The sequence below is a fragment of the Eulemur rufifrons genome, chromosome 3 (assembly GCF_041146395.1).
Source record: "Eulemur rufifrons isolate Redbay chromosome 3, OSU_ERuf_1, whole genome shotgun sequence".
Lineage (NCBI taxonomy): Eukaryota > Metazoa > Chordata > Mammalia > Primates > Lemuridae > Eulemur > Eulemur rufifrons.
Window position 1 is genome coordinate 55,893,102 of NC_090985.1, and position 72,089 is coordinate 55,965,190.

Sequence of the window (72,089 nt, forward strand, 5' to 3'; positions counted from 1 at the left end):
TCAATACACACTGTAAAAAAAAAAAAAAAGGAGGGACGTTAAAGAGAACTATTGGAACAAAACATCCTACCAGATTAATTCCATTTTGTTATTTTTCATAAATTCAAATTTTCTTTACCCATTAGTTTCTAATACAGTAGTAAATAAATCCCTTAACACTGCATACTATAAACTAATAGTGAAGTAGTCAAGTGATTTTACCTAATTAAGCCCATCATTATAACATGATGATATCAGGAAATATGGAGATTGTCTGGAATGACCTCACCAGAATTTTGGGCAGTAGTTAGAAGATCCATTTTAAGAAATACATTGGATTTTTTTTTTTTTATTCAGACATGCCTCTGGAGGGAAAAAAAAAAAAATCAGGGCTAGTCTAAGCTCTCAGAGAACATAATATATTGTGAAATCTATTACAAGCAAGCACTCAAATTCCAGTGGCCTTCCCTATTATTGGGCAGTCCTGACTGATCTTCAGAGACAAGGTCTTTTTTTTTTTCAGTGACAAGGTCTCACTCTGTTGCCCAGGCCTCAGTGCAATGGCACAATCATAGTTCACTACATCCTCAAACTCCTGGGCTCAAGCAATCCTCCCACCTCAGCCTCCCGAGTAGCTAGGATTATAGGTATGCATCACCACTCCCAGCTAATTTTTTTTTTTTTAATTTTGTAGAGATGAGTTCTCACTATGTTGTGCAGGCTGGTCTTGAACTCCTGGCTTTAAGTGACCCCAAAATGCTGGGATTATAGGTGTGAGCCACCATGCCCAACTTATCTTCCTTAAAAAGAGTTCAAAGCATCCCCCCATCACTACAACATCAACATGAACATTTATTAATCAGCTACTCTTTTCAAAATACTTTTCTCGGCCCTTGGGATGAGATAAATGTTATATTTGGGATTTAAAAACCATGGTACTTTGATGAGCTTCTTTTTCTGGTTGTATATTTTCTCATATATTAATTAGACATACTTATACCACCTACCTCATATAACCTCTGCTGGGGGTAGAAGTTACTTTTAAATTGGTTTATCAGGGAAATTCCCCCTTTGAAAATAGAGAACTTGAGCAAAGAACTGAAGAGAAAGAGAGTATAAGCTGGCAGCTATCTGAAGGAGAGGCACTCAAGGCAAAGGGAACAGAAAGTGCAAAGACACTGAGATGGGAGAATACCTGGCAAGTTAAGAAACAGCAGAAAAGCCAGTGTGGCAGGGGCAGAGTCAGTGCAATAGAGCACAGTAGGGGGTGAGATCCTAGAAGTAAAGGGGGACAGATTGTATATGGCCTTGTAGGTATCTAAGGAATTTTACTTTGAATGAGATGGGAAGCTAATCAAACATTTTGATAAGAAAAACAATCAGTGTTCTGTCAGAACAATAGAAACCTCTCTAGGTATTTCAAGCAGGAGGGGATTTATACAGGAGAATTATGGCTTATAAAACTCAATGGCAGGATTAGAGTAATGAATATCAGAGAAAGCTGCTTCCAACCACTTCTGAGGTTGATTACTAAATTTTGGAGAGTCAGAAAAGGTAATGAGAATTTCAGAAACAGTTGCAAAAATAGAGTAAGGTAATTAAAAGCAGGTAATGGAAGAAAAATCCCTGAGGCCCCTACAAAATCTTATGTCTATCAAAAGCCATGAATTTCTCTGTCATGTTAAAGAAACAATAATATGGCTTCTGCTTATATTTCTCCTTCCAAATTTTTAGTAATTTTCTCCTATTGTTGGCATTTTATCTAGAACTCCGGTGGCAGGAATTCTGGGAAATGTGGTTTCCAGGCTTTTAGCTTCTAGAATACAGAAAAGGGTAGAAAAAGGATGGAATGGGGCTAATGTGCCAATAGACAATTCAGTACAAGTAACACAATCATATTTCTGTTTTAAAAGCATCACTCTAGCCCCATGTTGAGAACAGTCTATAGGAATGCAAGAGTGGAAGCACAGAGATCAGTTAGAATGTTATTGTAATAATCTATGCCAGGGAAAATAGAGACTTCAACCAGAGCATTAAGAGAAGAAGCATTATTAAATGGTGATATTTTGGAGATCAAAGGTAAAACAACAGGATTTTCTGATATGTTGGATGTTGGCTAGACAGAAAGTAAGAAATTAAGGATGACTCCGAAGACCTGGGAGGATAGTGTTTCCACTAAGGTCAGGAAATCTATGGGATGAACAGGTTGGAAGGAGGGAGGCAATCAGAAGTTGGATTTATACCAGCAGTTTCCAAAATTGAGCTTGTATCAGATTCACTCAGAGGCCTCATTAAAATGCAAATTGAAGTGCTTCAACTCAAGAGTTTCTGATTTAGGAGTCTGGGGTAAGGGCTAAGAATTTGCTTTTCTAGAAAGTTCCCAGCTGACGCTGTTTCTGGGCCAGGGACCACACTTTGAGAACCACTGTTTTGAGGAATTGATAAGCCTCAGAACTTCCTATAGACTTTTGAAAAATGTGTATAGAGAAAAAAATCTACCAAAAACTATGTATTTTGCTTTTAGTAGAAGGAAAATATAACAATTGTGGTGTTGATTTTGAATATCTGAAATATATCCAAGCTAATTTGTTTACCAATGTTCTAAATGTGAGAGTTCATGCCTCAGATACATTATGAGTGAATAAATGGTTCTACTACTGTTTACATTGAGAAAGAAGACTTGAAGCCAGGTGTTGTAGGGTATGCCTTCAGTCTCAGCTACTCAGGGAGGCTGAGGTGGAGAGAATTGCTTGAGCCCAGGAGTTTGAGTCCAGCCTGTGCAACACAGCAAGATTTTGTCTCTAAAAAAATAAAGGAAAAGAGTGAGAGAGGGAGAGAGAGAGAGAGGACTTGAATATTTTCATTTGTGTTATTTCTGAATTTTTATATTTTCTCTTCTAGCAAGAATAAAGACAAAAAGATCAGAAAAAAATCCAAGTTTTAAATAATCATAGCACCTAGAATAGCTACATCTTTTGCATTTTATGTAATTAAATCCACATAAAATCATATTTGGAAGGTGTTAACATTTCCCTTTAGAGATGAGAAAACTGATTTTCAAAGAGGTTAAATAATGTGTATGAGTTCATACAGCTGGCAAGTCTTAGACCCTGAGTTCACACATAGGTCAGGCAGATTTTGAAGTAATGTGTTCATTCCATTGTTTCCCAAACTTACCTGATAATATGAGAGGTCTTCAAAAAGTTCATTGAAAATGCATATTATAAACGAACTATATGCATGGATTTCAAAGTTTTTACACCTAAACAAACTCATATTAATTTGTTACAACTTGTCTGAACAGGATCCAATTTTAGGGACTAAGAAGAATAAGCCATTAGTTTGAAAAGAGCCTATATCAGACCAACATGAATTCTGCTGAAATTGAAGTAAGAATACACATCCAAATTATAGTGAAGGTTGGATGGAAGAATGGTGAAATCATTGATGCTTTACAAAAAGTTTATGGGGATAATGCCCCAAAGAAGTCAGCAGTTTACAAATAGATAACTTATTTTAAGAAGGGACAAAATGATGTTGAAGTTGAAGCCCACAGTGGCAGACCATCCACATCAATTTGCAAAGGAAAAAATTAATGATGTTCATGCCCTAATTGAAGAGGATCAACAAAACAATAGCCAATAATACAGACATCTCAACTGGTTCAGCTTACAAAATTCTGACTGAAAAATTTAAGTTGAGCAAACTTTCCGTTTAATGATGACCAAAACAATTGTACCCAGATCAGCTGTAGACAAGAGCAGAGCTTCCAATGGAAATTTTTAGCAAGTGGGATCAAGATCTTGAAGCATTTCTTAGAAGAATTGTAACAGGAGATGAGCCATGGCTTTACCAGTATGGTCCTGAAGACAAAGCACAATCAAAGCAATCACTACCAAGAGGTGAAAGTGGTCCAGTCAAAGCAAAAGCAGACTAGTCAAGACTATAGGTCATGGCAACAGTTTTTTAGGATGCTCAAAACATTTTGCTTGTTGATTTTTTGAAGGACCAAAGAATGATAACATCTATTCATTATGAGAATATTTTGAGAAAGCCAAAACTTTAGCAGAAAAGTGCCCAGGAAAGACTTACCATGAGAATACTCCTGCTAATTCCTCTCATCAAACACGGGCAATTTTGCTACAGTTTCAGTGGGAAATCATTAGGCATCCACCATACAGTCCTGATTTGCCTCCTTCTGACTTCTTTTTGTTTCCTAATCTTAAAAAATCTGTAAAGGGCACACATTTTTCTTCTTCAGTGAATAATGTAAAAAAGGCTGCATTGATGTGGTTAAATTTCCAGGACTCTCAGTTCTCTATGGATGGACTAAATGGCTGATGTCGTCACTTACAAAAGTATCTTGGCCTTGATGGAGCTCATGTTGTGAAATAAAGTTTACATTTTTGATTTTTATCTTTTAATTTCATTTTTCCATGAATTTTATGAAGTCCCCTTGTACAATCTTCTGGAGTGCTTGTTAAACAGACAGAATTCTAAGAACACCCTAAACCTAAAGAACCAGAATTTCCAAGGAAAGGTCTTGGAAATTTGTAATGTTTAACATTGGCATAGACAAATTTGGGAAACAATACAGCACTCCCTGCCTAGAATGCCTAGGATAGAAGAGTGCAGACATGGAACCTTCCAAATTTTACCTCATTCTTAGCTATTAATTTTTAAAAGATAATTAATAAGCTATATTTATAGTTATTTACAGTTCTGTAATAGTTATTCCCTCCAACAGTTTTTGGGTAATGCTAGGCATTCCGGTATTCAAAATAATAACTTTCCCAATTTTTTAAAATCATTTTTATTAATTTTAATTACTGTTATCACATTCCTCAGTAAATATAAATGTTATGACACCAGAATAGAACCAATCATAAATTATTCAGATGGATTTAAATTAAAAGAATATATTTGCTGCGAAGGAAAGAAAAAAAATCACTAGAACTAATCATATCTTTCATGTAGTTTATAGAATTTCTAGATAAACATTGAGCAAATATTGTACCAAAATTATAACATAAAAGGAGAAAGTTCTCAATGTTGGAAATTAATCAAAGATGTTCTTGGTCTGCAGAGAAAAATAAATCTCTCAACTCTAAATCTACTCCTTTCTTCTCTGCAAAAAGAAATCATGTTCAGACTGAAAAGAATACAATTAATACCAGTAAACCCAGGAAGGGTGAAAAAAATATTAAAAGATGTCCGAATATTCTAAATAAGTTAAAGTCACTTGATTCAATCAAAATACATTTCAGAGAGAGGAGCAGAAACATGTACCAGTGGTGATGTTTGTTGTTGGGAAAGATTCCAGAATATTTAAGGTAGACAAATATCATTTTAATTTTCAAATAGGGCAGTGAAGAATTGGGAGTGTGGATGTTAGTTAACTCCTGAGCAAGATTCGACTACAAACCATAAAGGGATAAACAACAGATCATTGAATAAGTCAGTCGCTAGGGCCATAGGATTGATTTTCTAAGAGCTATTTAAGTCAAAGTAGCTTTTTTTTTAACTTCACAGACAGAATTAGTAACCTGTGGAATCATAAAAGTATGGTAAATATAGCGTATCTGAACATGACCCAAACTTTTTGACAAATTCTCTAGTTAGTCGTTGTGGGAAAGATGAAAAAATATTCACTGAATGAAGTGATAATTATGCTTATATAACTTACCAAAAGTGTGCTAAAAAGCCCAAAACAGACCAACAATATATATACAACATGGATAAAAATGTAGATGATACACTCACCAAATGTGCAGAGGACACAAAACTCAAAAGAATATGAAATGTGTTGGTGCTATAATCAACATGTAAAAATAGCCACATAGTTAAAGTGAAGGACTGAAACCAAAAAATGTGAAATTTAAATACAACAAACATCAAGGTCTTCATTTGAATCTAGAAAGGTTCCTTCAAAGAAACAGAAGCAGCAGTGATGAGGAGCAATGGATTTGTGGTAGGGATTAGACCTTACACAATAGCGGGGACTAGTGCAGAAGTCTGCTCCTGAACTCACTGTAGGTCAGTGGAGCTGACAATCAGAAAGAAAAGCTCTAAGTAAAGAGGTGTCGAGGGAGGACAAATGGGAACCTGCAACCTCAGTGCCACAGGTGATCTGCAAAACCAATTGGCACCCCTGTCCTTGGAGCTGTACCCAGGCCTGGTCCACAACTAGGTGAAACGGAAAGAGGAGATTAACCAGAGGGGGCTGGAAGAGTTGCACACCAAGTAGCTGGTCACATTCATTCACAACGTGAGTCTGCAGGTCAGCAGCAATGTGCATGAGCTGCGGTGGTACCCACCACTCTTACTGGACTTCAGAACGTAAAGGCTGCTGCTTCGCTCTGACTTCCACGTCTTACACAATTTCCCCAAACAGCAACCACACAGTTAACAAAGTTCTTGGAAATGCAGTTCCAGCTTAGCCTATTTGCCCCGGCACAAAGTCATCACAGTCCAACCGTTGTCAATTTAGCACTTATCCTCTTTTAACCCTATTTAACTTCTAAATAGATAGCAAAAGCATGCTCCCACCTAACATGATACACCTGTCCTCATACAACTGAAAACACACAAACTCTCTCACCAAAAAATGTCTCTTTATCTATCTTTGGGTGACTTTCTTTCTTCTTTTGGCTGAATGTCCCACTTGATTATCCTGAAAATTAAATGCTGAGATATGAGGTTAGTTATTTCTCTTAATATAATTCATGTTAGATGGCAGGGGGATGGGAGAGAGGGAAAAATAGTTAGTAAATACCCTAATACATTTATCTCAATATAAGGAAGTAATACTCAAAAAACCATGTGTATACATTCTTCTCAATTACACTCAAACTATTTCTTATAAATAGATTCTGTTTACATTGTAAGTTGTAATGTCTATTCGAATTACAATTATTTGTTTATGAATCTATTTTCCCCACGAGATTGTGTGAGCTTCTTCATGGCAGAAACTATATATTGTCCATTGTTGTGTCCATAGCAACTAGCACAATGTCTGACATGTGCTCAATACATATCCGATGAACCCTGCATTTCTATAATTTTATCATTAATTAGGTATAATATTTTTACAGAATTTCTCAATGAACAAAATACTGCTGTCATAGAGATTTTAGGTATTTGACTACCTGAATAAGAAAGAAAATATGAAGGGTAAAATCCAGGGTCATATAAATTTGAGGACAGAAGCATTGAGTTGCACATGTTCTACGAGTTGAGGAGCCCTATGTATCCAACCAACAAGAAAGCATCTATTTCCAAGAGACAATGAAGTGCAGAGGAAAAAAAAAAAAAAATCGGGAATCAGAATACTGGTGTTCTAGTCTCAGCTCCCAATTTAATTCATTGAGTGACCTTGGAAAACTTACCTAACCTCTCTGGACTCCAGATTCATCTATAAAAATGAGAAATTAAGCCAGAGAGTATCTCAGATGTTTTCCAACAATAATTCTGTTATACCTATTACAGTTTGTTTTCCTACTTTCCTATTCTGAAATTTTCTGCAACTTGAGCCTTCCTTGAAATGAGGTCAAAACACTTGAGTCCTGACCACCAGAAGTCACTAACCCTTATTTACAGTTAGAGTGAATGCTTTGGTTAGGTTATCAGATTCTTTACCTGTTGGTTTGGAAGCAAGAAGGTATATATGGCTTCAAACACTAGGGTAAAACAGAATGACTGTATTGAATCTGCATAGATTTCAATGTTTCCTTTCCCAAGATGGGACAAAGTTTCACAGCACATATAAGAACTGTGAAGGTCACAGGGGCCATGGTTGTGACAAGTAGACCCTAGGTGACCAGGGAATATCATAAGCTCTAAAGAGAAAAGTAAGTAGGTCCTTGTGAGGTGCTCTAGCATGACCTCTGACCCTAGAGTTCCTGGAAGTATATGCAAATAGGTGACAAAAAAGACAGGCATAGAGATCATAAGATACCAGCTAAGAAGTGGATGTCAAAAGATAGGGCCAGGAAGAGTCTCCAACGAGGAGACCTTATTATGTATCAGACTTTGTTCTGGCCCTTGCAAGAATCACATTCCTTAATCCTCCAAACACCCAACTAAGCCAGAATTATGGTCCACCTTATAGATAAAGAAATAAAAGTTAAACAATTTGCTCAGTATGGTGACTCCCATTTTTACCAATCACTGACAAAGAAGCAAATAATTTTTCAGCCAATTTGAGATCCATGAGAATGAAAATAAAAAAATAGTAAGCCTTGGTAGATAATCTTTGGGACATTTCTCTCTTCCAGGGACCTAACCTTCTTAGCAAGAGCCTTCTAAGGATGAGATTTTTCTTCTGTTGGTCACCAGACTGTTTTCTAAAATAGTTACAGCCTGTAAGCCTTAGATACAAACATGGTTGATGCAATTTGACAACTGGCAGTTTGGTTTTAGTTTACAAAACATCCATTAAAATGAAAGATATGCTTGTTACCTAGAATAATTTTTAAGGATAAATAGATTATTTGCCTGGGTGTGGGGTGATGACTAACCTTTGTCCATCCAGACTCAAAATTTGAAGGGCTTTGGTGGCCCAACCCACCCCAAACACCAGTCACTTTTCATATGATTAGACTTCAGACCCTTATCTGCCTGAGATCAAACAAGAAAAAAAAAGAAAAGATAAAAAGAAAAAAAACAGACTTCAGATCCTTGTTGCCTGGCTATTACCATGAAGCACAGGCATTTGTAGGCATGTGTGTGTGTATGTGTGTGCATGAACACACAGCATGTGCATGCAATGTGTGGCTGTGGGGATTACATTCATTTTAGAAATTAAAGTTTACTTAAATTTTTATTCCTACTCTATGAATCTCTGCCTCTGCATAAATTCCCCTTCATCTAGAAAGGAAAGACTCTACTCTAGCTGCACCTCTAGAACTAGATAGTATTTCATCAGACTACTAAATATCTTTGAAAACATATTATAAGGCTACAAAAAATTATTTTCAATTTACAAACACTTTTTGCTTTCAAGATTTTAGTATTGCATCCATTGTATAACAGAATAATATTTAAACAGGCAATAAAAATCTACAATGGAGGAAAAAGACAAAGCATCTTCTCAACAGAGAAAGTCAGATATGAAGTTGTTAGGACAAGAAGAAAACCTAAACAGACCACAGAAAATGATGCAAGAGGACTGTGAAAGTGTTGAAATATATGAGGACACCATGCATGGAATAGAAAAGAAACAATATAAAACCAGAACGAAGTCTTCCACAGGAAAAGGGGATCTTGAGGTTGTTTCAACTCTCAAAATCTATAGTTTGTAACTGTGTAGTTTTAAAATAGTTGTTTAATGCATTATCTTCAAACTCCAATACATTTTCCATGAAGCAGACATGCAAGGGCTGCTTATTCCCAGGCTCTAGTTGAGAAAAACAAAACCTCCTCTCTCTGGATTCTGCCTGTGCCGGAGCCCATGTTTGAATCTTCTTCCCCTGTGACAAGTTGTCAGGTCTGGTGCATATAGAAACCTACAAAAATATAAACTGACAAACTTCAAAGCCCATTGAAGGATTGGCCCGTCAGATGGCTGGAGGGATGAAAAGTACCCCAGACTCCTGCACCCTGAAACTTTCTAATGAGTGTAGCGACATAAAATATCACACACTTCAAACCACCAACGTTATAAACCTCTGCCTCACAAAAGCTGTTCCCAAATATGTCCTTTAACAGGAAAAGCTCGCCATGAATCTTTCTTGAAGGCAGTGCACATTTTAATGAATGCTAACATGTTTGCAAACATAAAGAAAATAGTATTTCCCACAGAGCAGAGTGAGATTATTTGAATAAAATATCTGCCTTTGGACATGAGTCTCTGCCGATGATCACGGTAGGATCTGTGCTTTATTTGTGGATTAGAAGCCACAGTGCAGTGTGGATATGTGTTTTATGAGAACTGGCTGTGGAAACCTCTCACCCGCTGACATCTGCCCAGATTGCCACTGTTTTTAAATCTCTGCATCTGAATTTTAGAAGCTAAAACTTTGGCACTGCTAGAGAGCCATGTCTCTAAATGGGAAAGTCTCACGAGGGGATAAAATTCAATACCAGAATTTCAAATATTTTATCATTGTAGAACAGAAACTGACAGAAGAAAGGGAATACAATGAAAATGGCTGGATCACAGGACCCCAACAAACTGAAAAATGGTGGCATTTCAATTATAATGAAACTACTACACCCTTGGGAAGGATTAACACATGTCTCATAGGCATTTGCTTTGATTGGAAGATAGCTTCTTCATTCCCAGGGAGCAGGTTCTAGATTCTACATCTCTCTGATGCTGTATAAGACTGTGTGTTTGCTAAATGAATATAGAAATCAGGGAGTATTTGTTCCTGCTAAAAAACTGCCTCAGACAGTGATCTACTTTTCTCTCCAGATCTTTCCCACTTTAAATATTCTTTAGTTATTTTTGTATGCCTCTAGTGTCATAGGCCTTTCTTCAGTAATCTCTCATCTCCCTTGTAACAAGGCCCTGATTTAGACATGCCTATAGGTAGAAGCTACCACAGAAAGAACAATAGGAAGTAGAGAGCCAATTTGTCCTCAGGAAGCAAAAGATAACTTAGAAAAAGTCATTAGAATGTACAAAAAAATATTTAAAACTTGGCACATATAAGAAAGCAACTGCCACAGATCCATTTTAAGACCTCAGTGGTTTAACATAATAGAATTTTACCTGTCATTTACAACAAGTCTAATTGGCTAGAGTGCAGGTGGGTATTGGGCTCTACACAGTCCTTCAGGGTCCCATGCTAACAGAGTTGGTTTCCATCCATAGTTTCCAAAGTTACTCTCAGGGTCAGCATCTAGCCAGCAGACAAGAAAAGAGATGGTGGAGGGTCACCTGTGAGGTGCTCTGAAGGGTACACCTTTCTTTTGTCCACATCCCATTGGCCAGCAGTCAGTCACATAGCCACACGTAAAGTGCAAAAGAGGCCGGGAAATGTAGTCCAGTCATGTGCTCAGAAGGTTCATTGAACTACTATCTGATTCCTGCCATATCTAATTAGCTTGGAAAAAATTGTTTCAAGGGAACTTGAGTTGATCTATAGTATATGCAAATTAGTGGCAAAGAATCTAATGATAGGCATCAGATATTGAATACTTTCAACTAATCCTTTGATCCCCCAAAGTAGAATAAGTCAGAATATATTGATAATGTATAATTCAATATATTCATTCAGGGCCAGGATCATGTTCATCTTGCTATTCACTATGTCCTGACAACACCTGTCTGGCAAATGTATTTGCTTAATTAATATTTCTTGAATAAAGAAACATCTACTTTGAACTCAAATTCAGAGGACTGTACTCTCATCAGTTAGAGGTCAAGAAAACTCTTTCTAGTAGAACAAAGACCCACTTCTTTTGCTTGAGGGAAACATGAAACTGGCCCTATCCTTCCTAGAAACAGACTTAGAACTGACAGACAAACCCTAGGCCCATGAGCTGCTCAGTGGGTCCAACACAGTCCTCTACTCATCATCTTAAGCGAGGACAGGCAGCTAGGGCATGGGCTCTGGAGCCAGACTTCGGATGTCAACCTGACTTTGCCAATTACTATCATGTGAACTGAGGCAACATAGTTAATTTCTTTCTGGCTCACTTTCCCCATCTGTAAATTTGAGATAATGGTACACACCTCACTTCATTGCTCTAAGTATTAAAATAATTAATTAATACATGTAAAAGCACTTAGATGAGAGCCTGTCCAATAGTGAGCACTCAATAAATATCAGCTGTAGTGAATGGCATGCCTATGCCTTTGCAGAAAGCTGAAGCTAAGTGAGGGTCAAGTTGCCCCAGTTGCACTTTTAATACTCACAAATGTCTTTGTCAGATTTCCCATGTTGTTGAAATTATGGCTGCATTTAAGGTGAGCACTTCCCTTTATCTATTGATAGCCAAGGTTGCAGGAACGAAAAACCAAACTTTAGAAGGTATTTACTATTTTCCACAAAATCTACATGTATTTCCTCAATGATACTTAAGGAAGTTTAAATATTTCCCTCAAGTATCTCAGTAGATATTAGAGCTTTAATTTAAAGAGAGAGAATCTTATACTAGAATCTGTGCATTTTTCATGGAATGGGAATCATAATTTCCTACAGGCTCTTGGAACAGACAGACATATCACATTATCTTTTGCATAATCCATAACACTACCCCATGCACACAGCAGTATCTCCCTAAATATCTGCAGAGTAGATGGATAGATGGGTGGGTGGATGCATGGGCAGTAATTTGATACATGTACCAGGGTACAACATTTGCCCTCACAAATTAAGATGCCAGTAAATTTCATCACAACAAATTCAATTTTTAAAATTCGGAGTGCCTTACACTGTAATCAACTCAAGAACACAAACGGAATGAGTAGCATTAACAAAGAGGAGGCCATTCTAAAATAATTTGGAATGGTTTTATTTCCTTGGACTCCCTGATGGTGAAACAGGCACTTGATTGCTTAGCACACCTATCTGAATATTCACACTGATGGAGGGGGTAGTGATGCAGAAAATACACAACATCAGATAATCCAAAAGTCATTTATATTTGGCTCAGGAATGCTTTGCATAATAATTTTGCAGCTGATTGATCCTCCTGGGTTTGTTTGTGCTGATATTAAGGCAATTTTCATTCTGAGAAAATACTGACAGGAAATACAGAAAACAGTAGGGTGTATGGCTAAACGTATATATAAGAAAATCATTCATTCATTCATTCATTCATTTAGCAGATCCTCGATAAGAGCTTACTTGTGCCAAGCACTGCAATAGGTAGGTACTAAAGATAAAAAGAAAAATAAGTTATTTGTACTTCTTGTCCTTGAGGGACTCATAAATGGATATAATTAAAAGTTAGCTATATGTCACTTTAGTTTTCTGAATATGTATACCATTGTGCCCCAGATTCCTCCTGTCACATACAAGTATACTAATCATACCTTAAATAAAAGATAACATATAGATAGGTATTTTAAAACTCAGATTATAGTATTAATTCTCTTGAAGACTATAAGAGCAAACACATATAGTTCTACTACATTCAGGTCTGTTTTAAATGATTTACATATATTAACTAATTTAGAACTGACCCAAAAAAAAAAACCCATAAAAAGTAATACTATTATCATCCCCATTTTACAAATGTGAAAACTGAGGCACAGAAAATTACTCACATTAGGTAACAGTGTTCATAACTGGCAGATCTGGGAATTGAACCCAGGCAGTCTGGCTCCAGAACTTGTGTTTCTAGTCACCATGCTTTGCTACCCTCTTTGATCAAATTGAATGGGATCTAAGGAAAGATCTAAAGTGATCCTTGTAGAAAAAATATTAAATTAAGCTGAGCACAATTGTGCACTCCTGTAGTCCCAACTACTTGGGAGGCTGAGGTGGGAGGATCGCTTGAGCCCAGCAGTTTGAGGCCAGCCTACACAACATAGCAAGATCCCCATCTCCTAAAAAAAAATTAAATTAGATCCCTATTTCCTACCTACAAAAATTACTTTCATTCTTTAGAAAACTTCAAACATTATGTATGTCAAAAGATACCGTAAACAAATTTCAAAGAAAAGTAACAACCTATTGAAAGAAGACATATGCAAAATATGTTACAGAGAAGTAGTTAGTATAACCTGTAAGGAAAGTGACAAAATGATACCAAAATTCACAGAAGAAATTCAAATGGTCACTGACTCTTTGAAACAAGGTTCAATTTCACTAGTTATTGAAGAATGGCAAATGAAAATACCCACCAGATTTGTAAAAATTTAGAGGTTTGAAAACATTGTGCACTGCCCTGGATGCAGAGAAAAAGGAACTTGCATACATTGACATTGGAAGTAAAAATGGGTAGAGCTCCTTTGGAGAGCAATTTGGCAGCTGTCAGTAAAAATGTATACACTGTAACCCCTCATTTCTGTTATTCCTGAGAGATATTCTTTTTTTTCCTTTTCTTTTTAATTTCAATAGATTTAGAGGGTACAAGTGAAGTTTTGTTACATAGATATATTGCACAGTGATGAAGTCTGGGCTTTTAGTGTACTCATCACCCAAATAATATACCTTGTACTCGATAGGTAATTTCTCATCCATCACCTCCTTTCCACCCTCCTCCCTTTTGGGCCTTCAATTTCTATCCTACTTTGTATGACCATGTATATTAATAGCTTGCCTCCCACTTATAAATGAGCTACTTCACTTAGGATAATGGCATCCAGTTCCAACCAAGTTGCTACAAAAGGCATTCTTTTTATGGCTGAGTCATATTCCATGGTATATGTACACCATATTTTCTTTATTCATTCATTGGTTGATGGACTCTTAGGTTAATTCCATATCCTTGCTATTGTGAATTGTGCTGTGATAAACATATGTGTGCAGGTATCTTTTTGATATAATAACTTCTGTTCCTTTGGATATGTATCCAGTAGTGGGATTTTTGGATCAAATGGTAGGTGTGCTTTTAGTTCCTTGAAAAATATCCATACTGTTTTCCATAAAGGTTGTGTTAATTTACATTCCCACCAACAGTGTATAAGTGTTCCCTTCTCATGCAATCTATTGTTTTTTAACTTTTTATTAATGGCCATTCTGACTGGAGTAAGATGGTATCTCATTGTGATTTTGATTTGCATTTCTCTGATGAAAAATGTTGACATTTTCATATATTTGTTGGCCATTTGTATATCTTCTTTTAAGAAAAGAGGAGATTCAAATAAGCTCCATCAGAAACAAAAAAGGAGACATTACAACTGATACCCCAGAAATACAGAAGATCATTTGAGACTGCTCTGAACATCTCTATACCCACGAACTAGAAAATCTAGAGGATTTGTTAATAAATTCCAGGAAAAATTCCTGGAAACATACAAACCCCCAAGCTTGAATCAGAAGAAACTAGAAATCCTGAACAGATCAATAATGAGTAGTGAATTTGAATCAGTAATTTAAAAATCCCAACCAAAGAAAAAGCCCAGGATCAGACAGATTCACAAATTCTACCAGATATACAAAGAAGAATTGGTACCAATGCTACCGAAACTGTTCTGAAAGATCAAGAAGGAGGGAATCCTCCCTAACTCATTCTACAAAACTAGTATTACCCTAATACCAAAGCCAGGAAAGGACACAACAAAAAATAAAAGTACAAACCAATATTCCTGATGAACACAGATGCAAAAATCCTCAGCAAAATACTAGCAAACAGAATCCAACAGCACAGCAAAAAGATAATACACCATGATCAAGTGGGTTTCATCACAGGATGCAAGGATGATTCAACATACACAAGTCAATAAATGTGCCCACCACATCAACAGAATTAAAAACAAAAGCCATATGATCATCTCAATAGATGCAGAAATCTCCATGGAATGCAGAAAAATCATTGAATAAAATCCAGCATTCCTTCGTGAAAAAACCCTCAACAAACTAGACATAAAAGGAACATACCTCAAAATAATAAAAGCCATATATATAATAACAATCTCGTAGCCAACATCATACTGAACAGAGAAAAATTGAAAGCTTTCATCCTAAGAACTAGAACAAGACAAGGATGCCCACTTTCACCATTTCTATTCAACATAGTACTGGAAGTCCTAGCCAGAGCAATCAAGTAAGAGAAAGAAATAAAGGGCATCCAAATTGGAAAAGAAGAAATCAAATTATCTCTATTTGCTGATGATACAATCTTAAACCTGGAAACCCTAAAGACCTCTCCAAAAGACTCCTAGATTTGATAAATGAATTCACTAAAGCCTCAGGTTACAAAATCAATGTACACAAATCAATAGCATTTCTAAACACCAATAACAACCAAGCTGAGAACCAAATCAAGAACTCAGTCACATTTACAATAGCTTAAAAATAAAATAAATAAAATAAATAAAACAGCTAGGAATATGTTTAACCAAGGAAATAAAAGATCTCTACCAGGAAAAACACTAAACGTGGATGAAAGAAATTGTAGATGACACAAACAAATAGAAAAACATTCCATGCTCATGGATTGGAAGAACCAACATTGTGAAAATGACCATACTGCCCAAAGCAATCTACAGATTCAATACAATTCCTATCAAAATACCAACATCCTTTTTCACCAAATTAGAAAAAAAATACTAAATTCACAGGGAACCAAATAAGAGCCTGAATAGCCAAAGCAATACTAAGCAAAAAGAACAAAACTAGAGGCATCACATTACCTGACTTCAAATCATCCTACAAAGCTATAGTAGTACCAGCATGGTACTGGTATAAAAATAGACACATAGATCAATGGAACAGAACAGAGAACCCAGAAACAAAGCCGTATACCTACAACCAACTGATCTTCAACAAAGCAGACAAAAACATACTCTAGGGAAAGGACATCCTATTCAATAAATGGTGCTGGATAAATTGAATAACCATATGCAAGAGAATGAAACTGGATCCCTATCTCTCACCGTATACAAAATTAACTCAAGATGGATTAAAGACTTTAATATAAGACCTGAAATCATAAAAATCCTAGAAGAAAACCTAGAAAAAAACTCTTCTGAACATTGGCCTAGGCAAAAAATTTATGACAAAGATCCCATAAGCAAATGCAACAAAAATAAACAATTGGGACTTAATTAAAACAAAAAGTTTGAGAGGAATGCTTACTGAAAGAAATTGTTTGCTATATACTTACCCAAGCATACATATATAAATGTTTATTACAGCATTGTTTACAATAATGAAAAATTGTAAAGAACTTAAATATCCATCACTAAGTCAAAGAATATAGGGAAAGAGATGTAGTCCCAACATGGCATACTAAAACAGCAATAAAAAAAAATGAACTAGTGCTATCTATACCTATTTATTTAAACTTGTACTTATCTCAAAACTACAATCCTGAATGAGAAAAATGCAAAAAGTTTTAGAGTTTGATAGTACATATGTAAATTTGAAAAAACAAAGAAAACATTACATATGGGTACAAATATATGTGTGGAGAAATTTGGTGGAAGGACACACACCAAATTCATGAGAGTAATTAAGACTGGATACTGGCCCAGGGGAATGGAATTGAACCGTCAAAGGAAACTTCAACTTTGTTTTAGTTTTTCTCATTTAATAAAAGACTCATACAAATATGACAAAATATAGTTTTAATATGATAAGATTTGGGCGGCAGAAATATGGTGTTTTTAATACTAACCTGCGTACTTTGTCTTTTTTTATATTTTTCTAAAACAAAGAACTAAGACAAGGATGTCCTCTGGGATAGGGATAATTTTATTTAAACCTTAATGTAAACTGATCTTCATCAACAAAGTAACATATATTACATTCTAACTTTGACTATAATTGTTTATATTCATGCCTTGCTTCTTGTAGTAGACCAAGCTCTTTGAAAGTAGTTTCAGATCAGTGTCAGCTTTGAAGATCCTCTAATTCATGTACACATACACACATACATACACACACACACACATACTTCACATTTACATATACACACGTGGGATGGGGGAGTGTGTGTGTTTGGGGATGCTATAGAACTTCTTCCCCTGGCTTAACCAGAGAAGCTCCCCCATTGTGTTTATTTGTTTACGTTCCAAAGTAAAATGTCACTTGAAAAAATAATAACTGTTAAAAGCATTTTAAAACTTCTGAAATAGAGTATTTGACTAAGTGGCACAGAATTGGTTAACCACCTGTTGTCACATTGCTACCAAAATTGGCCTTACTATATCAGAACAAATTACCAAGTCAAGATAGTCAAAGAAAGACTAGTTTACCCAAACTGTTTATTCATTCCACAAATATTTATTGAAAGCATATTATATGCAATGTACTGTTTGGTACCAAAAGCTCCAGAAAATCCTTACATTGCAGCAACGCAATGTGTAAAACTCCACTGTGTTTAACATGAAACTAGCATCCTGTTCTAATGCACCGTTAGCAAACAGCTGGTGCAAAAAGTGTTGATATTTTCCTGTGTCTCTTGCTGCTCTGTGCATTAACTTGGCCTTCCTTTCAGCCCCACCCTCTCTCTCCTTTGAAACCATTGTCTCCTTGACATGAAAAATGTACTTCAGAAAGCCTAATGGCTAATTACATCAAAGGGAAGAAAGTCCAAACCTCAAACAAGGAATGATTAACTGCATAAGCCTTAACGGAAGCTATCACACCCTCAAAACTACTCTTCTTTAATAAAAATGTTTCCAGTAATTTATTTTCTGACAAAGTTTGTGTTTTCTGTCCAGGAATGACTCCTGTTCTGTTCACTTCAGGGTTGTACCCTATCTAGGGCTGGCCCTGACCACGGGCAAAGCAGGCAGCCACCTACATAATATGATTTATGCAAATACAGCTCATTGAAGGAATAGAGACTAAGCCTCATGAGAGAGGAAACTCTGCTTCCTTCAGTGGTGTCTCCCAAATTGTGTTCAATGGCATCCTAGTGGGTTTTCCAACAAAAAACAATGACAAGGGAGAGTGTTCTGTGGTCCAATAACCATGAGAAATCCTGGGTTAAACAAAAACAAGTTTAATTATCAACAGAGATTTAATACTCTAATTTTTTTTTAAAAAAAAAAAAAGCAGGCACCACGGAAGATTATTTATGCCTGTATTTTCCTTCTAAAAGTTCCTCAAAAGTAGCAGCAATGTCTGTAATAGTCAACAGTATATCCCCAGCACTTAGACCAGTGTCTGTAATATAACAGATACACAGTAATGCCCAGTAATGTTCCAGAATAAGTTAGTAAATCACTAGCCACTGTGAATAACAATATTTTACACCTATACAATGACATGGGTGCTTTCATGAGCTTCATCTCAACTGTGCCTCGTAACAATCCCACAAGATGTAGGACTGAAATTAAAATCAACATCCCATAGATTGGGAAGCTAGGGGTCAGAGAAGTGTGAAAGAAGAGAGTAAGGAAAGAAACCAAAATTGTTAAGGCTCTACTAAGCTGCTCTACTGTGCCCAGAATCTACCATAGGGCAGCTACTTGCCAAGTTTTTTACCTATAGGATTTCATTTCATCCTCACAACAGCCCAGTGAGGTGCCTTTTACAGTTGAGGAAACTCAGGCTTCCAACATTAAGTAACTTGCCTAAAGACACACGGGGAGGCAAGGGAAACATTGAGAATATAATACCTGCATCTTCTGACTCTTGGCCTGAGTTTAGTTTGACTATTCATTGTGAAGTGGACATCATAAAAACAGTATTAGGAACAAAGCATTGTTCCTAAGTATTGGGAAAAAAACTGGGAACAAAACTACCCTTGGACAAACATGAAATAGCCCTGTCTAAAATAACATATATTAGTATACTTCAGGCATCTTGTAATTTTCTTTCTTTCTTTATTTTTATTCTTTTTATTCTTTTTATTTTTCATATTGAGCTACAGACGATTCAAAGATTTTGGGGCCCATGATACAGAAACAAACTAAAAGAATTAGGATGTACAGTTTTGAAAAGTTGGAGACTGACAAGAGACGTGACCGGTAAGTCAAAGATACAAAGTTCTTCACTATGTCCTGAAATACTGTAAAATAAGGTCATATAAATTCAGGAGCAACAGAATGATGATAGACTATAAAGTGATTATGCTTGAGATTAAATGCTTTAAGGTCATCACATGGATCGTCTAAATGTAACCTTCAAACGACCTTGGGAGGTACCTACTTTTAATATGCTCTTTGTACAGTCAAGGAAACCAAAGCAGACAGGGGGTAAGTAACCAGGCCTTAATGGCACAGGAAGATAATCATGATACTCCCTTTCAAACTTAATCTCGGTAGCACTTAATTTCAAAGAGTGGTGATATATACAATCTCCTCTATTCCTGCCTTCAGTCCTGTGACGTAAGCAGCCAGGCATTGTTATCCCCATTTTAAAGAGAAGGAAGCTGAGGCTGCACCCAAGCCCAGATCACATAGCTTCTAGAGAGACAGTCCAGAGCAGATCCAAGTGTCCAGACCCTTAGCCCACTGTCTTTTTCTATTTCATATTCATTATTGCTTCCCGCAGAGCAGAATACTGGACAAAAGTCTTAGGCTGAGGTCACATGCACTCTCCCAAGTCTCTTTACGCACAGCAAAATCCTGAAGGGCCTCTGTGTGTGACTCTGGACACATGACATAGTGCCCAGCACAATCTCCCCTCTTCTCTTGCCTCAGAGAACAATCCCGTTGGGGTTAAGCAATACAAGTGGAACATTATCTGCAGATTGCTCTTGAAATACCTGCATTTTACCTCAAAACGAACAAAGTTTCAGCAGTCTCCTCTTGCCTTCTTATGGAAGCACAGGTCATTTATCCTGAGGATAAGGTGGCCATTCCAACCAAAAGAAAGAACCAGGCCTGACCACACACCATCACAGGATAGGACAAACTAGCCTGGACTCTCAAAACAGAAATTGCCAACTATCACAATCATGTTTTCTTCACTCAATATGAGTGACAATTCCAATTTAAATCAAAACAATCTGTCCTGGAAAGGCCAAAAATAGCTAAGATGGCTGGTTGGAGCAAACTCACCCAAGACTCTATCCCATATTTTTCCCATTCCCGTGGACTCTGCTTACAGTGCCCACACCTGCCACTCCCCTTCAGAGGACCACCCTTGGACTACTGGAGCTGTTTCGTCCACAGCACAGAAGAAGGGTCTGGGTTTATTATATACCAGGTTGACCTTTAGGCAGTGGCTGACGAGTGCAAGAGTAAGAAACCCCAGCTCTCTTCCATCAGATTGGGACAACTTAGAAGCAAAACCTACACTTCAGAATTTCCCCATGGCATCAGGAAGATGCTACTACGCTCACTGTACTTTGTCAAAAATGATACCCTTGTTTTGCATCTTCCCCTCTCTGTCCTGCTTGTTCCATTCCTTACCAATTTTTCCTAGGAGCAATTTCTTAACAAATCACTTGCACATGAGTCCTCATCTCAGGGTCTGCCTGTGGGATATCAGCCCAAAGACACCAACCTAGCACGAGCAAAAGAAGACAAAGCAAAAACAATGAACACTGCTCCCTTGGCTTAGAATGACAGCATGATCATAGCTAATGCTGCACACGGTCCACAGCTGGGGAATAACACATCCTGGATTTGCCTTATTAATTACTGATATAAAAATTTCAGTAATATTTTTCACTTTACAAGATCTTAGGAAAGATTTACTCCAATATACCACTGTGTTTTAACATGCTACTTTATCCACTTATTTATTTTTTCCTCACCTTTACCTAAAATGTTTTTATTTCCAAAAACAGAAAAATTTCTAGACTTTATGACAATTTTGCATTAAATGAAATATCTCTCTCTACTCCTGGTCCTTCACTCAACAAACATCAATTAAATATATATACTAGTGCAAGACTATACCAAAAAAAAAAGAGAGAGAGATGAATAAAACACAGCTCCTGTTCTCAAAAAACTAACAATATTGCTCCCTAAAAAAAAAAAAATTCTGTTCCTTCAGGCCTGATGTTAACATCATGAAAACAATAATCTAGGTCTCAGCTGGGTGCAGTGGCATTTGCCTGTAATCCCAGCTGCTCAGGAAGCTGAGGTGGGAGGATCCCTTGAGCCCCAGAGTTTGAATCCAGTCTGGACAACATAGCAAGAACCCATCTCAAATAAATAAATAAAAAGAATCTAGATCTCAAAATTCTCAGTCTAATGCTTTCTTAAGTTTCCCAATTTCTCATTTTCTAGCCTATTTGCTTTGTGGAGTTTTTTTTTATTTGTTTGTTTTTGTGTTTTTGCAAAATATACCAACGTTGTAGGTAACAGCAATAGGGATGGTGAGAAGATGGATGGAAGAGGTGTTATATATTAGCCTATAACTGGATCTGGGGATTGATACTGGATTAGAGAATGGTCATATTGGGGAGGGAAAATAAGTCCAAAATGGTACCCACAGTGCCTAGGGCTTAAGAACAGATGGTGTTGCTTTTTCCTGAAACAGTGAATACCCAAAGTACCTTGTCTAGAAGGGGTGGGGGAGCTTGGTTCTGAATGCGTTGAATCTGAAGTGTTTGTGGAGCGTCTAAGCAAAGAAGGTAGTACAAATGTAGGCTGTGTGGATCTGAAGCTCGGGAAGAGATTCCGTGTCATAGAAGCCAAGAGACAGAGATCTTCAAGAAAAAGTGTGAGGAATGAGAGGGGCTCTGTGGGTACACCGAACAATGGCATTCTAGGAGAGGGAAGAGGAAGAGAACACTGTCAGTGATCTTGGGAAAAAACAGTTGTGGGGGGAGGGACTGTAGGGTGCGGTGTGGGGAGACACAACATTTGGAGAATGTGGTCAACGATGCCAAGTTCTATTAAGATGTCAGTTATTTTCTCCTAATAAAGTCAGATTCTCATATATTTTTATTCTTTTATATAAGACTATATAATTACCCCATAATTTGGATCTAAATCCTGGAGCTTTGCATCCTGATCACCTGAGATGACATGTGGGACCGCATAAAAAGGCTGCCCAGCACACAGAAAGTACTTAATAAATGCTAGCTGGATAAGAAGCTGTTAATAGCTGGAATAGTCAAAATTCTAACTTTTTCTTGTTTCTAAATATTTCCTTGTGTCCAGAAAAGACTGTTAACCTGAAGAGCTCTGTGTGTGTGCATGTGCGTGTGTGCACGTGTGTGTGTGCACGTGTGTGCACGTGTGTGTGTGCGTGCATGCACGTACATGCCATTTATGACCACTGGCTATGTGGAATGCTTACCGACTTGGAGGATTGAGTTATGAATGATACAGTACAGAGGAAACCTGAAAGAACACATTTTTAAATGCAAGGTCTGAGTGCTGATTGACATACTTTGTACGATAGTAAAATCTGGCAGGTGCATTAACTTGCATCCCTCTGATCTGTACACATCCACACTTGTCTTCTTAGGGTACTTGGTAATAAGCTTCTTTAAAGATCCCTGAGTAAGCACTGAAGATAATATCTGGAGTATGTAGCACTCAGTCCTTTTAGAATGGCTTTTTCCTGCTCCTTTCGTTTTCTTAAGAAAATGTCAGTTTAATCATTTCCTAATGCTTTGATAATGTGTTTCTTTACATAGCTGTAGAACACTCACTTCACTGTTTTAAAAGCATGAATGTAGATGTAAAAGTGCCAGTTAAATGAGATTACTTTTTCCTAATGAAATAACCAAAGAGGAGTTTGAAGTTTCCTAAACTTGTATGATATTTTTCAGAGCAAATAATAAAGTCCAAGCCCTCCAGTGTGTTTCTTATTTGAAAGAATAACATTTCATATCTTTACTGAATATAAAAAAAAAGTATTGGGAAATAGGGAATTCACTCATCAGAGGCAATCTGTCATCCATTAGGTGGGTTAGCCTCCAGGTAAGAGGAGACGAGCAATTTGGGACTATAAAGAGGAGAGGGACCCTGGGACCAGGTAGGATGGGAAGCTACATCACGGATCCTGGTGTGGGACTGATTTCAGCAGGTGTCAGCCACCCTGTCCCATACTCAGTCTTGTCTGGTTCTACTCACAGCCCTCTCCTCTTGCTCCTTCAAACCTAGGAGTGGGAGAAGCTTCTAATGGTTGCTAACCCCAGGATGTTTCCTCATCCATCCAGCTGCCCTTGACCCCAGCCATACCTCTGAAAATGGGTCCTTCATTAAACTCTTTTTACATCACCTCCTGAGTGTCCCATCTGCTTCCTGCCAGGCCTCTGAATGATACAGCCTCTTCTGTCTATTTAGTTCATGGTTTCTCAGCACTTTCAGGATACACTGATGAGTCAATGTCACGAAGAGGAGCCACAACTCTTGCCTGGGTCTCCAAAAAGACTCACAAGGCAGACAGTTACAATTGAGGGTTAAAATGGAACCTGCGGATTATCTGAGGGTTTCAATTATCCCTGTTACCCTCATTCTATCTTGCACAGAGAATTGAGAATTGGCTGTGTCAAGACTAAGTTGACACACATCACAGAGGCTATACAGCAGTCTATCTGCTCATTAAGAGTTTTTTACTATGTCCCACTGATCTTCCACTTCTTGCAATGCTTTTGATGTGGGTTTAATTCTAAGTTCTGACAGAGAAAGGGTCTCACATCCGTGGTCCCCAGTGCAATCTTCACATGACTGTCAAAAATGCAACTATTTGTCCCCAGGCTTAAAGTGCCAGCTCTAAAAAAGGTCAAGGACTCTCCCTGGGAACATCTACAACATTCAAGCATATACTTAAGATCCTCATTTTATCTTGCACTTTTCTTCAATCTAACGTTAATTTGGATATCATATTTCCATAGACCCACTATATACTCAGCACATTCTAAAAACAGAGAATAATTCAGCTCTTATTTCCTTTCTAAGGCCACAAGTCTACCTGCTGTGCTATAGAAACACTGATAGGCCAGATTCAAACCTAAGAAATGTAATGAACCATTCACCTAAATGAAAGTCACTTTTCTTCAGTAATTTCTACATATAACTCTTAGAATTATTTCTTATTTTCATCCTCAATAGTTTGTGATTTAAAGAGCAACATGAAATAAAATCTTTAACAAGCAATAAATAGCAAGTCTTTCCTCATTAATTACCAAGGAAATAAAAGGTTTCTCCACATGTAGCATAGTTTTGCTTCATTTTTAAAACTTTTTGTCAAAAATATATGTAAATAATGTCTTTCATCCTACATATCTTCTTATAAATAATAAAATCACCATTCTTCAATTGTTTTAAGAATTGGAGTCTCCTCAAAATTCAGAATTTCTCTAAGCATTACTGTTGTAGATAGCATGACCATCACTAATGAGTTTTTCCTAACAGCAGTTCTATGAAATGGGTAACTATTTCTTATGATTCAAAGAGGGCTGGTAATTTGACAAAATTGCATTTTGAGATTTCACTAGAAGTTCTGAAGTTATTGTCACACTTCTGTGTGCAATCCATAATTCATTTTCATCCTCTACTCTTTTAGATGGCTAAGTTTGGGGTCAATGTAAATTTTGTCATTTATTTGGCCCTCAAATGAGCTGGAATTGTATAGTCCACCTTTTAATGTATGGGCTTTTGGAGTCAACCAAGCATGGCTCAATTACTAGTTATGCAACTAGAGGTGTGCTGCTTTACAGCTATACTGCAAAGTAACTGTAAAAGTACCTATGATCAGGAGCACATTCATATCTCCAGAGAGGTATTACCTTACATAAAATGTACTAACATGATCTAAGCAAATGATGGCTGCTGTGACTATGACTATTATTATGACGATTCTGTAGGAATTCTGTGCACAATTAACCACTTTCAAGTGAGGTAATTCTCTTAAATTGCATTGCCAGGTGATGAAATTCTCACTCCAAATGTGTGGAAGGGAAAAGAACCCCCATAATTGTTTCTTTCCATAAAAAATAAATTATTTAAACATTTTGTGAAAGAGATTTGCAAAAAAATAAGAAAAATAAAACAAGTGGCTACAGCACAGTGTAGGGCCGTGACCAGAGAATTTGTCAATTTATGCCCTTTTAACCTTGAGCAAATCAATGGAAGCTTTTTGGGCTCAGTTTCCTCCTCTATTAAAAGAAGTTGGACTTAAACGAGCTCCAGGTTAGCATCAGCCTCTCAACATTAGGATTCAACTATTGGTGTACACAGTTTAGCAATTAAACACTCAGGCTTCAGGGTGTCTGCCAGAGTTTGAATTTTCATTCTGCCATTTGCTCTCTGTGAACCTGCATGAGTCACTTAACCTTTCCAAGGCCAAGTTCCTCATTAATAAAAGGAAGACTCAGTGGTGTGCTGGCTGAAGATACTCAGGAGAGGATTGTGTACATCTCTTCCCAACTTCATGTTCAGTGGCATTACCCTGAGAGTTTGAATCTGCCATGATGAGAAAATTTACACCACAGGAAACTGGCAAAAGCTACGAACAGAGGTTTTCCCTTCCCCAGTGGAGAGCCAGGCAGGCATTTACCAGAATAGCACCGGAGGTGTTATTAATAAGGATTTTTTAATAAGGGCTTTTTTTTAGTATTCTAGGAAATAATTCATGAAAATAATGAATCACTTAACAGAATTCTAGGTACATGTTATGCTTTACATAAATGTTATTTTATACCATTATAGGCTGTAGTCTATTAAAAAGTCATAGGAAAGTGTTATATTCTTACAAATCTTGCTGATTCTAAAAACAAATCTAAAGCTCCACTGAAATTTACATGAGTCTGACTTTTCCTCAGCAACTAAGTTCCCAAGCAAGAAAAATAATTCCTTATTTAATTTTGTATTTACAGGTCTCCTGTTAAGCACCATCCCCAGAAGGTAGTTTTCCTCCTTATAATTTGAAAAAGGGTTTATTTCTCCTCTTAGTTTCAGCATAAGCCTGGTAGCAGCTAAATGATATGGTTTTTTCCTAATGTGGGAAAACATGACTAATTTATTTTACAACCAATTCTAGTCCTTATCTAGGGCTCCCAGTCTCAGTCCATCTTGTTTGTCTAGCTGGAATCCCAGGAGACCTCCTGTTCCCTCACTTCCCATGCCTAAGGTCAACTTCACTTCCAAAATCTCTCTCCATTCTGTTTTTGTTTCTCCATTTCCACTCTCTCGCCATCCTTGTTTGAGCCACTGGTAACTGGTGCTTTGCCTACTGGAACAGTTTCCTCACTGGCCGGGGCAACAGAGGGAGGCCTTGTCTTCAAAATATAATAAGAAAAGAAAATTCTAGATGTCCCATGGTTGCTGCTTCCAACTTTCAGGTTGTGCCTCAGGTTTCTCCTCCTTAAAGAGGTCTTCCCCGATCATCAAATCAAAAATACCTCCCCATGTGAAATTTAAAATAACTCCCTTCCACCCTGTTTTGTTTTATTTTTGGCCTTTAGTTGCGTGACATAATCTTAGCTGTGTGTTTCTTTTCTTTTGTTACTGTCTTACCCACTAGATGGTAAATCCCACGAAAGCAAGTTTATTCTCTTGGATTCTTGCCACACTTCCTTTTCTTCTTGTCTGATTTCCCCCAAACTTAAATCTTCACAGTGTCCATATTTGTCTCTAATATGGGTTTAGTAATAAGCTCAATCTTTTTGTTAAAGGTTGTGCACCTTCTGAGGTTTTTTTTTACAAACTAACTTCCTATCAAGAAAAAAAGTCCTTATCACAGGTATTAATGCACTTTTAAAACATTTTTAGCATACAATTTTCAAAAATGTCTAAAAACTTTTTGCATAATCAAAGACAGAACAGAGAGTTTGGTTTCACACCACTTTAAGTAGTAGTTGTGCTTCTGAAAATATAACTTTTGGTAAAAAGAATCTGAAGTATAGTAGTGCAATTGGCTATTTTTTTCTATTAACTATGCGTCCCTAGTGTGGGTTAGAAACTAGGATACAAAAACAAGACAGCTCTGGCTGTTATGGAGTCTATATTTAGTCTGAGGAAGGGATGTCTACATTAATTTTTTCTTCATTAATAAATAGTAATTTTCCTTCCTTATTCCTGACATTTTGCATCTGTTTACACCCATATCTTCATGTAAGTGTCTAAAAGTCAAGGCACAACTGGATTTAGAAATTTTTTTCAGTATTATCATACCCTCCCCTCTTTTTTTTGAGATAATCACATAATCTCTCAGGAACTTGTTTCCTTTGTATGCAGAATTAGAGATTTATTATTCTGCCTTTCAATTTAGGAATATTGAAAACAATAACACAGTAAGAACATATAGAGCAGCAAAAACCAACAGCAAGATAGTATAAAAAGCTGAGACATTCTTCCCTTTCTGGGATAAGTTTCCTGGGAGTTGCTTTTTAATCCAAACAATCCACTGATCCTATTGCCGGGTTTTCCTATTTCTATATTGCTGATATTGAAGCCTTTGTTCCTTCACTCACCTAGTCAGTTGTTGCCTAATTCCTGGGCACTTACCATGCACAAAAATTGTTAGACTGAAGTTAGCATAAAAAAATCAAAGTCCTAAACTAATATATCTTCTAACCATAAATATGTAAACTAAAAATGTTGAAAGTTTTCATTTAAACAGACCTTTAAGTAAACATTCACTTCTAACTTTCAGTCCTTGAATAGGCGAACTTCAGCTATAATGAAATGCAAATAACTATGTTAATGCAAATGTTAAGGCTACAAATTCAAACATAAAAAAGTCAAGAAATGCAAAAGTTAAGGTTCTCCCAGAAACATTAACTCACTCAAATTGTACATATAGAATATTTCCAATTACACGGAAGACAGCAAAATGTGATCCCTTAATGCACTATATGTGCAACATGGGTAAGTTAATGCCGTTATGAGAACGTTAAATTTTACAACCTCTGACTTTGTTTTAAAAGTTACTGCCTGAATCTTATGTTACTCCTATCCTCATAATGCTATTTTCTTAAAATAGAAAGAAAACAGAAGAGGAACAAATCCCATGGTGTTTTCCATCAATGTAGTATTCCAAATTTATACCATATTTTGGTTAACGAGTGAGACTAAAATATGTTGGGCACTTTCTGAAATTTTTTCAGTTGATAAATTTCTACTTTGCTTGGAATGACTGAATGGTACCTTGAGATATTCCAGGTTACAGACTTGTAAAGATGTATCATAAATACGTGTGAGGCTGTATTTGCTATTATGTATGCATAATATGTAAATTACAGAAAGAACAAAAATTCCATTCATAAAGGGAGAAACTTTATAAAATATAAATTTAGAAGGGAAATAAATATATCAAATGATTAAAAAGTGAAATGCTATGATTTTTTTTTCTTGATCTGGAATCAAAGATATGTTTAGTATATTTTTTCTCAGGGCCATTCACTCTTCCACTTTTCAAGAAAAGCATAGTGTTTTGTTTAAATATTTCTGAAAGCTGAAAATAATATATTTTACTATGTGTTTTCAAGTTTAGCTAGCATTTTTTCTATAAATACTCAGTGGTGCAACAAAATGTTTCCTTAATTGTATAAGTTTGGACAGGATAAATCTGTCTTAATTAAATTACGATGTTGCAAAAACTAGAGGAATGAAAGGAGAGCAATAAATGTGCAAGCCAGGAAAATTTGCAGTAGTGATGTTTAGAATGATCATCTCTGAGGACAGACGGGGTCCTGCGTTTCCGTTTCGTGCAGGGTCTCTTGGTATCCTCTTTGTTACTGAATAAATGAGACACATTACCCATCCCGTGAAGAAGTACTCTAATGAATGGAGACTTTAAAACTGGAAGGGAAGAGCAGGCAGGGATGAACAAAGCCCCAAACACATGCTGCAACCACAGCATACAATGTTCTAGATTGATTACTTATTTCCAGTTCCTTGCTGAAAGCCCTTGATTACTGCGATTTTTAACAGTGTTCGTATCCAATTTAGCAGGTTCTCTTTAAAAATTTGTAAAGCTTTTGAACTCCCAATATTAACCTGTATTTTCTTGTCTTCTGACAACAATTATTCAATCAGACTTCTTTTGTGAAGACTGCAAGATAAATACCGCCACAGTCTGAAAACTGTAGTGTCATGGTTGAGCAGTCTGATCTTAGACTTTATGCTACAAATAAATTGGTCCATGTTCTTAAATAATTACCGGGCAGTTTGTCTACCACCTCTTGCCACTGTGGAAATGCCTAACATTATCTCTAGCATTGCAGCAGAGCCCCCCACTCCCACCCCCATCCCACCCCTATCCCACCCCATTCCTGTTGTTTTCTCCGTGCAGGACTTTTCCATCCTCAGCACAGAGAACCTGTAGTTAGAAGTGGGCAGGGGGATGGGAATTCAAGCTCTGAACAATCAACTTGACCTCTTTGTTCTTTGTCCATAAAATCAGTGGCATCCTATGGATTTCCCTCACAGAGTTTCCGAGAGACTATATTTATCAATGTTTGTTTATTATTCCTGGGAAATCCCTAAATCAGAAATCCCAGTTTGTATCATATATTAATTTCTTACCTGTTCATTTGTTCTCAGCTTGAAGCGTGGGCTGTTTTGAATGCTTGTGGCAGTATTTTTACAAAATACTTATCTTAGGATTGAAGGGTTAACATCATACTGCTTTAAATGGTTCAGGGGTTGCTACATTTTTAAAGGCTTAAGTCAATGTTAAATGTGAAGATTTCACAAAATAAAGGCAAACAAAAAAATAGGGGAATTAATAAACAAAGAAACAAAAAGGAAAAATCTTTTCCTCCATTTCTAGTTGGAATTGCTATTTTTTACAGCTAACTGAAATATTTCAACATTTGAAAAACATCAAAATAGCTAGAATTCATAAGTCTGAGAAGGGGAAAAGAAAGCACTTTGCTAAAGTGAAGTAAGTTCAGCATTTGCAATGTAATTCAAATTGCACTTGTAATTCAGGTCCTGGAATTAACCCACTCAACCAAAGCTTGAAAAGATTTAGATTTACTCAGACTAGCAACAATACAATACTGCCTTACAATTGCACAACCACCCTGTCTTTTGGTGATACATCCAATACACTCTAAATTATAATTCTAAAACTCAGTTTGTTGTTGAAAAAAAAAATTCTGTGCATCATATCAGAGTCTGTCTTGTTGCAATTTAAAAGGGGGTGGGGGGACTCAACCAGTTTTAATCAGGCTAGGATAACACCTGAGCTCTTCTTATAAACACTTTTTAAAAAATGATTTTTACCACAATTTTTAACTGTAAAGCAGTGAATTTGGAATAGAATTCCTGTATTTTCAGCCCATTGACTACAATGAAAAGAGTAACTTTCAAGGCATTGTGGTGTTCGGGGTACAATTCAGGTCATCTGAGCTGCCATTTTATTTTTCCAAGGTTGATTCCACCAGGGATTCATCTCAGGGAAGGTGGGAGGATGAATAGGGTGGGGGAGATGGATTTGTGGCACTGTGTGTTTAGACTGCCTGTCCATGAAAGTTATTTGAAGGTTTCCCATGCAAGCGATTTAGGAAAACTCAGCCATTTTTACCTTTGTCTAGTTTGACAACAGGCAAAGCATCCAGGCAAAGTTTTTTTACAAAAAGGAAAAAAAACATTATTTGCCAAGGTTTTTAAAGGGCAGTTCTAATTATCTCATTTTTTATCATGGACGTTTTTGGACAGTAATAAACAAAATTTAGTTAGTTAGACTTTATGATATCTCATAGTAAAAAAAAAACTTTGTAAAATTTTAGAACCAAGCTACTAATGGAACTCATTTATTTTAGTTCACTCACACACAAAAGCAGAGAAAATGTTACGATATTAGTGAATTAGTGCTTACATACCACACACATCAGCCAAGTTAGAAATGCAGACACAATGTTCTGAACTACATGTTGCAGATTTTTTTTTTAAAGAACAGCAAGGCAGCCTTTATTTTCATGATATTCTAAAAGACTGATGTGTGATAATATAAAATACCTTCACCTTATAAATCAATTCTTTGCTGGAAAGACCGCCAATTTTGCTTTTTTAATCCCATGCAAAGCAGCATAGTTTCATATTTATTTAGCTTAGTGCTTTCTTTCTATTTAAAACATTTATTAACCAGAAAGACCTCAGTGACATATAAATTTCATTTTCTATGCCCTGTAGATTAAAATACATCTGTTTCAGCCATCATTCAGGAAAGAAATAATTTTAATAGTTCATTTTATTAAAACAAGATTTATGTCAGCATTCAGTTCTGACAAGAAATGCCAAGTGGCTTGTGCATAATATTGGGAGGCAGCTTTTTTCCTTCCAGAATTTTATCCAAATGAACAGAACTGTGTCCCTAAAATATGTGAAGGGAGCCAAGTAACTTTGCCTCCTGGTGCGGAGTTGCTGACAGTGATTCGCTAAAACACCAGGTTAAGTGTTCTTTGTTAAGTTTAATGTGTGATGTCCTGGCATTTGCATTATACCATAATTGAAATAATGCACCTGTTATTCCAGTGGACTTTGCTCCTGTGGTAAGGTGAAATATTTAGGGATGCATTTTTAAATCTGGCATTTAATGAACTTTCTTTGCTTCTAATTCTGCACAGTAGAGTTTAAGAGCAAATGATGTTTATATAAAATGTCTAGAATAGGCATACTTTTTAGAGACAGAAAGTAGATTAGCGATTGCCTAGGGCTGAGGAGGTGATGAGGGGGAGAGAGTGATTGCTAATGGGTACAGGGTTTCTTTTGGGGGGTGATGAAAATATTCTAAAATTGATTGTGATGACATTTGCAGGACCCTGTGACTTCACTAAAAATCATTGATTTGTACACTTTTAATGGGTGAATTGTATGGCTGTGAATTATACCTCAATAAAAATATCATATCCCCCCCCCAAAAAGAAAGATAAATCCCACCCCAAGACTTGGCCCCTGAAGAAATTAGAGTCTTGCTGAGTGGGAAGCTCTTCCTTCAGGAAGAGTTTTCCTGACTGAAGGAACAGTATATGAGGAAGAGAGAGTGCAAAGAGGCAGGAGAGAGCATTAGATTTCCAGAAAGATATGAATATTTTTTCTGCAAAAGTCAAGGAGTCAGTACCTAGAGAGAGGTAGGAGGTGTCCAAGAAGATGTATGAAAAGGAATTGCTTGTTTCTATCTCAGCTGAAAGTTACAGAGGGAAGCAAGGGATAAAATTAACATTCATAACAGTTGAAGGTTAATGATAAAGGCATCAAATTGTCATTAGGTCCTTATTTTCTTTATTATCTTGTTCTAATTGCATGTTCCATACAGGAAAATTTGTAGCATTGACCTGTGTTTATGCTTAGTTAGTTTAACAGAGTTCTATTTTTTGTCAAATGCACTATTGATAGTTAAGTGGGGAAAGTATGTCAAATTGTCTCTTTCTCTTAAAAGATTAGCCAATTAACCACATTCATGGTGGAATTGGCCACTGGAACCAGCAGACCACAAATGAAGCACCACAGTTTTCTTCGCAGCAGCACGTTTTCACCACGTAGAAGACGTCTGCAGCTTACTAAGCACTGGCCTTACACACCCAAGCCCAGGATGGCAAGGGCTATTTTAAGAAGTGCCTTCTGAAATAGTAAAACTAAAAAAAAATGACTATGATAATATACCAAAACAATTTTAATGCCCAGATTGGAGAAGGTTTATTGTATATAGCTCATTTCAATGTTGATAGTTACACAACTATCAGAATCCTGGGCAACGCAGGCCTAGATATGCTGCTAAATGCAGAACTATTCATTTATTCCACATCCATTGGGAGGGTAAATCTTTCCGTCTCCTTTGCTCCCTACTCATGTTCTGTTTTTCTACGCTGGGAACAATGAAAAGACACAGAAGGAAATAGAAACTGACATACTCTCAAGGGCTTCTCACAAGCCAGCCCTGTGCTAAGTGCTTAACATGCATAGTACCTCTATGAAGTTTGACTTACTGAAAGCATGAGCCACCCACACAACATTTTTATCATCTGGTGCTTATATCAGGCATCTTCTCATTAAGGCTTTAGTAACCCAACAAGATAGGCATAATTATTATCAATCCAAATATAGAGATGAGGAAAATGAGGCTGAGCTAGACTAAGTAGCTTGCCCAGAATCAGACACGTCAAGATGGCAGGTCCTGGACGGATGCCCAGACGTGTTTAAAGCCCACACCCATATTCTCAACCATGTCATTGTGCTGCGTTACCCAGACAGCCCAGGCTTCATGTTGACACAAGCAGAAGGCAACTGGGAGAGAGAGGAAGCCCCAAAGGAACTAAGAAACATAGAACCTAGGAAGTAGCCAGACAGTCCAGGCCATTGGGTGTCTTAACAGGGAATTAGATAACACAGGGACACTCCCTGCATGGTTCCTACTTGGTGCTATCATTCATGCTCACCTTCAAGCTTTCAGGGCTGGAAAAATTGAGATTTCCTTGCCCACTATGTTTGAAAATTGGTGTTGCTTCTCCATTTCTATATCTCCTTCCTCTCTAAATGCATTCTTTCTTTTCTTTTTTTCAATGGAAGCAATCATTCTACAAATATTTATTGAGGCCCTACTATGTGCCAAACTCACTTCTAGGCACTTAGGATACAATGATGAATAAAACAGGGACTTGCTGTCGCCTGTCTTACATTCTAGTGGAGTCAGATCACACACAAACAAACATGGAAACGTATATCTCATCTATCCTCTCAACTGCCCCAGGCCCCCAAGTCGCTATCAAACAAATCACGAATTCTCAGGTCTGAGATCCAAAGGCTTGAGCTTTATTTAAAAAAAAAAAAAATGTTTTTAAAGATCTAGAATCAAATTTAAAATAGGTGCTTAAGAATCTTTGTTGACCATCTCTATAACAGAGCTAGAATTACCTATGTCCAGCTTTTAAAAGCTGACCAGAGAACTAGTTTTCATGAATTAGCAAACATAGCTATTCTCATTCATTCATGCAAACTCATATAGTCACAATCTTTGATAGAATTAAACATGTTATTAAGGCTACATCTATTTTTGCTTTTACTTTTAAATCAGTTAACTTATCGATCTCAGATGGAAGACAACTAACTGATCTACATTTTTCCCATCACTAGAGCATTTAAATTTATCAGTCTTCTAACAATTGAGAGGTAATGAACAGGCATAACTTCCATAACACTCACTTCTTAGAGTTGAGAGACAATCATTCCAAGCTTATAATAGATGTTGTCAATATTTTAGTAAGTGAGGAAATTTTGATGTATAGATAGAAAAAGTTTGCATAAATTGTTCCTCCTGCAAAATTGAATAGAGAAGTCTATTTATTATAGGGTTTAATATAGACATGATTTATATTTTTTCTATGTGATAGTCACTGAAAGAATACTGTTTTCAAAATGTATAGACAAAGATATGGTGATCTATCCAATTGTATCTACAATCAGGAATGATTAAAGAAAATTAGAGTCCACTTTACAGATTTGCTAAAATTCAGAGCCCCTGTGAGTTTGAGGTAAGAAACCTTTCATGGTCACCCTCTCCTGCCCTCTTCCACTCCACTTTCACTTAAAAGTAAATTTTAGTGGAAAACGACAACTAAGAAAAGATGCTACAAGTTCATTTTTCTTACACAGCAAGATCGACATTTCAAAAAATAAGAGCATATTTTTGAATGAACAAAGACTTACTCAAGGATCCGGACTTATATAATAAAAGAACAAATTCAATGGAATAAGGTTATTAACTTATTAATAGTTTAGTTAAAAGATTAAAGAGTTGCTTTTGAAATTTTACGAATCAATTACTTTCAGTTAAATTTTAAACCACGTCTTATAGTCAAAATCAAAGATTTTTTTTTTTATATAGACGGAGATCAAAATCCAACTGTTCATGTTTGGAACCAATTAAGTTACATTTCGAAAGCACAAGAGATAGTCTTGCTTTTTAAAATTTAAAGGTGCTTCATTAAATGATACTTTAGGCAGCTTTTCCTATTTTCAATACGTTACATTTGCTAAAAGCCATAATGAGAAGACATTTGCGATAAGAAGACTTGTATCTCAATTGAAGGGTCTCTCACTGAACAGATGAGAGAAAAGTTAAAACATCCAGACCAAAGTTGTATTCTTTTGTTTCTATAAATGTCAATGTCTCTGAACTAAGTTCTTGGGGGATTTTCAATTAGATGATAACACAATTAATTCTGACTAAGTAGGTGAAAAAAAATCTACAACTATCCTCACCCATAGGCATTTTGTTTTAGAGACAAAATAAGATGTAATTTCACCCTATCTATTAATTCAACTGAGGTTAGGCAACTTTTTTTATAAGAGTTAACAATTTATTGAACTTTTCTGTGTTAGGCACAGTGGTGAGCACTTTGCATTTCCTCATTTAATTCTCACAACATTTCTATCTCATTTTTCAGGTAAACACCCTCTGGAGGATAGCAGATTGTGTCCCCAGTATCACTCAGGGAGGACATGGCAGCACCTGGTTACAAATGAAGTCCCTCTGCTTCCAGAGGTTGTACTGTTAACCTTTGACCTATATTCCCATGTGAGCAAATGGGAATCGCTGAAGGTCTTTATTATTGCCTCTTTGTCAAAATACATCAAATATGAGCCATCTGTTTATCAAAAAAACTCACCACAAACTTTCTTATAATTTATGAAGGATAGTTAAAATTTATGACAGCCCGCCAAAGCAATTGAGGAGAATATGAGCCACGGCTGAAATACAGAATTTGCATCTTAAAACATCACTCAGAAAAGAAGAAAAGCTGAAGAAGAACAAAGGCTAATAATTTTTAAAGTGGGAATAATTTTTTAAACACCACAATGATTGCAACTTAATTTCTCTTTTTCCTAGCTTTGGGCTAACACAATGTACGGTGGTGATATTTGGGGTTTGTGCTTCAGAAATTTCCATGGACACATTAGCTTAGATGGTTTCATTACCCACCCTCATTACTAAGTAGCATTCAATTACTGAGTGTTGTAATGCCAAAGAGCATAAAAGAGAGACAAAATCTCGGCAAGATCTAAGGGTAAAATGGCATTTTTATATTGCTATAAAGATTACTTAACTCTAGTGCAGTACTAATGATCATTTCTGTGACTAAAAACATCCCCTTATGATTAATTATGTAAACTCTCATCATTTCAAGCCCAATAAAGACTTTAAAACATTTTTCATGCATCTTGTATTCCCAACATATTTTTTTTCCATTTACCCACATAAGAATAGACTCTAAGGATTAAAGTATTTTCCATTACATTAAAATGGCTTATCACTTACGATTATTCAGATATATATATATATACACACAACTCAGGTAAATATATATGAGGGGTGTTTTAACATGAGGTGGGGAGAAAGCTTTTGTATTCTTTATAAATGTTGATTTACTTTCCTTCTGTAAGAGGCACATAGTCTCATATTGGAAAGAATATCTCAGTAGTCAAGTACTTCCAAATTGGATATATTTCAAAATTAGAATATACAGTAAAAATCTCCCTTGAATGTTAATTACAATTTTGTTTATATCACCAATAAAATTGGGGGGGACAACTGTTCGATAATAAGGGATTATTTATAATAGCATACAAGGCAGCCACTAAATGTGAGGCTATATATTACACAAATGCTTGTTAATATAGAAAAATATGATGTGGTATTTTGTAAAAATAAAAGTCATAAAACAGTATGTTTACATAGGCATAGACCCATAGACCTTTTATTACAGGATATACAGAAAGGAATTAACAGAGTTTATATCTAGGTAGTAGGAACACAGGGACTTTTTAGGTTTTCTCTTTTCAGTTGAAAAAGACTACTAATTTTTCTCTCTAATAAACATGGTTTACTTTTGCTTCAGATATAGAAATGTAAAGAAAAACAAATGAAAATATCCTCTCTTGATGAAAGTGATCATTCAGAGTCTGAAATTTGAGACAGTCCTGCGAGAATGCCCCATACTTGTAAAAACTGCTTCCGAGCTAAACCCAAGTGACAAAGCCCCTTCTTTAGCCTCTGCCAGGTCCCAGAGCCTGTTTCTCCAGCTGGACAAGTTGAGAGAAGGCAAACAACAGCAGACAGTGTGACACTGCACACTATGCCACAGACCTGTAGGTAGGGGCCTCCCTGGTTGCCGTCTGGGAAGGAACTGCGACAGGGACAGCTAGAGGCAGTGAGAAGCGAAGTCTATGTCATTCTTTATTATGCAGCTTTGAAGATGCTGGAGAGCAGAACATGAAATGAGAAAGCAGAGACGCAGGTTCAGACGTGTCCACAGTTTGAACGGAGCGTCCTGGGGACTGCAGGGCGTTCACTCTGGGTCACCAGGGTCATTTCCCCTAGCACGATGCCTCACCGTTTACAGTTTCCTTTGCTTCTCTCTCTTCCTTCCTTCCCCTCCAACTGGACCCATCTGGAAGTAGGAGCGTCTCTATCTACGTGGAACAGGAATTTAGTTTTCAGAAATGTAGTTCTGGGCACGTTCCGAACAGAGACTGGCAATAATCCCAAGTCGCATGTTTTATTATGTGGGCTTTGTGTTTTTTATGAAATGAGCTGAGACACTCAAACTCACCGCAGATAGCAGCCAAAGCTAAACGACCACATTGTCCCTAGGTAGAAAAGTCAGAGTGTTACAGGGAAAACTGTCCAGCTCCCGAGTTTGCTTGAAAACTTACACATGAAGACAAGCTGCTTCAGTCATTGTTTTCAGCAAACTGCAGATTTTCTTCCTGAATGGCAAGACTGCCTTGACAAATAAAAGAGAAAGGCGAAGGTTTTCAACCTAATCCTTCTAGATATCTCTATGAGGTTTCATTGTGATTAAATATAAAAATCACCTTGGAATTTCATTCACAATGAAGGAAGACAAAAAGCATTAACTTCCACTGCCACCGTTTTAGAAATAGATTGAAACTGCTTATTCTATGGAAATGAAACAGTTGGGTTCACTTCTTGGCCACCACAGAGTCATTTCTAGGGAGGATTTCCTCTTTTAATCAGTTATAAGGTATAATGACAGTCTCCACAACCAGCCACACCCTGTGGGGGCCATGTGGATAAACACTGGTAACTTCTGCCAGAAATAAACCCCAGATTAATAGCACACCGCCTGCACAGCGGGGCATTTCCATCTCCCTGGGACCCCAGATGAGAAATTAATTAAGCTAATACATTTAAAACTAAATCCATTTCCCTCCAAATTGCCTTCCCCAAAAAGTTCAGCAAAAATGTGAAATGCCAAAACTGTAAACTTGCATTATATGTGTATTCAGACCCTGGTAAAACAGATTCAAATAAAGAAAACACGAGATAAAGAAAGCCAGCGAGCTATGATTGACTCAAGATCCCCATCTAGTGACGGTATGCTGAATAGCAGGTTGTTTGTTTACATTTCTGGGGAGGTCTGGAAATCCTACGAATTAGGCATTTATTTGGTTCATTGTTCCGAAGTGACATGCATTCTGTTATTATGCCCTTTTAAAAAGTATTCTGGGGAACAATTTACTCAATCTCTTACACAATTATGGTGATCCTCCTCTGAGCCTGGTTCATCTGTTTTCGATAGGGTCTATTTCCCTGGATTCACTATTTATTCCCTAACTCATGTGGCACCTGATTAAAGAGGTTTGAAACTCTTGACATGCGTTTAAGTCATCTGAGCAAAATTTTACAGCACATGTTGCATGTAACAGTATATGTAGCAGTCAGAAAACGTGTACTTTCTGTCTGGAACTGTGTTTGGTGGCCCTGTCTATACAGGTTAACAAGAAACTGGTGAAGGAAAACAGAATATTTCCCACAAAATATACCTCTTTGGCATATTTCAGTATGGCTATTCGGAAGGGCTGCAAACCACAGGAATAGCTTTGAAAATCTGTCTTTTGTAGCAAAGATTTGCAGCTGTAGAGAAAATCTACATTAGTGAGGTAAACCTTTACTATATGCATGATATACGTCAGTAACAAATTTTTTAAACGAGGCTTTTCTATAGCTGTGGTTTTACCCGATCCTGAGAGATAACAGCCACAGGATAACCTTTTTGTAGCCTACTAAGAGCCAAGTTTCATGCAGATTTATCAGGGATCCTCAGAAATTTGCTAAGAAATTGAAACTCTATCAACCTTATACAACATTAAGTAAAGAATCTGAAGTCCTGTCATTTCTATAATTTGGCTGAAAATCTTAGGGCAGCCAGTAGGACCATGTTTCCAGCGAACAGAGGGAGTTGCACTCATCTCTGTTTCACAGGGTCAGGGACCATTATTGGCGGAGGAGCTGTAAGAACATCTTCCAATCACCACTGCTTTGAGCAAAGGGTGGAAACAAAAACAAAGGTAAGTGGAAAACTGAATGGGTGGGTGAGTTTGTGACACAGCTACCACAAACAAATCCTGCCCTGTCTGTCTTTAGAATGTCTGCTTTTATAATTTATAAGACATAAAATGTTGGCGCTGGAAGGAAACTTTGCAAATCTCTTAGCTCATCCCGTGTTTTCAAGAGAAGGCCCAGATAGATTGTGTCTAGTCCAAAGTCACGTGACTGGTTGCTAACAGAGCTAGACCTCTACCCACTATTTCTGACTTCTAGTGTTTCATGTTTCAAGGGCCTCAAAAGCTCCCTAAAGCACTGTCTTGAAAACATAGTCCAAGACCTTCACAAGTCTTTTATAACTATTTTCAGAGATAACAGCTGTAAAAGTTCCTGGATCATTTTTCTTCCATTTTTTTTTTCCTTACTTCTTGGCTTCTTTCATTTCTTTGTTTCTTCCTTCCTTGCAGCCTTCCTTCCTTTGTTTTCTGTTATGTTTTCTTTTTTCCCTGCTTTCCTTTTTTCTCTTTCTCCATGATATACTTACTTCCTGGCAACCAAAGTTTTCTTCTCCGTTTGCTTATCAAGAGTAAGGGAAGAGTATGTCATTCAGACCACTGCTTTTCAGACCTTACTTCTGAATCATGCTCAAGAGTGATGCAGGCCCTGCGTCCCTGTGGCCCAAGGAAAAAAAGGGCTATACCACACAGGTAGAACCAGACAAATGTTCAACATTCTATAAGAACAGTTTCCCCTGGGTGCTACCAAAGCAGCTTCTCCGTTTACTACTAGGAAGGCGGGAAGAGAAGGATCCCAGGACAGAGCATTGTTGGTGCAGTCCTCCTTTATTTTATTGTTGTTACTCTACAGTTCTGATCATCACCAGGTTCTTGGAATTGACCCTATAGCCACTCCAGATCTCAAGCCCCATTTAGAAACACCATCTAAATCCAAGATGGCTTTTTTCCCTCCACTGCCTGTCTACACCCAGATCAATCCACAAAGGGTTATTTATTGCTTCCTGGATTCTCAGAAGTGTGTACAAGTAGTGCCACATCAAAAAATGTTCATTGTAATGCTGGTTCCTGACCTCAAATCATTTAGAAACCAGTTGAATTCACAAAGCTGTTGGAGAAACAACACAAGAGAGATTCATCACCAACAGTATCTTTAACAAAAAAGCTTTGTTGAACTTTGACCTTAGGCAAATATCAGGATTTAACTGCCCCCAGGAGTTCAGAGGAGGAGAAAACACAGTGGGGGGAGGGCAAAAGCTCAGCCTGGCAGGGAGGGAAGAAACTTGGAGCTCACATGATCCACCACCTCAGTGTTTGAATAATAAATATAATTCATGTTCGCTCTTAAAAAGATTTTAGACAATTCATTAAAGTGAAAAAGAGAAAGTAAAAATCAGCTTTAATTGTTTTGATATCACTATTGCCCCAAAAACAATATTTTGTGTAATGACCTCCAGGCTTTTAGCTATGTATATTTTTAATTCATTAATACCACATATGTCATTTCTTAGCACTTTTATTACTTAACAATATATCTTAAATACCATACTATGCTAATAAATATAAATCTGCATAATCATTACAATGTCTACATAATATCTCTGGATTCATTTGCATATAGATTGCTGATTGGTATGTGGATGGTCCATAATTTATGCACTTTGCTCTTTATTAATGTTTGTGGTATCCAATTTTTTACTATTAGGAACAAAGCTGGGATCAACTTCCATGCACATGCCTTATTATCATGCTTGTCTGCTTATTCCTTTGGATAAATTTCTGGAATTGTTGGCTCAAAGGAAACAGTTTACATTGTGATCTATGGTACCAAACTGCCCTCCAGAAGGATTTGAACAATGTATGCTCCCACCAGTCTTCCTCACCGATACTGGGGGTTTTCATTCTTATCTTTGCCAATCATCATAAAACAGTAACTGTTGTTTTAATTTCTATTTGTTTGATGATTTGAAAATTGTTTGATTTGTAGAGTCTGCCACCAACCTTTCTACTTGATTCATCCTAGTAAACTGCGTTTCTGACTTTCTCCCTTGATGCTGGATGGAGTGTCTCCATGCAAATTTCCACTTGACTGCAAAGCTAGTGGAGTTGCCTCTAAAGCATCCAGACCCCATCTGCCACCCACAGCAATGCCACTTCCCGCCAGATTTTGTCTCTTCTCCACCACGCCTTGCAGAAGTGACAACTTCAGGCCCCCCTCCTGGGCACGAAGTTGGCTAAATCTTCGTGAGGCTGAAGAACAGAAAGTTTCTCATACTGAAGAAGTGATTTCCAGCATAAAAAGGAATAAAAGAAAAGTTGGGCTATCCTCTGGCCTGGAGTGGCCGCCCTTCACCTCCACAGCCCAAGTCAGTTATCCCCAAATAGCACTTCACAGACTCAGACATTTCTGTTTAAGCTGAGCTTAGTTTTTATTTTGAGCTCCATTTGAGAGGCAGGCTCTTAATCTGCCCCCGCCTCACCAGGTCTACATTAAGATGGGGGAGGAGGGTCTGACGTAGTATTCAGGTGCTCATTGTCCTGTGACAGGGCATGCACTGGGTCTCATTGTCCTCCTCCACCTGCACTCCCATCTGTTAGATGTTTTCCTTCCCGTCTGGACTTGGCTGTCAGTCTACATGTTCCCAATTGCAGGGCCCCTTGAACCCAGGGGCTTCTGTCCAGGCTGCTCTGGAAGGAACCCCTTCTACCTAACCCCCATACTCAGAGCTTCAGGGACTGCTTTAGGGCCCCTCTTAGGCACAGGGCACTGTTATATTGCCCCATATCAACTGAAAGCACAGAGAACTCCAGAGATTTGCCACTTCTGAAGGCTCTACCCCGAGGTCTGGGGCATAGGCCACCTCTCCTCCCCAGTTTCCCAAACTAATGGGGATTCCATTCACATGCTCATCCCCAGGACTCAGCCTCTTGAAGCCTGGCTTCTCAGGGACCCACTGACATTAACCTTTTGCCCTTTGATTCTCTTCTGTTCTCCTCCTCCCCCAGACCTGGGAAACTTTATCTATGTTCAGTTCTGCAACCTTCTTACCACACCATTGCCTAAATATCTTGTTTCTTCTCGGGGCTAGGCTTTTGAAACAAAACCCAGGTGATGACTCCCACCATCTGACCTAGGGATGAAAGCTGCAGGCCCCACTGCCAAAATTAGGGGCAGGGATGGAAAGAGATAGTAGGAAAAAGGAGGAGGACACAGTTGTTTAATTTGTGGGAAGAGGACTGTCTCAGATGTGAAAAACAGCAAAAGAGGTGAAAACGTGCTGGAGTCCAGAATTTGGTTTTAGAACGGCGGATCCCATTGAGACCTAGTGGAATAAAAGTTTGGACGGGTAAGGTGGGGCCGGAACTTGCAGAATATTGTTAAATAAGCATGGCAAGAGTGGGCATACTGTGCTGCCCCAGTACAACTTACTGACATAAAACTTCCACTTAACTTGATCACATGGCTCTTTTTTACCATTTAAAGGAAAGTAGAGCACGGTGCTAATGAATAGAACATGGGCTTCAAATGCAAGACAGTTCTAGGCTTGAATCTGGACTCTGCTGCTTATTGTCTGTGATGTCAGGCTCAGTTTACTCATCAACACAGCAAGAATAGTAATACCTCTTTTATAAATTGATACTTGTTAGTGATACAAGAGAACATACATAAAGCAACTGGAGCTTTAAAGATATTCCCTTCATCCCTGTCCTGTTTTTAGCCCCAACCTTCAGACTAACTCATAACATGCCTCATCCCTACCCAGATTAAGCTGCTGCTATTAATAACATTTCTTGATTTACTAGAAATGCATTCATGAATATGCATGAATTTATGCATTAATTTATACGTTGGTGGATCACACGTGTTTCACATCTTTTATAAGGAACTCTGTTTTGTTTTTTAATATTCAGTAGGATTTATAGAAAATATTGATGAAAACACTTTATAAACTGGAAGTTATGTCCAAGTGTGCAGAATAAAGGTTCTGCAATAACAGTGACTCCAGGAACAGCTCCTTTTCCTACAAACTTTTTTCTTCCTCCTTCCTGCCTGCCACCCAGGAAGACACCCAGGGAGGATCAGGAGGATCACAGGCAAGGACACTGTGGGGCAGCAGTCCTGGGGAACAGAGCAAGGCTTTCATGGTGCTGAGCAAAGAGACTAAAGCCCTGGCTCCTATGTGAAAAAGCCTCTCTGGCTTGACTATTTGGAAAATGTATCTCCCATGGGGCTAGTAAGGTATGAAAGACTTGAGGAAGCTTCTCTCTCTCCAGAGGTGCCCCCACCCTGGAAAGACCAAAGGGTAGAGTGAATCAGCTCTGCTCCAGGGCAAAAGCTCTTAAGGTGGAGGATAATATAGTTTACTTTCTCTTCACGTCTTCTTCTCACTGTGGGAGGGACAAGAGCACAAACACAAGGTGAGGGTCTGGATCTAGGATAAAAGTTCTGTATCAATCCATTTAAGTCTCATTAGAAAAATATTAAGAAGAACAATAGCAGTGGTGGCAGTGGCCACGGTAGCAATAGTAGTAGTAAATATTTAATGAGCAGCTACTCTGTGCTGGGTGCTGTGCTAAGAGTTTTACAATCATTTTCCCATTCAATCCTCACCACAACCCTATGAGGCGAGTGCTGTTATTGTGTGTCTTTTTAATAGGTGAGGAAACTAAAGCTCAGTGGGTTTGTGTAACTTGCCTGAGATTACAAAGGTAGGAAACTACAGAGTCTGGACTCAAACCTAGACAGTCTGATACATAGTGTCTCCACGTAGCTCAACCCAGCTCACCGGAACCAAGGATCCATCATCACAGGCTCCTTAAGTATCCCCTCCTCAGAGCTCCCTCAGGAATTTATAGGTGTGAGGATTCATAGCTGTTTGAGGATTCAGGATCATTGATCCCAATAATCTCTCATCCTTCTCCACATTTGAACATGTGACCATTAAATGTCATCACTCCCATAGACCTGTGGCTTGGCTTAGAACACAGTGCTACCATGGAGCAAACTTCAAGAATCTCTCATCAGAAAATATCAGGACTCTTCCTTTACTTCCTTGTCCCCCCAGAAATGCAACCATCCTGAAACATCTTCATTACAGAGACAAGATGGAAGGCATCTCACAGGGATATTTGTTGGGAACATATGCCTGCGCAAAAGCATTGACACTCACTATTGACCTTCCAATCCATGAAAAAATTATTATGTGTGTTAGCTACTTCTGTGAACACTGATCTTCATGAGGAACTACAAGGAAACATCCTTGGCACCTCTTGGTTATAGAACAAAACATTCAGGAGACACCTGAATTATCCCACCCCCTCAGGAGTCTCTACAGCAGACCCAACCCTGTCTGTCTCGACTTCTCACCACTCTCCTACACACAATGGTAGCTAAGGCTCCTCACAAATGGATAGGATGGAAAGCTGTCAGTAGCAATCAAAGCTATCGCCTGTCTCATTCTGGTCCTGCAGAAGGGGGATGGTGTCTCTCCTCCAGTCAACAGACAAAGGCCCTTCCCTTAACTCTGTTTGGGCCATTGTAGATGCTATAACTACTTCAGTACCAGAGAAATATCATGCACTAATTTGCTTAGGCCTGGGTCGATGTCCATCACTGAACCAAAAATTCTGTCAAGAAGGTGGGATTTTCTGAAAGACTCAGGCCATTTAAAACTCATTCCTGGGTGTGGGCTGGGTCAGTCCTATCAAACTGTTTCAGTCCATTTCTGGCTGCTATACAAAAATACCATAAACTGGGTGTCTTACAAAAACACAAACTTATTTCTTATAGTTGTAGAGGCAGGGAAAACCAAGATCAAGGTGCCAGAACACTTGGTGTCTGGTGAGGGCTCACTTTCCGATTCATAGATGGTATCTCCTTGCTGTGTCCCTACATGGAGGAAGGGGCTAGGTAGCTCTCTGGGGTCTCTCTTTAAAGGTACTTTAATCCCATTCATGAATGTGGAGCCCTCCATGACCTAATCATCCCTAAAGGGCCCCACCTTTTAATACTATCACATTGGCGATTAGATTTCAATGTATGAATTTTGAATGGACACAAACATTCAGACCATGACACAAACCATAAAGCTACTATGCATAATTGCAGTGATGGTGGCTGTGGAGGGTGTTCATACTCCAAACAATCTGGGTGCAGTTAGGAGGGGAAAGGCAGGTGTTAGTAATGGGTAGGAGACAGATGAATGCCTACTAAAATATATGAAGACCTGAAAAAAAATAGCAAATACCAAAAGTTAGCAGTGGTTCTCAGTGGTAGCATTAGAAGTAACTGTTTGATTCTTACACAAGCATGTAATTCTTATGTAATTGGTGAAACTATAAAGTTACTTTTAAAACAGTTTGAATACATAGTATTTGTCAGAAGTGGAACCAAGTGAACAAATATTGAAAAAAAGGAAAATGATCTAAAAGCCATACTATGGTGAGACAGCAGTATCACGTTTAAATACAGAGAAGAGAACATATTAATTAGAGTTTTGATAATTGGCCAGTTGGAGTGAAGACACACTAACCAAGAGGGAGAGAAGGAATAATCTAAGGACATACAAAAGCAAAACCTCACATAGTGTGAGATTTCTACAGAATATCAAATCGCAGCCCAGCAGATTGGTGAGACAGTTAACAGCCCGAGGTGAAGACAGTATCTAAGAATAAGTTAGCTGATATTTGTTAAAATGTATTACATGCAAGTGTTTATATGTCTGATTGCATTTAAGACTCACAATGGTGCTTTGAGGTAGTGTACTTACCCCCACTGGAGAAAATGTTGGTTTCCTGCTTGCATGTTCTTAGTGCTCCCCATTCCTGTACATGTCGACAGCTTCCTCCCACTATTGCCAGCTAATCTCTGCCTCAAAACTTTCTGGCTACAGGCGCATGTCTGGCTGCAGGTGCATGGGGCAGCCAGAAATGCTACGGAGTTAATATCTCTGAGATCAGTGCTCAATCAATGCCAAAGAGTATTTGATAGATAAACACCCTAGCTTTCTCCACCCTTGGATGGGTCAACACTGAGGCATGTTCTACACATGCCCAGGTCAGAGGTTCCAGTGGGACAGAGTCCCAACTGCCCACAGTGAAGAAGTATTGGTTGCCTTTTTCTCCCTGCCTCACTTTTCCATTGTCTTTGTTACATGGTGTAAACATCTGTGTCCCCTCAAAATTCATAAGCCAAAATCCTAACCCCCAAAGTGACGGTATTAGGAGGTGGGGCCTTTGGGAAGTGATTAGGTCATGAGGGCAGAGGCTTTATGAAAGGGATTAGTGCCCCTATAAAGGAGACCCCAGAGAGCTAGCTGGTCCCCTTCTGCGTGAGGACACAGTGAGAAGGCACTACTTATAAACCAGAAAGTGGGCCTTCACCAGACACCAAATCGGCTGGTGCCTTGATCTCACACTTCCAAGCCTCCAGAGATGTAAGAAATAAATTTCTGTGGTTTATAAGCTACCTAGTCTATGGCATTTTGTTACAGCAACCCAAATGGACAAAGACACTTTGCTTCCTGGGATCCCCAACACTATTTACACTCAATTGCTTTTCTTAGGATCTCCTTCTGAGCGTACCCACTCAAGATATCCATTTAAGAGATAAAGTAACTGGGACTTAAGTAAGTCACACTGCTGGTAAGTAAGTGACCAAGGCCAGATTCCAACCCACAACGAACTCCACTTCATCACTATACTAACGTTATCCCAAACACAGCACGCACACTGCTGGGGGTACTAGAGGAGCTGTTAGGTTTACACAGAAGCATTGTTTTGTTTGTTTTTATTTTAATGTACATTAGAAAGGTAATGCAATATTTCATCAAATTTAAGATACTTTCGATTATAATATAGACCAGTATTTTATGTACTGCTAAGAAAAAAAAAAGAACACTGCTATGACCCAATGTTTTCTTATCACTTAACATTTCTGTTTTATTCTTACTGAAAGAACTCTTTTAGACTTCTTTAGGCATAGAATTTTAAAATATATTGCACTTAGGCAGACATAAAAAGGAACACATATGCAAATTTAATTGGCTAAAACATTCCTTAAATTTCTTTACAATCAAGTGTCCAATTTTTTGGAACCACTTTTAAACTTGAGGTCAAGAATGGCCATGTTTTCCCACATGATGTCGTCCATGTCATGGACAGCACTGGCGAAGGTGCATTTCTTCAGGAGTGTCCCCCACTGACTTCGGGATTTTCATTTATGCTGCCGACATCCACTTGTTAAGTTTTTAGCTGGTGCCTTCTTCTTCTCACCAGAAGGTGTCAGGCAATGACAACTACGTCCTGATTGCTGCCCGGTCAACAGAAAGTGCAAGGGTGGGAATTGGCATCCGTTGTAAGATACATCACGACTGCAGAGATGTTAACAATGTGGAAAAATATGCATCATGGATCTAACGTAATAAGGTACACAAATGGCACACCAAATCTCTGACACACGGATATTACTACTTACGATAAGAATAGAGTAGAATGTAAACTTTTTAAATGTGGGTTAATTTAGGGGAAAACTTTAAATTAAAAACTGTGCAGGCAAAACACTGATGTGACGAAATTGTAAAGACAGCCAATAAGTGAAATTTGAGAAACCCAGTATTATATCACGCCCCAGGGAGAGAGACATACATAGCCACAAGCAGCTGTCTCCGTGAGCAGAAGTGAGTGTACTGAACACACTGTTCACTTACACACTCAAAATACCACCCACTGGGCCTAATGCCAGGAGCCTCTCAACAATTGTACCCCTAGCACAAAAATGGGCTTAGATTACTATTTAAAGATTGACAACATTTGAGGGTGTGGTAGAGGAACATATGACCAAAAGAACAGGATGGGAATGATTTAATAGATCCCATCAGGTTGCAGATCAAGTGGGGATTAATGTGTGTAATGGTCGGTAAGATTAAATCTCATCTTTGGAGGGGAACTGCACATCATACTTGCCAGCAAAGTCTATAGCTTTATTCTTTCACGTGACAGATGTTTCCATGACAGAGGGACTGACTTAGACTAATAAATAGTTATACTCATTATCCTTAATAATCGAACTCAAACAGAACCCCAATTAAGGAATTTTCTCATAGTTGTCCCCTTAAGACATTCACTCAAGTTCAGAAACGATAACAAACATATGTTCAAATTGAAATCTGAATAGAGAAACCACCAAAATGCATGATTGTTTAAACCTACTGCCATGCTTGCAGGAGGTAAGAAACTGTGAAGGAAAATGGTTCAGATGATGTGTGAATGTTCCATCTGCCAGATATGCTAAGGTCTACTACCTAGAGCTAATTAAAGGAAACTTCAGGATGGAAAAGAAAAAGATTGGGTGGCATGCCTTCTTCCTATTTCAGGTAGGTCAAATGTTGTACATTTTTCGTGGCTCCCAGATAAAACAGAAACTTCACATTTCTCAACCAACAGTGTTCCGATGGGTTTTTAAAAAGATTTCTTCCCAGATCCTGCCAGCTGATGACAGAAAGCATGACAAGGCCTAAGACTGTTTGATTGTAAAATTTTGGAGTAAATTTTTTCCTTCTTTCTTCCTACCCCAAAAGTGAAGATGCTCAAAGAGGGAAAATCTAACGGAGACTGTGTTCCTGTCTCCTTCCTCCCTCATTGTCTTTTCACAGTGCTCACCTTTTTTTTCTATCCTGTCTACTCTAATTAAATGTTCATCCATTCAGATGGTTAAGCAAATAAAATGACAATACCAGGGGCTATCAGAACCAAACTATAGATTCCAAACCTTCCGTTACTCAGCGTGGCACAGGTTAAAACCATCAACGTATCCTTTCAGGGCAATGCCGGTACTGAGGGGCCAGAGAGCGAGTGAGACACCAAGCTACCTCTAACAAACAGAGAAAGCTGTGCTCCCAGGATGTAGGCTGCGTTTTTGCCATCCAGCATCTACCTCCCTTTCTTTGGGTACCAGCACGCAGATTTTCCTTTGTAGATTCGCCTTCCTTGAGTCTCAGTCCATGTAATTCCAGAGGAACTGGATCTCCACCTCCCCTTTACTGGTCACTATTGCTTACACCCCTTTACCATGCTGATGCCCCATCCCCTAGCTGCTCAGAGTTCTGAGCTTTCCTTATGAGGAGAGATGCCCTCGACCAAATAGGAGCCACCTAGACACAACTCACACACATAAACACATACCCCGCACCTCCAGAGACAGCCCACAGACAGTGACTAATTAACTCTGGGGTACGAAAGGCCATTCTCTTTGCTTTCAGGTGAAACCAACATCATGGTGCAATTCACACTCTGGAGCTCCCTGTGGGAATCACACGGCAGCTGGTCTCCGGCTGCAATCACATCCTTGCTTAGCTTTCCCCAGCCCTATCCTGTTTTCCTCATTCCCCCCATAAATCCCTTGTACCAGAATCCCTGACAATGTTCTGCCTCAAGGGAACCCAGCCTAAGTTATTACCACTTCACCCCATCCACCTCACCTTCACCCCTCCTGAAGAGGGGCCATATCCCAAAGACAATGTTTCAGTCCTCATAAGCTATACCTAAAGTTACAGCTGACCCTGGATTTTTCAGTGAAGTGAGCCACTGAATTATCTTTTTGGCTTAAGGCAGTCTGGGTTGGGCTTTGTGTTGCTTATAAACTAGGGTACTCTACCTTAGAAGACATTCAGGGCACAAGTGTAACCTGTCTTATCTATTCTTCATTCCATAAATATTTACTGAGCATCTACTGTGTCCCAGCTACTATGTCAGGATCTTCAGATATAATAGTGGAAAAGACACAGCCCCTGATCTCATGTAACTTTTAGTCTTCAAGTAGACCATAAAGACACTGCAGAGTGACAAGTATAATTAAAAAGGGTGTGATATGGGAGCAAGAAAAAAGAGCAAACTAACTCCTTCTTATGGCCACATAGCAGTGGGTGCAGACATCAGTCAGGGAAGATTTCCTGGAGGAGGCAATATTCCTATAGAGGAAAGCAAAATTTAATGAGGAGAAAAGCATTCTGGGCAGAGGAATCAGATGCACATCTGGAGGAGTCCAGGTACATCAGTATGGCGTGGGTGCGGGTTGTCAGCCCTGCCTGAGTAAGTATTCTGCCTCAAGACTTTCTCTGAGGCTGTGGAAAGCTGCTCAGCCTCTGCACAGAAGCAGACAGAAGTTTGGGGGAGCAGGCAGTCCAGCTCCAGGTACAGTTCTCCAACCAATGGAAATAGAATCATTAGATACATGCCCCAATCTCCTCCTTGGGGGACAATTCTGAGACAATTCTGACAATTCTATTCTACATGGATCCTCAGGGGGTCTCCAGGGAATTGCGCCCAGTTGTCCAGCAGGAACCAGCTCAACAAAAAATCCTGTATTGACTTTTCTTTTTTCTCAAGTTCATTCTCCTGATTCCCTCACTCTACCCTGTGAATTCACCTCCCAAATAAACCACCTCCACCCCAATCCATGTCTCAGACTGTGCTCTCTGGAGAACCCAAATGAAGACAGCCATTTTGAGCAATTTGGACCTTATTCCAATGGCAGTGGGGCACCAATAAAGAATTTTAAGTGAGAGAAGGCTATGATCATCATCGTAGCTTAGAAAGACCCATCTAGGCTGCCCTGCAGAGTATGAATCTGTACAAGAGGAAGAAAATGGCCTGGACTAACAGAAATGTCGATTCAAGAGTTGATGAGCTCAATGAGACTGACACAACATAATTACTGGCTGGGTATAGGAGTTGAAGAAGAAGGAGTCAAGAACAGAAGCTGGAAAAGGAGCAGATGGTTATAAAGAGACCCTCATAAGTAGATTTGCATCACAAAGAATAATCATCAGGGGACCAATATCCATGATCTCTTTTATTCATCTATTCATTCATTCAAAAATAGTTTCTTCTATATGCCAAATTATAACAGATACTTATTTAAATCTATAGTATCCACACCACTATAAATAGATACCATAAAGTGCACACACATCACACACACACGCACACACAAATATGCTCCTAGAGCTAGAGCAATTTATAATCTAATTGAGAAGAGAAGGTGCAGCTATAGTAAACAAACAAGCAAACCTAAGTAATGTAATGAGTATGAGATAATATTCTATAAATGATACGGTAGGGGAGGAAAAGCTTTTCCTCTACCCGCTTAAATTTAGTGATGGGGTCTGCAAATTAAACTGACAAAAGATGGATGAGCAAAAGAAAAAAACAGATTTAGTTACAAATGTACATGGGAGTTCATAAAGAAATGTGACTCAAGAATGTAGGTTGAATTGGGAGCTTGTACACCATTGCAATAGGGTATGGAAAGGGGTAGAGGGTGTTTCTAGGAGAACAAATGACTTCTTAAAAAGGAGGAAGACATTTATGGAACAACAAATGACTTTTTGGAAAGATAAATGGACCCTTAGAAGAATAAATGGAAGATATGATAATTTTGTGACAATGTTTATTTAGATGTGATGCCAACCTCACCTCTCCAAGAAGAGATTAGAGTTGCTCCCACGGAGGGGATTTATGACAACTGAGTCCTTTGGGGAGGCTCTGCTTATAGGGCAGATAAGAGATTTCAGGAACTCAAATGTCTTCAGCTCAAAATAATTTTTATGCCGCAATGTCTTATTCTAGATTCTTCCAACACAGAAGTTCTCAGGAGGTTGCCCAAAGCAAAACAGTGGTCAATGTGGACTGAGTTTGGGGGTGTGGATAAACACAAATAGTTTCTGTAATTATTAAGGCTTATTCTGTGCCAGGCAGAGCATTTTTGTGTTATATTAATATTATTTAATCCATATAATAATCCTTTGCAATTGGTATTATTAATTCCATTTTTTATTTGGAAGAAGAATTCCAAGGGAGAGGAGTAGCAAAGAATGTGTGTGCGTGCATGTGTGTGTGAGTATAGTCAAAGGAAAGTAGAGAAATTACATTAGGGAATACTTGAGGATGACCTTGGAGGGAAGGAGAGGCGGCTGGACAATGTAGTTTGTCATGCTTGGCTAGAGTTAGGATAAGACGGGATATGGAAGAGGAGACATTATATATTCTTAAGGGAATGGAAAATTGTAAAATACATGCATAAAATATGTCTCCAGGAGCTTCATGCCAAGTACACTGGATTAGGAGCAGTTGCTCAGGAGACTGTTAAGAAATGAAAACATGTAGTCTTTAAGACCTGCACTGCGTGAATTGGAAAATTAGAGAAAGAGGGAGAGAGACCTGATGACCACTGTGGAGCAGGTGTAAAAGAAGAAACAAGGACATCTCTAGGCTTATATCAAAAGTTTTGGAAGGATGGTACACTTAATGTAACAGAGAATGAGGTGTTGGGTGGCTTGAAAAGAATAGTTTAGCCTTTTTAAAAAAAAAAAAAAACAAGGACAACTTTTACTGGCCCTTGCTCACGTTCATCCTCAAAGGGGGCTGTATGTTTGCTGTATGGCCCTGTGAGTGTTAGACACACAGTAAGTACTTGCTGAAGGAATGGATGAATTTATTAGGGATGCTGAACAAAGAACAACAATGTTTTTCTCTATTCTCCACTATCTCTGTTTACTCTCAACTGCAGAGTAGAACCTGATAGGATAGGAGCAAAACATCAAATCTGGAATCAAAACATTCAATTTCTAAATCTTGGCTTCTGTACTTACCACTTTCATAGGTTGAACAAGTCAATTACTGTCTCTAAATTTTAGTTTCCTGCTCTATAAAAGGGGAATAACAACACTTGCCCTCCTATTTCAGAAGACTGATATATCACTTGTGTTACTGGACATACTACCAAGCACTTTAACATTTACAAGAAGTATTTTTTCCCCATGGGGTTCTTTCAAAATCTAACTCACTCACTGTGTGTGTGCACACGTGCGCATGTGTATGTGTGTGTGTGTCTCCTCTCTTCTCATCCTCTCCTCTCTGCTTCTCCCCTCTGTCCCCAATCTCTGGATGTTTCCAATAGTTTGTGTTTGTTAACTGGAACCATAGCCAAAATCCCCCCTTTAGAGGACAAAAGCACTTGTCTTTCCACTTTCCTTTCTCAATAAACTTATAGTTAATAAGAGCATAATGGCACTTAGCTAGTACATTTAAAGGAGCACCCATTAGCATTCATTTATTCCTAAAAATGAACTAACAAAAGATGAAGAACAGGATTAAAATGAGGATTTACTCTACTCAACTTTTCACTTCATTACACCAAATAAGCATATTCAGAGTAGAACTATAATCACTGAATGTAGGCAGGCACTTACAAAGTTGCACCAGTTGCATTTTTACTTAACTCTTACATTCTTCTTCTATCTTTTAACAGGAAGGGAGTATGCCTTATTTTCTCCAAGTTACCCAAATGGATTAAACTCTTCGAGGGAAGAGACTCTGCCTTCCTCATTTTTAGCCCTTTAAAGGTTCCTAACACAATTCTTTACACAGAATAAGCACTCAATTGGTACATATTTATAGAAAGAATAAGTTAAAAAAAAAACAATGAAAATTATTACCATTTCATCATAAATAATTCTATATTTATTCATGGATAAATCCTTAAAAGCAGAGGAATGCCTTCCATTTTGGCAAAACTCCATGAGATTTTATAAATCTGGGCATTGCATTCTTAAGCTATAAATCTCATGACACTCAACCACATTGTGAAATACAGGAGAATGTAAATAATGCATACGTCTACATCTTCATTTCATAAGAATCTTTGCACAAGACATGCAAAGTCAGGAGCAAGCAGGGTATAAGGAAACCTAAACTCTCTATGTTTATGGGAGGCTATATTTATATACAAATTCAACTTGTAAGCCTCAGAGTTTTTGGTTACAGAACGGAGATGAAATCCTCTTGATGGAGCTGGGGCTAGAAGAAAGATAGCTTTGGCACAGAGGTGAGGGTGCATTGGAAAACACGGACAGCCCCAGTTAACAAATATTCTTCACAAGGATAATGACAAATGTTGCAGAGGCCTATTCTATGATGACGCCTTCCAAGGATGGCATAGAAGCCATTTATATGCTCTGATGTTTCTTCCCTTGTTCTACGATTTTCCACTGCAACATGACTGTCTGTGCATGAAATTCTATATGGGACATCCAATTTTTTGAGTCTCAAACTGTACATATTCATCCATTTATTCAACAGATAATTATTAAGCATCTATTGTGTTTCAAAGACTGTGCTAAGGATACAAAGGAAAACAAGATATGATCCCTGCCTCAAGAGACTTAGAACTAGTAAAAATTACTGTTAAGACATAAATACCACTGAGAAGAGTCACGTATTAAGCTGTTATCGATAACTCCTTGTCGTTATTCTTTCTGAAAGAAAGGAAACTCCCTCTTCCTGCCCCAAAGAACTATCTTTTCACCTGCAATTTGAGATTTGTAACACTAGATGGCACAATTGAGTCTTATGCCAATTAATTAAGTTCTCTTAGTTTGGAATATTGGAAGACAGAGCATGGCGAAACACCTCTCCCTTAAAACATAAAATGCCATTTTATTTTACAACATTAATGTAAGGTGAATGAACTAATAAAACATAACTCAATATGAGATAAGTAAATATAAAAATAATAGAATAAGAATTCATAACCCATGTCCTCTGAGTGGACTTATAGTCTCCTGAACACACTTACTCTTTAATTTTGTTCATTTGGAAACTCACAAGTCTTTTGTAATTAGGCACCAGCCTTTCCCTCACCCTTATTTGGATCTTTAACCCTAGGTATCCTTTTCTGTCCATTTCCTTGGCTTCCAATGCTGTTTCATGCTGCTCCTCTAACTACCTAATTATTTTATTAAACCGTCTCAAAGTCTGGCTTATATTCTCCATTCCTATCAAATCCTGGCATTTTCTGAATCTAACACATAAATTCGTATATCAGTGGTAATCAGCTGGGGACAGTTTTGCCCTCCTGAGGACATTTGGCAATGTCTGGAGACATTTCCAATTGTCCCAGTGGTGGGGCAGGGGTGGGGTGGGGTGGGGACGCTATGGCATATGGAGAGGAGAGGCCAGGGATGCTGCTGAACACACTGCAGTGCACAGGACAGTCCCCCACAGCAAAACCAGCCCCAGATAGCAACAGGCTGAAAATCTCCCACTTAGAAAAGGCTCCAGAGGGGATCTATGATCATGGGAGTTCGATCAAAGCAGACCTGGTATGTAAAGAAAATGCAAGTTTATTCCCTTTGTGAAGGAGATTTCTATGTCATAGTCTAGGTGAACAGTGATCTGTCAGAAGCTTAGCTTTTAAAGATTACTATAAAAATGGGTCTGCTTTTCTTTTAAAAGCCATAACATAGCAGGTGGGAGGGGGGCAGAAGGGATGAGTAAGCTCACACCTAACATGTGTGCACTTTCTGGGGGATGAGCATGCTTGTAGCTCCGACTCGGGCAATGCAAAGGCAATTTATGTAACCAAAGTGTTTTTACCCCCATAATACTCTGAAATTAAAAAATAAAATAAAATAAAAGTCATAACATAATCCAAACATAACCTCACAAAAACTATTTTCATGCAGATCAGAACCTTAGGTTTTCACACTATAGTAAGAATTAGTTGACAGCTAGCTGGGAACAAGATAAGAGGCCAACCACATGAAAAGAAGCCTTCAACCATTGGGGTAGGAAACAGCAGCAGACACGTATTTGCTTGACAGTTTTCCCCTGATGACATTGAACTTTACTGAGCCCTGTGTTCCCAGAAAGCAGCTCCAGTTAAGAAATGCCCCCTTACCTTATTACGTCCCAAGAAAGGGCAAACCACAAGGCACCGCCGTGCCCTGGCATATGTGCCTCGTGACTCAGATAAAACTTACCGCTGTCCACCTTTCCGCAAGGCTCCTTGTTTACTTGCCTTTATAAAACTCCAGGTTTTCTCTCTTTCCTTGAGATGGCTCTGATTAATGAACATTCTCCTTAATGTGACAGCCTGAATAAAATCAGCTCCTTAATGGACTTTCACATCCTCCAATCTTTTCTTCCACCATATTTTAGGCAACGAGACCTTAGGGTTGCTCAGGAGAACATTAATCCCTCTTAATCTCCTCCAGGCCATGCAGGATGTGCTGAGAGAGAGAAAGGAGTCAGATTTCACTTTCCCATCTGCCCACCTTGATGTTGCTCTGGCCATTACCAGCTGCTGAGGTGTTTGGAAGGAGAGCGCCCCCAGGTCCAGGTGTTGGGGCTCTTTCCTCCATGCATCCTTGCTAGGTTAAGAACCTCCCACCTACTCTGTTTCTGCAGGGACTAGCGTGCATGCAGTTAGGATAGGAACCCCACGGGACAATCCACAGATGAGAGAGGGGCTGGTGGGCCACCCTCCTCCAAGATCTGCTAGGGGAGTCTGTGTGCCAGATGGGGGTCACATCCCAGTGGCTCCTTGGCATTTGCCACCTTCCAAGCCTTTCACACACTCCCCCAAAATAGCTCCCTGGGTCCCCCTCACCTGGCTCATCTTCCAAGTCTGGTCCAAGTGGCCTTTACACTTTGACTCTCTCCTTTAACTCTCTTTCTAATCTTTATTACTGCATAAACAGTGAGTTCTGCCTGCCTGCTCTGGGCTCTCCCTTTTGATTCTCAAGAGCTTAAAATGAGAGGTCAAAAGAACTAAAAGCTAACTCTTATCTCTACATTGCTGCATTGAAATCCCTGCTTCCCTTGAGGAACGTTGGTGGCCTTAGACTGACTGGGAACTGAGTTAGAGTGTGGGCAGGAGAGAAAGAAAAGCATAGAGATTAATAGGAAGTGAAATCTTTCTGCTAGTTCTATCAGATTTCAATGATTGGTGATAATTCACCTAGTAAGTATTGGCAATTGTGTCGATATAAGGTCTGAACAAGAAGGAAGAGAGAAAAATGATCCCAAGGTTTTGATCCAGGGCAACTGTGAAGATGGAAGTTAGTGACATTGGCAGGAATGGGCAAGTTTGGAGGTAAGGTGGGTCTAGGAAAGATGAAGACTGTGACTTGTGCTCAGGACTTGTTGGGGTGAAGTAACAGGAAGACATCCAAGTGGAATGTCTTCTGCACTGTTGGATTATAGGCTTGGAGATCAGGCAGGGTTAGGGCTGAGGGCATTATGTATGAAGACTTAAATTTAGCATCATATTGAGAAATAAAAATAAAACCCTAAGCCCCCCAACCAACTGAATGGGCCCCCTTTTGGCCAAGGGGACCCCAGAGAAGCCTCAAAAACTGAGTACTCAGCCATGACAAGACAGGACATCAGACACACCTCATTATACCCCCTCTCTTGATAACTACCATTAGGCTTTCCTGCCTAAGAGCTAAACAGAAACCAACTCTTTTGAAAGACTTGCTCCACTGCTGATTTATACAACTGACTGGCATTTCTTCCTGATGGGAGGCCACCAACCATGGACTGGTTCTGGCCAGTTTACAGAGGCTGCACACAGTATGCCTTTGTGTCCTCTGTTTCACCTTATGATGCATAGAGCCTAATTTGAATGCATTTAAATATTAAGTCTCCCCCACCCCAAAGTGAACATGGGACATATGTAACATGCTTGTTGGCTTACTATGCATGTGCATGCCCCCTTGGTGAATATTTGTAGCTCCTCCTATAACTTGTTGGATATGTATACTTAGCTGGCCCTTTCAGCATAAATTCCTGTCCCAGCCTTACCTCCCTAGTAGTGCCTGCTTCCAATTTCTGCCAGAGGCTATGCTTTCCAGCCTGTGGGATGGCCAGCCCTCAGGTTGCAACCTTTTATAAGAAATAAAGCTCTTCTCTCCAAATTTAAGGATTTAGTGATTCTTCAGTTGACATTATATTAGTTGCTATTGAAAGTAAGACAGGATGTGTTTGCCTAAAGATAAATAGTAAAGAGGGAGACAGAAAAAGTTAAAAATCAAAACTGGAAGGTCACCCACATTTAGCAAGTAAGAGTAAGGAGAAAACTCAGCAATAGTGAGAGCAGAGAGAAGAAAATTAAAGCGATTCTCACAAAATCCCAGAACTGTTTTCCATCAGTTGGAGGAAGTAGTTAGTCCCCTATGTCCAAATGCGGCAGAGAGGTCAAGGTAGATGAGTCTTAGAAAACATAATTGAATGTGGTCATCAAAACATCACCAGAGACCTTAGAGAACGGTGAGGAGGTGGATAGAGTGTGAATCAAAACTCTGACCCTGCTTGCCCTTACAGAGCCCTGAGAAGTCATAGCAGGCCATTGAGAACTAGTCTAGGAACAGGAAAACTGAGTTTACGCCACAGAGAATGACAAAATTCCAAAGTCTAGGCTTAAAACAAATAAAATAAACAGGATGTGCTGTCCTTCTCACATGGACACCAAAAAAATTAGATCCTTTGGAACAAACATCTACTTCTGATTGAATTATCTGACTCTATGATTCTCCTACTGGGGTCCCCAGCTTCTCAGCTGGGGTACATCCTCTGCAGCGCAAGGAAGATGACTAAGTATATCAAAATAAATTCAGTAAGCCTTCCTGGAAGGCCAATTATGTTCAGATTTTGAGTGGGGTAGGGGGTGATATTTTTATACTATAATGCAAAGTAATGGGGTACATTATGGTACAGAATGCAAAGTGCACATGATGTTTGGGGTAAAACCCAGGACTTTAAAATAATTTCAAAATCGTAGCAGGCCATTTGGAGCTACAGAGGCCCAGATTGCTAAAAGAATATATATTTTTTAACTCTTATCTGCTGTTACATGTACTTCAGTGGAAAAATTTGAGTAGTTCTGTTACTTTGTTCCTTATTCTCTTTTTGACTGGTGAAGACATTATTCTAAAGTCCATGTTACCTCTACCTAGGATTGATGTTCAGTTCTACTAGTGGGCTTCCATTCTTGTAGTTAATTGCCTATATCATACTAATGATTATTTTGAATAGCTCACTTGATATGCTTATTTTTTTACTTATCTTATTATGCTTTCCTTTCATCAAAACTTACAATCTCTTTTAGAACATGGTGTGTGCCTAACTTTTCTGAGACTCCTGAGCAATGTCTACACCTATACCTTGCTTGCAGTAGGCACTCAACTAATTAAATTGAACCAAACCAAAAACTGCAGAAGGTCAATTGCTATCATCAGTTTTCATGAGTCACATTGTAGAAATTTACTATTTTAAAGTACTATATTAAGGCACATTATCTCATCTTATTTTCACAAGAACTTTGTGAGCTAGGTCAAAACACAAGCCACAGATTCAGAACTAGAAACTGTGTTTTCAGAACACTTTTTCATTTAGACAATCAATCTAAAAAATATTTACTGAGCACCTACTATGTGCCAGGCACTCTCCTAGGCTCTGGGAATGCTATATATTTTTATATTTTGCTCTACTAGCAGGCTAGATATACATATCCTCATGGAGGACATATATACATATACCTCAGGGTATGTGTTCATTCCTTCATGAAGGAAGTGATTACCCACCGATGCATCACTTGCTGAAAAGAAGTTCAGCAAGCCATTGGAGCACACCACAAGGAGGATCTTGTTTGGATTAGTAGGTATTAGCTTCCTACCTGTGCTTACAAAAATTCTTTTTAGGTGACTCTCTTCTATTGCACTGGATTCCAGTTTATGTTAGGAGATGAAAATGTGCCTAGGAAAGTGTCGAAATGGTTGCCGAGGAACCAAAAAACAGGAAAAAATATTTGGACAAAGATCTATGTAATGTTTCTCACTGCGGAAGGGCAAGGCCCAGTATAGCCTTATTAGCATAAGAATATGCTTCTTCATTATCTTGTTTGCCACTGACTTGAATTTTGATGGGGCAATTTTCAGGGCTTCAACACTTGATTGCTACTAATAGCCGAATTAATAGCACAACTGTGTTTAGATTTAATTTATGGGTATTTAACATAACTTCAAGTATGGATTTCTCCAAATGCACTTGCTATTTCATTGGGGCTAACCTATAAGAACATCAAATCCCACTGGAGTAATCTCAAGCAATGCAAATGGCCCCATATACTTATCTCAGCCTTACAGATTCTTGTAATATAGAGCAGGATGACCAACAATTCCTAACACCTGTCTGACCTTCAATCCTGCTTCAGTAAAGCTTCCGTAGTAGGGACAAGCTAAACTTGATTTTTTTTTTTTTTAAATTCCCCTGGCATTTTAAAAGAACGCTCTTACCCTCATCTCCTCACTTAAACACAGGGGTGGCTTGGCACATGATTGTACAGTTGGGCTGGCGGAATTCACCTGGAGTCCACCAGGGGCCGCTATTCTGCAAGCAGTGACACCTCCAGGGACCGACTCGTCTTCCAACTCCCGGCAGGACCGCCGGAAGAGCTTACAGAAGCAGCAAAGAGAGTCTTTTCAACATTTGTTTCCAACCTTGAAAACAATGCTAAGTGAAGGAAGCCAGACACAGAGGCCACACATTGTAGGAATCCATTTATATGAAGCTTCATAGAGATCATAAATTGATCAGACATGAAACAGCCTCAGGTCTGTGATTGCTGAATCTTGCTTCAGAATGGAGGTGCCTTCTGGCCCAGGTGTCCTGTTCTGACACCTCTTGTGCCCACCTCCCACTCTCTTGGCCACCTTTCCCTCCAGCCCTGGCACACACACAACCTAGAAGCGTGAGGGAGTCATCACTCGGGGGCTAGAGGCCGGCAGACAATGCTCCTTTCCTCCGTCCCTGGCCAATCCTGACGTGTATTCCGCGTGGCTCCTCGAACGTTCCGGGGAGTGGGAGCCCCAGGCTCCCACGGAAGTCACCGAGTCAAGCCACGTTCCCGTGTGGTGCCGCCCGCCTCTCCGTTTCCCTCTTCCCTGCCCCACTCCTGTTTTACAGGGTCACTTCCCAAAATAAATACCAGGACACACGCTGTTGCCTCGGGACTTGCTTTCCAGGGAGAAGACCGCGTCCATCAGAAAGACCGCGGTTGACAGAGAACAAAACAGATGGGAGGAGTCACTGAAGTTTTCAGCTTCTGACACAGCTCCTCACCTTGGCATTCGATGCTACCACAGTCAGCTTCCACCACTCCTGTGGCAGAATCTACCGTCTGCCCCCTCCCCCACCGGCCCTGCCCCCCAGGAGGTTCCCAACCTTATTTCCTGAGTCCCACGGCCACGAGCGTGAGAGGTAAGCGGATGGCCCTGAAATCAGGGATACCTAGACTGAAACCAATAAATATAACGGAAACTGAAGACCCAAAATTGCCAACATCTGTGTAATGTGGCACAGGGTTCTGTGTAAAGTGATGATAATAGCACTGACTTTCTGGAGTGGCCATGAGATTAGATGGGTAAGTCTTCAAACCAAGTTATACAGTAAGTAGTGCATAGTTATTATGGTCTCCCCACATGGTAGTTTCCTTCTCCTCTGCTTTAAGTTATATCAGCATGAATCTAGAAAAAGCATAGGCTTGGACAGCAACTAGATTTGGTTTTGAATCCCATGTGCTGCCCCCAACACCTGTTATTAGCTATAAGAATTAGCCTTGGACAAATTCTTCAACCTCTTTCTTTCAGTTTCTTTATCTGTGAATGGGGACAATAAACTTGCTTCACATGAAGTTTAAATGCAATAGGACCTATGTCTTCACCTATCATCTACACTCATCAAAGATTTGTTTCACTTTTACCTGTCTATATTAATCCACTCATGAGTCTAGTTTTCTTTGAAAGTTGATATTAAATACTACTTTCTGTGTGCAGCCATTTCTGATACCTCCGCCTTTTATACCTATCATCTCTTTGAACTTCTGTAAAATTGAGTTGATATCTCTGTTTATCTTGCTCTGCCTTACACAGCAACCACAGTGTGTCTTGTATCTTCCCCATCCCTTCCACACAACGGCAAGTACCTCAAGGTCAGAACACTATCTTACCTTACTCATCTGTGTGGCACCCGTAGTTCAGGCTGCCTCCTTGCACAGCTGTAGGGCGGCATTTACACTGGGGTGTAAGGGAACCGAATCTCTGGGCTTGTGCAGTGTGCAGAAATGCCTGTAGTGATATTGCGTAGATAGTGAGTGGATTCTCAACAATTAGTTGTTAGATTATTCTCTGTGATCCTCCTGTAACAGATCTGTAAATCAGGGTTTTCTAGCCATAAAACCCTTTTTTCTAATGTACGCTATATAACACAGGTCAAAATAGGGAAGTTCTAGTTCAACGGAGAGAAGGAAGAGAGAGGATAGATCTTGGCCTTCCCAGCAAGCCCACTAACCCACACTCCTCAAAAGTTTTTTATACACTTCCAAAGAACCCTTGGACTAGATCATCTCTGCACTTCCAGGTAGAGCAGACATTCTCTGCCTACTTCCTCCGTGCCTAGAGGGCAGTTCCAGTTGTGAGTTCACGTGGCCCTTGGAGGGCCACAAAGATCTAAGCTGAGAGGGGCCTGAACCCTGAGTAGGGACATCACCTTCTTCTTGAGTATATTATATTGATGAATGGGCACTGGTGAATATGGGATGAGAGATAAAAGAAAGTTCAAGAAATGGTAGTCCTAGGGTATAATGTCAATAAAAATGTAACTTGAGACTGGCTAAAAAATAAAGTTGAAGGCCAATGTAAAGGAGACATAGAAGCACATCTTTGCTCTTCCATTCGAGATGCCACCCTGTTAGTGGTGGGATGTGGTGTTGCCTGCTGAGTCTCATGTGGGCTGTGTCCCTGGCACCAGGTCTGGGTGTGCATAATGACAAATCCAACATCTAGTGGCTTCTCCAAATGGGGGTTTTATTTTTTCTCACATAGCTACGAGTCAGTAGATCAACAGTGTGGGGCGGATAGGCTGGCTCCATCGTGGTGCCAAAAATAGCTCCTTTGAGCTTTCTACCCAGCCACCCCTGACATGTGTCTTTCGGCCTCATCTCTGTCACTTTATGCTACAATTTTAGGTATGATGTCTGTATTCGACATAAAAATTAGGAGAGTAGAGGCAGTTCCATCAATGTCCTTTTTACCAAGAAAGCAAAGACATTCACAGGAGCCCCTAGAATTCTTCTCTCCAGTGTCTTCAGAATCCACAGCACATTTTTGTTTAATATTCTCGCTCACAGGACCTTATCTTTTATAAATCTAAGCAGTTCTCTTTTATTGAGCAGCTAGTAATTATCAGGCATTCTGATAATTACTTTATGTGCATTATCTTGCATCTTCCTCCTCCTCCTCCTCTTTTATTCCTTCAACAAATATTTATTGAATGTCTACTATGTAAAAAACTTAGCCTAACAAGAAGCATAGTCAATCATGACCCAGAAGAAATTTGCATTTCTAAAAAGATTTTCATGCCAAGAGATAGGCCATGAATGAATTATAGGGCCTTCTCAAAAGTTTTCTATCCTAAAATAAGCCACACAAAACAAAAAAGGGAAAAAGGAAACAGGAACATTCTGTTCGGAGTGGGGGTTGTTTTTCAGGTTTTATTTCAATGAAAGATAGAACTTTCTGTTTATCGAAACTGACCCCAAATGTAACTACTCAGAATTGTCAACTACCACATAATAATTTTTACTACACATTTTACTTTTTCTCTATATTCTGAGAACCAGTTAATCTGAAAGCTAGGTTCCCTGACATATGTTTTACATTTGCAAAATCAGAAAATATAAAAGGAAAGAACAAAAATCTTCACTCAGGGCTGGGCGTGGTGGCTCACTCCTATAATCCTAGCACTCTGGGAGGCCTTGGTGGGAGGATTGCTTGAGGCCAGGAGTTCAAGATCAGCCTGGGTAAGAGCAAGACCCCCATCTCCACTGAAAATTGAAAAAGTAGCTGGGCGTGGTGGCTTGTGCCTGCAGTCCCAGCTACTCGGGAGGGTGAGGCAGGTGGATTGCTTGAACCCAGGAGTTTGAGGTTGCTGTAAGCTAGGCTGACGGCCATGGCACTCTAGCTTGGGTGACAGAGTGAAACTCTGTCTCAAATAAATTAAAAAAAAAAAAATCTGCACTCAGAACTCCAGCATTGTCTGTGGTTTGTCTCTGGCATCCATGCCAGGAAGTGAACCAAACAGCCAAAGATCCTGCTCTGGGGATGCCTATGTCCAGGTGAGCACCTAAATTCTAGCTGTATTTATGTGTATTTTTAATACAGGAAATACAATCTTTTTATTTTATACTCACATCTTGTATATGTCACTACTATTGTTTATTAAAACACCCTAAGTAATTAGCTGATTCCACTTACCAATTTACAAAGCACTTTCAAATGTGTCATGTCAGTAAACCTTACATCAATCACTTGAGGTTAGTATCATTTATCATTAATCTAACTTTACAAATGAAGAAACTGAGGCTCAGAGAAGCTTAGGGACATCTTAGGTTCAGGCAGCCATAAATCAGGGAAGCTGAGATTTGTGCCTAGATCTCACAGTTCCATGTCCACGGCTCTTCCTGTCTTCTCTCTTCCAGTGACATAACTTGGAAACTCCAGGCTTGTCCCAGTTTCAAAGGTCCACTCTCCTTGTCCCTATAAATACACTTGTACTTGACTCATCATCAGTTTTTAGTTCAGAAAAAGTGGTCAGAGTCGTGATTACACACCGGGCAATGCTGACCACAAAGCGTCCTCAGGCAGTGTTCCTTAACAAAGAGGATAAATGGCAGCAGGCTGCCAGACACACGCCACTCTCCCTCATCAAATGCAGAGAGGAAGAAAGAAGCCATCGATAGTCCGGAGGCCATTTGCTCTGCTGGTCGACTGAGTCTGTTTGTATTCCACTCACAGAGCCTTTTCAAAGCTCTCCTGGATGAACTTGGGTTACACATTCAAAGGGTAAAACATCCTCTCCATCTCACCCCTCACCATTTCTTCCTACTATAATAGCTTCATTTCAGCAGTGCTCTCTTCTATGGCAGATTTCTCAAAATCAGTACTGTGGCCAGATAATTCTTTGCTGTGGGGGGCTGCCCTGAGCATTATAGGATGTTTGGCACCATCCCTGTCCTCAACCCACAAGATTCCAATAGTGCCCCTCCAGCTCTGGCAACCAAAAATGTGTCCAGACGTTACCAAATGACCCCTGGGAAGCAAAAATCGCCCCCAGCTGGGAATACTGGTCTATATGACTAGGAGAGAAGGTATGAAAGCACAAACACACTGGCTTATCTTAGTAAAGACAAATGGTTCTCCCCCATCCATCCACTAATGATAACGTGATAATGTAAGAACTAAGATTTGAGCACCTCCTGTATGCCAGGCACTCTTCTCGTGCTTTACTTAAAGTAACTCTTACCGTATTCCTACCAGGAGAGTATTTCAGCCCCATATTAAAAACTGAAGGAAAAAAAACGATGTGTACAGAATTGAAATAACTTGTCCCAAACTAGCTGCAAAGTAGCAGATCCATTTCAAATTTAGATTCTCTACTCTAAATGTCATGTACCTTTATACCGTCCGTGTCTATTCAGTTGGTTCATTTCTGCTGCTCGCCATTATTCCTGTGAAAGCCAAGTGCCATGCTCAAGGTCACAGTGCTGGGAAAGTCAGTGCTGAGATGCAAATGCTCTTTGTATGACCCTGCCCAGGAGAAGCTGTAAAATAGCTATAACTTTGGGTCCTGAGCTTTCTATGTCCCCCGTGGATAGCCCACCAGAACATGTGGTATGCAACATAGTTAGGAGGTGGGAACAGCCTAAACCCCCGAAAAACTGAAATTGCTTATTACCAAATGTGCTGGGAGCATTGCTTTACTGTAGGCAGGACCAGAGCATGTCTGAGTAGCCACGAAGGGAAGAGTGGTTTGTAGAGGTAAGAGCTCTGACTCTGAAGTCAGACAGGCCTAAAACCATATCCCATCTAGACCACTTTTTAAGTGTGTGACCTTGAGCAAAACCCTCTCTTTGTCTTAGTTTCCTCACCTGTAAGGAAAGGTGATACCACCCATTTCATAGGTGGTTGAGTTGACTGAATGAGACAGTACAGGTGAAGTGCTTAGCATGGTGGTCAGCATTTAGGAAGAGTTTGGAAATATTAGCGTCTGTGATTTAGTTAACATATCATTTCTCCTAAGTGATTCAGGTTTATCATCAAAGGTTCACAATGCTGCTCAAAAATCTTTACTTTATCCCCAGGAGGTTCTTATTTACACCCTCCATCATGGCCGTTCCATATTTCCACTGATCTCTTCAAAGCCTGACTCCATCCCCACCACCCCTTTCGTTTAAGCCAGTCTATGCCATTGACTTCACAAGTAAAGGCCATGTGAAGTATTTTCTTCTCTATTCCTTCCATTCTAAACATATTCTTAGCAATCTATATCAATATCTTCATATTTATACTTCCTCTCCTTTGCATCTTTCTTACAGGCAAGGTGGCTCTTCTCCAAGGCCATAGCAACTCTCTATGCCACCATCTAGAACTTCTTCCATCAGTGAGCCCCTTCCTCCCTCTCCTGTATCTTTAATCCTATCCTCTCCACTAGATTTCTCCCCTTCACCAGCAAATTTGAAAACTAGAAAACTTGTCTTCTAGCTGAAATTTGCACAGTAGTCATAATATTTGCACTTATATTATATGTTTGTTTGGGGTGCCCTATGAGGACTTTCAGGCTCTAAGGGAGAGGCAGACCACCTGCTCAGACCACTCTCCAGATAAATGACCCTTAATTTTTTTGAAAGAGAAATCTACACTTAATGTCTTAGCTTTCCCTTCTCCTACTCTCCACTCAATCTACTGCACTGGTTTCTATTTCAGAGAAGATGGGGAGTAAGTGTGCTGCTCTGTTTTTTCCCCCATGGCCATGTTTGAGACATCCTGCTCCTTTCTCCCGACCCCTCAACCCTTCTTTGCTCTGACAAGTGTGCCATATGGGAGCTGCAGTCTTCTTACAGGAGCACATCTACTTGTCACAGTGATTAGTCTAGGGGTGGGCAAGCTTGGTTGATGATCAAAGACCTGGCCACAGTGGTTGGTCCAATGGATGGGCATGTGACCTGAATAAGACCAATTAAAGTTCTTCCCTGAAATTTTCAAACTGGAGCTGGAAAGACACTCATTTTCTCTGTAGTTGTAAAACCATGGAAGTGGGTGGCTAAAGTTGTCAGTAGCCTATTCCTCCCAGAGAAATTTGCTAAGAGAATAAAATTGGCATCCAGAGAGAAGCTGAGCTAAGAGAATCAAGAGATTGCTCTGCCATTCCTAAGGCCAGCTTCATCCCTGCCCTATACATATTTTGGCTGAGTAAGCCAATAACTCCACCCAACCTTTTTATATCCTAAACTATTCAGTGCCAAACCCACTGCAATCTGACTTCTATCTCTTATCACTCTGTTAAAATGAGACCAGCAAAATTGATTAAAGACCTCTGAATCCAGACATCCAATAGCCTATTTTAGGTATTTATCCTACTTACTCTTGCAACAGAGTTGACACTGAGTACCAGTAAGTTTCTTCTGACTTTCCCTTCGAATATGCCACTCTCTCCAGGACAGTGTCCCTTGCTGGCCATTGCATCTCAATCTTCTTCATAAGCTCCTTCTACTCTGCCAACTTTTTAAGGTCTGGTATGTTCCAGAAATCCATGATTAGTTGACTCCTCACTTGAGATATTTTCCCTGGAACATCTTATCTATGCTTCAACTTCTATCTCTATGCTGATGACTTCTCAGTTTATACTTTAAATCTAGTTCTTTCTCCTAAGCACTGGACTTACACAATGAACATTCCACTTGGATATCCAAGAATAACCACAGACATCCAAGAATAACTTCATTATCCAAGACAATGCAGCTCATGGTATCACCACCTACCCTTTTACTTAATAAAATATTTACTGACCATCTACCATGTGCTAGGAACTATTCTCACTACCAAAGATAAATCCACAAACAACCAAAGTTCTTACTCCAGTGAAACCTATATTCTGGCTAGAAACCTCATTTTCTTACTTTTTGTCTCCTTCTGATACAATTGGTCTCCAGTCCTTATATTTTTATCTTAAAAATATATTCTGAGTTTTGCCCCTCTTCTCCATCTCTGCCACAACCCTCATTCTCACTCACCTCTTTTTTTTTAACAGCTTACTATTCGCCTGCAAAGATCATTCACCTTCCAATTTATTCTCTACACTAATGCCCGAGTTTTCCTCATGATCCAAAAAATTGTTTATTTTCATTCCCTTGCTTCAAAATCCCAGCTGCCTCCCTATGACTGGATGATAAAATTCGAAGTTCCTAATTGGGCACATACAGTTCTACACAATCTGGTCAGAACCTGACGCTCCAAACCATCTCCTCCCCATCCTACTCCCACTACACTGCATCCCAGCCACACCAAGCCTCTCACACTGCTCTGAACACAGGAGCATTTCCTTTTTTTCTTTTTTATTTATTTCTTTTCTTTTTTTTTTTATTTCAGAATATTATGGGGGTACAAATATTTTGATTACATATATTGTCTTTGCTTCGCCCAAGCCAGAGCTACAAGCATGCCCATCCCCCTTTGCAAATGCTGAGCCCTTAATTACAAATGCCCTTCTCTTATTCCACCCCTCCTTTTTTTCCACCTAACGATCTCCTACTCAGTCTTCTTGACTCTGTAAAATGTCATCTCGCTGAAGCCTTTCCTAGCTCATAAAAAGCTACTGTTATTTCCTCCATCCCCTGATTCTCAAAGCACTTTGATGATAGCATATGGTGCTTAGATCATTTTAAACTATATCCACTTACAAATGTGTTTCTTCCACAAAACAACAGACATCTCAAGGACAGGGACTGTGCCCCATTCCTCGCTGTATTTCCTAGAATCTCACAGAATGTCAGCTTGCATGTAGGCACAGTGAGGAGGAGGACTCGCTATCCCGTATTCAGTTTTGTTTCAGTTATGGTTTTTGATAGAAACTACTATCACTAGTTTAAGCATAAAGAGATTTATACGAGGAATTAGGTGGCTTACAAAATTGCTAGAAGGGCTAGAGGAGCAAGCTCTTGATTAAGCTTCTAGGAATAACTCTCAGCCCCCGGAATCATATGGCCTTTGCCACAATAAGGAAGTAGACACTGCTGCAGGAAGCCACTCCCATAGGAAGCGGCTGAGTCACATTGCCTCTGCCACAGTCTGTGTCCACAAAACAGGCACTTTACTCTCAGCCGATAGCTCTCTCTCCTTAACTCTGTGCCATGCTCAAGTCTTATGTGAGTGCATGCAATTGATGGAATCTAAAACACATCCGCAGCTTGAGCTGCAAGAGAGTCTGATAAATGTCCCCTTTTGCTTTCCAGCCTCTGCAATGAGGGAGGTACACCAGAGGGAGTTTGGAAGGGATGTTAGTGTGCACAAGCATCTCCTTTGTGGCAGGCATTTCCACAACCGGGTAACAGAGCTACCATTATCCTCACTCTATCTACCATGAGAAGTCAAGGGCTTAGTGAGAGTAAAAACTTGCTCTAGATGACATAGGTGGTACGAGTAGACTCTAACTGAAAGTCGAATGTGACTCATTCCAAAGACTACATTCTCTCTACCATCATAGTTATCTGGGAGTGTTTTAGTTAGGATATCTCACACAGATCTAAAGGAAATAAACAATGAAACAAAAAAAGTTTAACATCGCCTACCCCTTCTTGTTAACATTACTTTAGATTTTAGAGAGTATGTGTTTGTGGCAGAAATCTTTGTCTTTCTACTATGGCCAAACACATTGGCTATTAGTCTAATCGTGGGGTTGGATAAATGTAAAGTTGCATAGAGCCTGGTAAAAAGTGCCATTTTTCACTTGAAAGCTCATGAATTCCAAATACAGATTGAGTGACGATGACTCCTGAAAATAGTTAGCCTATGTCCCAGTGACTTGTTAATGTCCTGAATTACAAAACATCCTCATCTGACTCAAGTCAATGCAAAATTAACCCAAATTAAATTCAGGATCAGACTAGGACTGAATCTGCTGCCTTTACACTGAACATCCTTTCTTTGGTATTTCGAGTCATTTAGTGATCACTCTTAGGGTTAGAAAAGTCTACTGAGTCAGCTGATCCTAAATAGCATATGCAAGAGGAAAATCCTCAAAAATACATGGAGAGATAAGCTCAAATCAGTCTTCCTAGCGATAAAAATGCTGAGAAAGAGTGGGCAACAGATAGGCCACCTCCAAAGTGCCACCATATCATTATTTAAGGCAACTGTCTGTGTGAAGGTCTGGGAAAGCCTGTGGAACCTAAAGATAGAGCTCTAAAGAGTACAAGACCAGAGAGTGAAACAGAGTCCTTGGTCACAAAGAGAAAGACAGGCTGCCATGCATGTAGTAGAACATGACAGCATGTATTAGGAAAAGTACTGAAAGAGGAGACAAGAAACCTGGTATCTAATTCCTCTTTGCAGAAGCCAAGGTAGACCCAGCAAGGGGTCTGTCTGAGAGAATCAGTGTTGATATGCGGCATAAAAGCCAGAGATTCATTTGGCTCTTCATGTGGTTCTCTGGAGCAACCAGCAGTAGGAAATGTCAGCAGTAGGAAATGCAGAAACCATGTTGCAGGTTCCATCAAGGTCAAGGCCAGAGAAGCCAAGTTCTAACAATAGTTCCAGAGACATGTAAGCAGCTATAAACTGGAGAAAAAAGTAAGGGAATAAGAAGTTAGCAGAGACTATAATGCAAACAAGAGGGAAAGTAAGGACTGAATTAAAGCCTGCAGTGAATGACAAGTCAGTCATTGTTTGGATTACCTGAGGCTCATTTATATTGATTACTGAATACTTGAGTTATTATTCTCTCTTTGCAATTTATGCTCCAAAATCCTAATTCAGAAAGGCATCACTTTCTGATCACACCCTCTTCTCCTGCCAGTTAAGCTGCACAGCCACTTGACTACATCTGTCTGGGACCTCACTGTGACCTTCAGCAACACTCCTATCTTCACTGCCCTCCCTGTTCAACTTGAGTTCCATGCTCCATCTTTTCAATCACTCTCTTATCCACATACTCGACTTCCTTGCTCATTTGCCCTTTCTTCATCTACTCTCTTACCAAACTCCCACGTGTGGCTAAGCACACACCTCACCGCTTCTTCATACCTCACCCAGAATCCAGAGGGGGGAACCACTCATGTGGAAAGACTGGAATCAACAAAAGTTTCATCAACAAATTTAAATGGGCACCCAGAAAAAAATCTGACAAAGAAAATTCAGAATGGGCCCAGACAGCCATGTTTAAAAGCTCTACAGATGATTCTGATGTGCTAGCATGTCCCTTTAGAGAGGTATCTCTCTGTCTGTCTTTTTCCATCTCTGTCTTCCTGGTAACCAGAATGTAAGCTCCTAACTGACATAATGTTTTCATAATCCCTATCTAGGTATAAGCACAGAAAGAAGACAACTTTATGAAAGAGAAGGAAAGGGTCACCCAAGCAGCTTTGGCACCCAAAAGCATCAGGGGTCTCTGGTGGCTGTGGGAGGGCACACAAGCAAGA